The sequence below is a fragment of the Eptesicus fuscus genome, chromosome 8, assembly GCF_027574615.1.
Source record: "Eptesicus fuscus isolate TK198812 chromosome 8, DD_ASM_mEF_20220401, whole genome shotgun sequence".
Lineage (NCBI taxonomy): Eukaryota > Metazoa > Chordata > Mammalia > Chiroptera > Vespertilionidae > Eptesicus > Eptesicus fuscus.
Genome location: NC_072480.1, coordinates 35282681 through 35354769, shown reverse-complemented (window position 1 = coordinate 35354769; position 72089 = coordinate 35282681). Strand labels below are relative to the sequence as shown.

The following is a 72089-nucleotide window of genomic DNA, read 5'->3' as shown; positions in this document are numbered from 1 at the left end:
TGGATCAAATTGTAACATTTTGTTTTATTTCTTCACATAGAATCTTATAACTTTTAGTATTTATTTGAGTTAATTATTTCTAACACATTTTATAGTGTTGCTTATAATATTTTAAATTAAAAATATCACCATTTATCGGTTTTAAATTTTGATGTAGTAATATTCTAGGCCACTCTGACAACTGTAGTTATTAAAATGATCTGTTCTTCTTTCCTGCAACCCAGAGTTCTATTTTGCTCTCCTCTGCTCCATTTTCTCTCACAGAGGCCAGTTTCATTTTCCTCATGAACACATTTAATAGGCTACCATTTACTTTCCAAATGGTTTCTTCAGTGTAATTTCAAAAGTTTGTCTCACCATTTCCAGAATAATGAAAAGAAACCCTTAGATAAGGAAAATAATTCTAATAAATTTAGGCATTCATAATTTATGTAGTTATGTTCCAAACTTGGGCAAATTAACATGTTTATAGATTTGGCATTGAGAAATTTTACAATTGCCAAGAAAATGACACCATAAATCCAGAGTCAAATTAACCTCTATATCTCTATTGCATAATCAGAATTTAGATCACAAACAAACAATTTTTAGATGATCAGTACAGAGAATTTTTTAAAATAATTCTTTATTGTTGTAAGTGCTGGAAGGTAGGGGAGGTCAAGGGGGAAAAAAGGAGACATATGTACTACTATTTGTAATACTTTGAACAATAAAAAAAGGAAGTATTACATATGTTCCTTTCCCCCCCATCCCATTGACCCTCTCCAGCCCGTTCCCACCCCCCCCCCCAGGCACTTACCACCCCATTGTCTACGTCCATGGGCCATGCACATATGCAAAGAATTTAATGGAGTTTTGTTCAGTTAACAGTGCAGAATATACAAGTCATTTGTGAAATAAAAAAATAGATTCTTAAAAAAATCCTTAAGTATAAAACACAAGAGGATTTTACTATTGTTTATAAAAGATAGGACTTCAGACTCAGAAAGTATAAAAGTATATGTTGTTCATCTCTTTTTTAAAATGTACTTTTATTAATTTCAGAGAGGAAGGAAGAGGAGAGATAGAAACATCAATGATGAGAGAGAATCATTGATTGGCTGCCTCACACCCCACACCTAAGGATCGAGCCCACAACCCACGCCTATACCCTGACCAGTAATCAAACCATAATCTCCTGGTTCACAGGTTCACACTCAACCACTGAAGCACGCTGACCTGGCATTATTGACCGTATCTTAACATTTGGTGTGTATTCTGAAAGAACTATGCTTATCCAGTGGCACTAACATTTTTAAGTGACATTAATGACCAGTTGTACCCATTATAGGGGCAGAATTTTAGGAAATGATTGACATATATCATGCATAGAGATAAGAATTCTAAATGCAAATTTAAAAATACATATGTACATTAAATTAATTAAAAGAAACTTAGCTCTGTTAAGAAATGGACAACGAAATCAAAGGTCAATAGTAAAGTAATGTCCATTTATTAAAATAAGAAGAAAAATTGTCACTTATAAATTAACTTACAAAGTCCATACATAATAAATGCAATTAAGGTTACTTAAAATCACCTCAAAGAGACTGATTCACTATAAGAAAAAGCCTTGTAGTAAATTAATGCATGAGTTAATTTCTCTGTTAAAGATTTAAACTCCAGTGGAAGTTTGTTGAGAAGAAAGAAGAAAAGTGAATCAGAGATTAAGTTCAGCAGGGTCAATTCAAGCCCTTTTGCTTAAATCGGTTCTTTGAACTAGGATGCATTTGTTTTTCCAATATACATGTCAAATTCCAACACATATACCACACTCAGTCAGAACTCACTGTTTGGAAAAGTGAGATTCAGTCATGGGCTTTGAAACACTCCCCAAGTAATTGTGATGTCAACTTCTTGAAAAAAAATTATTGACTTAAAAATGTGAATATTTAGGGAGTGGGGTTGAGTCTGTTGTAAATGTATTCATTCAGTTAATTGACTAACGTTGCTAATAATTTTTAAATCATGTCTCCACCTTTATTTATAAATTTAATTCAATACAAAAAATGTTTACTAAGTATCTGCTATGTGAAAACTGAAAATCAACATTGGTAAAACACATTTAGAATTTTTCACTTAATATTTGACTGTGAATCTATTTTCTTTTTGCAAAGGGAAGTACAAAAGGAAGTTCAAGGCTTTCAAACAACCATGTTCTAACCAGCAGAATTGTCTAGGTTTATTTTACAGGTGATAAATGTTTTTTAAAAGAAAAAAAATGCATGAGTGTACTTTTTTCCAGAAGAAGAAAATTAATAATTATCTTATCGGCATTATTAAACCAATAGTGGTATGATAAGAAATATAATCCCAGCATAGCACTAGGGATTATGTATTTAAAAATACACTCAGTGTTCTTATGAACTCAAACTGTTATCCTAAAACTCAATTTCTCCCCTGAGTTCCAGCTCCATATTTACTAAGTTTAAGTGACAATTCTATTTGAATAGGGTTCTCAGTAGTATACAGCCAAAAAAAAAAATCATTTTTCTCAAATAACTCTTCCAGTCCCAGTCTTCCCCATTCTAATAAATTATACCACCTTTACGCATGTGCTTAAGCCAACAATCTAGTTGCCAATATTGATTTCTCTTTTTGCCTCAAACCCACACTAAATCCATCAGAAATTTACTTCTCATTTAAAATACACCTGTATTGTAACCACTAGCCATGCTAGCCTAAAACACCTTTATATCTCTCTGAATTCTTGCAATAGCCCCCAATGGTGTCTTCCAGCTTCTACCCTTCCACATCCCTTAAAGTAAACTCTTCAATCAGTTTCCAGTGTGACTTATAAATCTTAAAATTAATTTTTATTTTATTGTCTTAAACCTTGCTAATAGCCTCAAAAAAATATATGTAGAAGAAAGCCAAACTCTGTATCATGGTCTACTGGTCAACTTGACCTTACCTAATCTAGTCTGGAGGTCTCTGACCTGAGCACCACTCTTTTCTTCCCTCCTACTATTCCCTTTATAGCCCACCTTTGACTTAGGGTTCTCTCTGTCTGGAAAACTATTCCTTCAGATATTGTGGGCTCACCCGTGCTTGTCTTTTGTATCTCTGTTCAACTGTGCTTCCTCGGAGAAGCTTTCGACAACCCTAAGTAAAATAGTCTTCCCTGAAGTCATTATCTGTTCCTTTATTTTGCTTATATGGCTGTATTACTCTTTTCATTACATGAAATTCCATGTTTCTTTGGTTACTTGTTTTAAATCAATTTCCCTCATGAGAGTATGAACCATGAATCACTTTTAAAAATCAAATTAATTTTCATTTTGAATTAAATTGTATTAATTTTCTAATTATTATTGAAATATCAGCATTTAGAACAATACCTATATATGAAACAAACAATACATATATTTGTAAATGAAAGAATTAGAAATGGAGAATATTATATGGTGTCTCTTTTCCCAAAATATTAGTCACCTCTGTCATGATGCCTGAATTGCCTAAACCTTTTGAGACCCTTTGTATGTTCTACATTAATTTTCCTTATTGACAATTTCCTTATTGGCAATGAGAGGGCAGATGCTCAAAGTGCTTATTCTTTAATTTTCTCTCCTGTCAAACCCTGCCACCACTTACCTTTTCAAATCTGTCAAACCTGAATTTCTAGTCTTTTTCACCGTAATTGATGACAGATACATTTTTAAAGACTTTCAATTTTTATACATATTAATTGAGTGGTTTTTATATATTTATAACTCAATAAAAACCCAGTACCCCTTTTCTCCCTGTGTCCCCTCAACACAAATGTTATGTTGGCAACTAGGAGTAGGGAAAGAAAAAGATAGAGGATGAGGAATTAATAAGTTGAGTTAAAAACAAACAAACATGTTTTTATAATCTAGCAGTTTGTGAGAAAAATTGTGGGGACACAAGTGAAACTTTGGTATGAAATATTAATTCCTGAAACTGAGTGATTATATATATACTAGCATTCCCGTTGCAGGAAAAATCCTGCAATAGGATTTCCTGCTGCACTCTACCCTGCCTCCGTTCCTCCCTTGCCGCCCGCCCCGCCTTCTCCTCCAGCCCGCCCTTGCCGCTGGCCCCGCCTTCTCCTCCGCTCCGCCCTTGCCGCCTGCCCCGCCTTCTCCTCCAGCCCGCCTTCGTTTCCCTTCGCCCACGGCCCTGACTTTGCTCCTCCCTTCTTCTCCCCCCGCCCCCCTGGCTTGCTTGCTTCTTCGAAGCTTTACTCCCTTTTGCAGCTCTTGGCTTCTTTGGATGCTGTCTTGATATGCAAATTAGCAGCCATCTTTGTTGGGGTAATTTGCATACTCGTCCTGATTGGTTGGTGGGCATGGCTTGGCTGGTGGGCGTGGCTTAGGTGTAGCGAAGGTGCGGTCAATTTGCATATGTGTCTATTATTAGATTAGATGATTATATATATATTACATATATATATGTTTAATGTTCTAATCCTATATAATAAAAGCGTAGTATGCAAATTTTCCCCTCAACCCGGAGTTGTCTGGAAGTTCAACTGGGGGAAGGGAGGGAGTACCCAGCTGGCAGACAGCAGACAGCAGCCACTAGGGACCCTACCAGTGCACAGATTTTGTGCATTGGGCCTCTAGTTTTTATATATACTTGCAATTATTTGATTCTTAGTTCTCTACTTGCTCCAATTATTCATACATTCTAAAAGTTAAAAAATAAAATACCCTTTATTATTTTTTAAAGATTTTTATAAAAAGAGGAAAGGAGAAGGAGAGAGAGAAATATAAATGTGAGAGCAAGACATTGATCTGCTCCCTCCTGCATGCACACACCCCCCCACACACACACACACACACACACACACACACACACACACACTGGGGATCAAGCCTGCAACCCAGGCATATGCCCTGACCAGGAATCAACTGGCAACTTAAAAAACATAATAATGCTTTTATTAATGTTAGAGAGAGATGAAGGGAGAGGGAGAGGGAAGGAGAGATAAACATCGATGAGAGAGAAAAAATATTGATCAGCTGCTATCTCCTACATACCCCTTATTGGGGATTGCGCCTTTGGCTTCTCATTGCATGGGATGATGCCCAATCAGCTGAGACACACCAGCCAGGGCAGAATGTCCTTTAAAATCACTGTAGGTTTAGTTATTTCTATACAATTTACTGAATGTTCACTTTACATGGGCATGCTTTTAAGTTGAATAGTCCTTGAAACTCACTATTTGTCATGAGGCGTATACTTTGGTATGCAAGATGCTTTGTAGAAGAAATTTAAGAAATCAGGATTATTTTGTAAATATTTTTAGGTGTTTACCTGAAGCATTTCTATTCAATTAAAAGGAGAGTTAAGTCATCATAATTTTGTCTCAGAATGTTTTAACTTTTTATTAGTCAACAATTACTGTTAAGTCACTCAAGGGGTTTCAAAAATGATTAAGACATTTAAAGGTAAAATGTAATCATTGTGTTTATATTGCTTATGATGCGAGATGCGCAAAGTTTATATTAGTGTGTTGAAACAGGAGGATAAGCTGAGATGGAGAAAAAGGGAAATTACATATTTGAACTAGAGGCCTGGTGCACAAAATTTGTGCACTCGGGAGACGGGGATCCCTCAGCCCAGCCTGCACCCTCTCACAGTCCGGGAGCCCTTGGGGGATGTCCGACTGACAGCTTAGGCCTGCTCTCCTCCACCCTTGAGATGCGGGCCTAAGCCAGCAGTCGGACATCCTTAGCACTGCCGTGGAGGTGGGAGAGGCTTCCACCACTGCTACTGCCCTCGCCACCTGTGAGCCCAGCTTCTGGCTGAACAGCGCTCCCCCTGTGGGAACACACTGACCACCAGGGGGCAGCTCCTGCCTTGAGCATCTGCCTCCGGGTTGTCAGTGTGCATCATAGCGACCCGTTGTTCCACCATTTGGTCGGTTTGCATATTAGCCTTTTATTATATAGGATACCTATATTAACAGGGACAATTTTGAGTAGGTGTATTAGTTTCCTAAAGCTTCCTTAACAAAGCATCACACAGTGGCCTAAAAGAACAGAATGTTGCTGTCTTCAATTCTAGAGACTGAAAGTCTGAAAGCAGGTGTCAGCAGGTTTGTACTGCCTCTGAAATCTGTAGGATCATTCTTTCTTGCCTCTTCTGCAGACTCACTTGCAATATTTTGTGTTCCTTTGTTGTAGCTGCACAACTCCAATCTCTGCCCTTGTCCTCACTTGGAGTTCTCTCCAAGTATCTCTCTTCTTTTATAAGGATACCTCTCATTCGGGGATAGAAGCCTACCCTACTCTAATATAATATCTATCTTAATTTAGTTACACCTGTAAATGAGGTCATATTCTTAGGTACTGGGAGCAAAAATTTCAGCATATCATTTTTTTTTAAATAGGGAACACTATTCAATAGTAACTGTGACTTAGAAGAAATCTTAACAAAAGTCTATTAATTAGATAGAAATTTGCATGCCAGGTGAGACATAATTAAATGTTTCCCAAAATAAGTAAACTAGTTTAGAGAATACAGGCAGCTGGAGGAAGTAGAAATTGTATGTGGGAAACTGTGTATATACAATTAGCCTAGAGAGTAAGTTGTTTATGAATAACAAAAAGAAAAAGAGTTGAAAAACTGGGTTGGGTCTGTTTTAGAAAGAGGCTTGAGTTTATATTCAGTTCTCTAGACATGTATAGTCAGCACATGCCACATCAGAAGTTGATAGGACTGGATGTGAGTGTTAAAGGTCAATGTAGTGGAATTTTATTGTTTTGATTAAATGTATATAGCTGGGGTAAGAGTCTAGGTTAGAGAAATGACATCATGGAATATGGTAGTAGATATGAGAATGCAAAGAATGTGCTGGATTTTTTTCCCATCCATGTTTGAAATTCATTGCACTAGAATACATATAATATATAAAATTCATTTTTATTCTGGGCTGATTTTTCTTTTTTTTTTGTTTAATGACAAATGACAGAACTCAAAAGTCACTTCTCGACATTTGTTTTTTGTTATTTCAAGAAAGTTTTAGCACTAAATTGTGTAAAGATTATTTAAGATCATTGCGGATTTACTTTACTTAGAGAACACATTATTACAATTAACAAATTTCCATCTCTGTTCATTTTGCTATAATTAATTTGTAGAAGTTAAACTTTAAAATCATATGTATGGTTTTTTACAAGGAGCAAATTATATTTCTACTTCCTTTCCTTCACCTAAACGGTTTTCTTTTCAGGAACATATAATTCAGAACACATTTTGTCAAGTCAAGAAAAACAAATCTATTTAGACACAGCTAAGAATAAACTTGTGCAAATACAAACTACATGCCAGACAGATAAAATCTTATAAATGTATTCATTCATTCAAAAGAGTTTTATTGATTAGCTATGATAATTTAACCACTACATTGAGCAAAACGTGAAATAAAAATACTGTCCAATATGATCTCTGGAGGGACCTGGAGATTATTATACTAAGCAAAATAAGTTAGTCAGAGAAAGAAAAATACCACATGATCTTACCTATATGTGGAATCTAATGAACAAAATAAACTGACAAACAAAGCAGTTCCAGAGACATGGAAGTATGCAACAGATTGAGGAATCTCAGAGGAAAGGGGGTAGAGGGTAAGAGAGAATAACCAAATAATTTATATGCAGCCTGGACGGCATGGCTCAGTGGTTGAGCATCAACCTATGAGCCAGGAGTTCATGGTTTGATTTCCAGTCAGGTCACATGCCCAGGTTGTGGGCTTCATCCCCAGTAGGGGGTGTGCAATTGATCAATGATTCTCTCTCATTATTGATGTCTCTATCTTTCCCTCTCCCTTCCTCTTTGAAATCCTATATAATAAAGAGGTAATATGCAAATTGACCACCACTGCAACACACAAGATGGCAATCCTATATAATAAAGAGGTAATATGCAAATTGACCATCACTGCAACACACAAGATGGCTGCCCCCATGTGGTCAAAGATGGACACCCCCATGTAGACACAAGATGGCCGGCAGGGAAGGGCAAGTTGGGAGCAACCAGGCCTGCAGGGGAGGACAGTTGGGGGCAACCAGGCCTCCAGGGGAGGGCAGTTGGGGCAACCCGGCCGGCAGGGGAGGGCAGTTAGGGGTGACCAGGCTGCAGGGGAGGTCAGTTAGGGGCAATCGGGCTGGCAGGGGAGCAGTTAGGTGTCGATCAGGTTGGCAGGGGAGTAGTTAGAGGGTGATCAGGCTGGCAGGCAGAAGCGGTTAGGGGCAATCAGGCAGGCAGGCAAGCAGGTGGTTGGGAGCCAGCAGTCCTGGATTGTGAGAGGAATGTCTAACTGCCTGTTTAGATGTCCGACTGCCCGGTGAGATTGGGCCTAAACAGGCAGTCGGACATCCCTCGAGGAATCCCAGATTGGAGAGGGTGCAGGCTGGACTGAGGGACACCCACCCCCCCGCATGCACAAATTTCATGCACCAGCCTCTAGTAAGTAATAAAAATATATTTAAAAAAGAATTTATGTGCATATATACATAACCCATGGACACAGACAATAGTGTGTTGAAAACCTGGGGAGGGGGTGGGAGATGGGAGGAGGGGGACAATGGGGAAAAATGGGGACATCTGTAACACTTTCAACAATAAAGATATTTTTTTTTTAATTACATGATTTTTAAATAAATATAAGACACTTTACAAAAATAAGTACAGTTTAAGAAGAGTGATCATTGCAATAAATGTGGGATAAATAAAGTGTGTATATTAGACACCGTGGTGCTAATCCAGTAGCACTACCAACATCCTTTTTGTCTTTTCCATTAGAACTCGTATATTGTTTAGGTAGCAGAAAGCTATATGCTAGTTGATCTTGATTGATCTAGTGCTAAGCAATCATAGTAATTTTATTCTGTCTTTCCAAAAGTAGCTATGTGAATGGCCATGTGATATGACTCTAGCCAATAAGATATGACTGGGCTAAACACACCTGGGAAAATTGTCTACACTCTTAACAAGGAACATTTTACCTTAAAAGAGGTATGCCTTTTTATCATTCTTCTGGTTTTCCAAAGATGTCATTTTTCTTTTACACCTGGAACAATGGCAGCCATCTTAAAGTTATAAGGTTTGCTAACCCAGATGGCTGCCATTGTTCTTAAGGATGGCAGACTAGAAAAAATGAATTCATAGAACCTATTTTTAAATCATTTGAGCTAATGCTTTTATTAACCGTAGAAACATCCTTCCTTGAGATTTCTAATTATGTTCAGTAATATTTTTTTTAAATTTAGCTTTATTGTTGAAAGTATTACAGATGTCCTCCTTTTAACTGCACTCACTCCCCGATCCTACCCCAACCCCCAGGCCTTCACCACAGTATTATCTGTGTCCATGGAATAACATATTTTATTATATAAAAACTAATTCTGTTTTGTGGAGGATCAGTGATATGAAGGCAAAGGCATCCTAACTAAAAGAGAATTTAAAATATATGGCATTGGGATTAGTTCTTAAAGAATTATTATGGTTGCCTAGTCAGTGTGGCTCAGTGGTTGAGCATTGACCTATAATCAGGAGGTTATGGTTTGATTCCAGGTCAAGGGCACATGCCCTGGTTGTGGGCTGAGATAGAAAATCTTTAAATGTCAAAACAATATGTTATGTGGAAATACCATTCATTTTATTGCTATTGTTTATCTCAATGAAAGGAAGTTGCTGTCTTTCATTTTTATTTACTATTTTATTTTTAATCTACAACTTTTAAATTTATTTATGCTTAAAAACCAAGCAGAATCTCATAAGTGTTCTTTGGATGATAATTAATATGTGTAAGCTTTTATAAAAATACTAGAGGCCCAGTGCACGAAATTCATACATGGGCGGGGGGTCCCCTCAGCCCAGCCTGCACACTCTCCAATCCAGGACCCCTTGGGGGATATCCAACTGCCAGGGATAACCGGCAGTCAGACATCCCTCTCACAATCTGGGATCACTGGCTCCTAACTTCTCACCTGCCCGCCTGCCTGATCGCCCCTAACTCCCCCCGCCCACTGGCCTGATCACCCCTCACTGCCCCCCTCTGCTGGCCTGATCACCCCTAACTGCCTCCCTGCCGGCCTAGTCTCCCCACACAGCCTGCTGTTCAGTCATTTGGTCGTCCCTCACTAACCCCCTTGGTGGCCTGGTCACCCCATGTAGCCCACTGCTCAGTTGTTTGGTCGTCCCTCACTAGCCCCCCTGCTGGCCTGGTTGCGCCACTCAGCCCTCTGTTCCATAGTCTGTTCGGTTGTTTCGGTTGTGATGATCACTTAGATATAGACAGATAGATAGATAGATATAGATGATAGATAGATAGATAGATAGATAGATAGATAGATAGATAGATGATAGATAGATAGATATAGATATAGATATAGATATAGATATAGATATAGATATAGATATAGATATAGATATAGATATAGATATAGATATAGATATAGATATAGATAGATATATATTTACATTGTGCTTTCTTATTTCTTTCACTACAGTTTAAGGCCCATTATGTAGTGCTTTACTGAATGTATATAAAATTGCACAATAAGGCATCACATACAGAAATATGTTGCAACAATTTTACTGTGGAAGAGGATAAAATGAACAACAATCAAGAAAAATTAAACTATTCTGATGTTAATTTTTATTGTCTCTAAAACAGTCATTACTGTCAGGACAACTGCTTTTTCTATGCTTAACAAAATCTTCATTCATTTATTTGGAGCTCTAATATTATTTCTATGTTATCTCTTAGATGCCTAAAAATCCAATTAAATTCCAGGAATTTGAAATGGAATATTAATCTAAGCTTTAAAAGACACGAGAAGCAAGCTATACTCTTCTGACAATGCTTCCCAGCCAAGCTAGCTCTGTAAGTAGTATACATATCCTGCAACAAAAAGTATTAGGGTTCATGAAAGGGATTTAGGAAGACTGAGGTGGGGCAAACAGGAAGGGGTGGCATTCTGGTGACAGCAGATCAGAACTGCTGATTATTTTTGTGGGTCTTTCAAAGTCTCTCTTGTTTTTAGTAAAGCCATGTGTGCCTGCAAACGATGTATAATATGTGTTATTTCTGGATGAATGCACTTAATTATCTCTAAAAATCATTTCACCAACAGATGTCTCCTCCTCCTTTCCTTGTACTAATCATTCTCTGCAGTAGCAAACTTTTTTCTGAGTCCTTGTGTTCCCTCTCTTCTTCTTTCTGAAGGATTTCTCCTCCAGGGCAATTCTCCCTCTCAAAACCAGAATGTGTAGCAGCATAAAAGACACTATAAAAGCTTTGAAAATGTTGCCTAGTGCAAATTTTAATGTAGCTACCAGATTTGTACAAACAAAGAAAATGAATTTCATCATTTTAATATATTTTTTTCCAATGGCACCATAACCCAAGTTTAGCAATTTATCTATCTCTTATTTATTTATACATGTAAGTGCCGTCATACTCTATTGTTTAGAAAATGAAAAGAACTGTACATAATTTTTATTCATTTTCATTTCTATATCTCCTTCTGTGAATCATACCAATTAAATTGTTTAGGCATTAAGATCACACAGGGCTTATTCGGGGGCTATATCCATTTCTATTCCAAGTTTCACATCTCTAGAAAAAGAAACACATCACCTGAGTTTAGAAATGCAAAAAGGACTAATTGTGATTGCTCATATATTAAAGTTTTATTAGGCCTTAAGCCAATATTACTAGCACATTTTAGATTTCATAAAATCTTGGCTCATTTAAAATGATTATGGTAGACATATTTGCTTTCTAATTTCTTATTCAACTAAGGATTTGATATGGTACAATCAAATCAAAGCCACTTAGTGTTAAAAAATGACTGAATGAAAATAGAAGGCTCTTTATGTGTGAAGACTATGCACCTCAGACTGTTTATTTTTCATAATTGTTTTAATGAAGGATGAGATCTTAAATATATAAAATTTAAATTTTATCTATTTTGTTATTATCTTAGATCTTTGTATTAAATTGGTTCTTAAGTAGAAATGTCAACACTTTGCTCTGAGAACATTTCTTTTGCTTTTCACATATCAAGAGCCTGCAATTGATTCTCATTTTGAAATTGGCCCTGGGATTTTGAGTTTGAAAATCTCTTGAGATGATGGTTCTGAATATATAACCCTTATGAAGAACCACTAAATTGCATGACTATAATAGAGTACAACCTGGCCTGGAAATTTGGCTAGGGTAGATTTATATTTCTTCAATGAAATCCTTTTTTAAAATTCCATTAGATTTTGGAAGAGATAAAGTCTTTTCAAATTTGAATCCATTTTAAAAAGTACTCCTAAATTACCAGCCAATTTGAAGAATAAAGATTCATTTGGAAACTAAAGGAATTAAAATATACTAAGTTTGATGTGACATACATAGAGAGGAATGTGACCCTGAGAATTACTTAAAATTCATGTCTTATTTTACTTCTCTGTACAATCACAGTGTTTATCTAAATTGTTCTCCGATCTCTTATGTTCTATGTTATGTTGATACTCTATCCAGTTAATCAAATTATTATTTCATAGTGCTTTACTTAAAAAAAGCATATGAAAAGACATACACAATAGAACATTTGATTACCTTAAAAATAAGGCTTGAGAAAATGAAGATTAAGGCAAACACCAACATTGCCATTGTCAAGTTCAAGTTTCTTTTACTGGGTGTCATCAATACCTCTGAGCTTCTCACCAGCCATTATATATAGAAATGAAATGATAACATCTATAATAATGATCTTCATAGTGCAATGCTGTAAAAATTTTATCATTTATAATTTCAATTCATCCATATTTTAATGTCCATTTTCTGCATGCTTTATTATATCCATAATATATTAATACAGTCTTCAAATATTATGTATGCCTAAACATGATTGGTCAAAAATTGTAATGATAATATAAACATTTGGAAGACACTGTTGTTGGTGGGGGGAGTTCCTTAGCAAAGACAAAGTTTTAGTAGTCCCAAGTGCTGAGAGAAATTCAATGTGAGAAGTAACATTTAGAAAAGTAATAGACAAGGGAAAGAAAACTAAATGCCTTCAGGAGTCAGTAGGTAATACAAATGCTTCAATCAGCTGCTTGAAGTACTTAGGTTGCTTTAAGATAGCTAGTTTCATGGCCCTATGCAATTATGGACAATACCCTGCCTATAAGGATTCAATTGTTCGAATACACTTAATTTTTTAGTGTTTAATTAATAGTACATATTTTTCTCTCAAACTATACATTTTGTATTTTAGGGCCCTAATCGGTTAGGCTCAGTGAGTGTTGGCCTGCAGTCCAAAGGGTCCCAGGTTTGATTTTGGTCAAGGGTATGTACCTTGGTTACAGGCACATCCCCAGTAGGGGGTGTGCAGGAGACAGCTGATTGATGGTTCTCTCTCATTGATGTTTCTAACTCTCTATCCATCTCCCTTCCTCTCTGTAAAAAATCAAAATATATTTTTTAAATATTAGGTTATATAACATTACTTCTGGTAGATTTTTATATTGCTGTTCTAGAGAACACTCATTTATAAACCAATACCTTTTGGTTACCCAGCTTTTCACATTCGGTGACATATTTATTCTCTTTCTTTTGGTCATCAATTGACAAAAATAACAGCCTGTTCTTTTTTAAAAATATATTTTTAATTGATTTCAGAGAGGAAGGGAGAAGGAGAGAGAGATAGAAACATCAATAAAGAGAGAATCATTGATTGGCTGCCTCCTGCACGTGCTGCCCCCCCCCCCCCCCCCCCGCTCCACTGGGAATCAAGCCCACAACCTGGGCATTTGCCCAGACCAGGAATTGAACTATAACCTCCTGGTTCATAGATCAATGCTCAACCATTCAACCACACCAGCAGGGCGAAAATACATTTTTATTTATTAAGTTAATGTGTATAACATCAAAATGAGTGAATAAAAATGTACATCATGATATAAATTTATTAAATTATTTTTTCTGAAATTTGACATATTTGTGTGATATAATTATAAAAATTGTAGTCCTCAGTGCCACCCCTTAATGAAGTAGTTTATTCTTTAGTTATGGTATTTTCAAACAAGCTAAAAATGTCAAGTATGAGAAGAAAAATAAAAGGGTGTTTATATGATGTTGAGTCTCAAAAAAGACTTCCTAGAAATGTTTTTAACCCAAGGAAATTGAAGTTAGAAGGTTTGATCAAAGCCATATTACTCTTTATTGGAAAAATGAAGATTCGTTGCAATGTCACCAGAGAGAAGCCTGGAGGTAGTCACCCAGAGCTGATTGTGTGTGGTGTGTTTAATAAGGTTGCTGCCTAATGGACTTCATCACAGGGAAGTCTTTATTGCCCAAGAGACCTTGACATTAGGAACATTATTGGAAGGGTTTCTGTCTACACATGTATCTAGCTATTTACTGGCCCAGAGTTAACGTACAATTTTTTCTAAAGGTTGATAGGTTCAGCCATCACTTTCATTTCCTGTCTCCTGTCACCTTTTGCAGTAATCACATAAGTAGTTTCTGTTGTGTTTTTTAAGCAACTTGGATTAAGGAAATAGTTTTTCACTTGGACTAAGAGGCATTTTTCATTAAACAACCTGATCAACATTGCTATTTTCAATTTATATGCTAATAAAGTGTACTTTGGAACTTATAAACATGTGCTACCCAGTAGGATTTTATTCCTGGATCCACCATAATCTATGGCCTCAGAGGATCTCTTCAGGTTATAAGAGCAAGAGAAAAATGGTTGTCGATTGAAAAGTATGAGGCTATATTCATAGTGAGGTAGAGGGTTGGAGCAATAAATGATAAATTTAAGAAAGGTTAGAAAGAAATGTAGATATAACAAACATAAATTTTTTTCTGCCATTAATTATTTAGAATTATTTTTTCTAAGAATATTATATGTCATATGAGTGGTATAAATGCATGTTTATTTTTTGAAAATATTTTACAATCCTTTTTCTACAACATAATGTAATTTACTGTAACACCTAATAGATATTATCTTGCTCGTATTAAGTCTTCCAAGAATAGCTATAACTGCAATGACTGCAATATTTTTAGATGATTCCTGATTATTATTTTTGCTCTCAGTAGTGAACCTAAAGAATTCCTTAAGTATAGAAGATTATGTTTATTTTTACATGACTTTTTTCCCCAGAAAAGTTTGATGGGACAAATGTGAGAAAATGATTCAAGGGAAACCAATACAAACAGTCCTAACTTACGATGGTTTGATTTTACAATGGTGTGAAAGCAATACACACATTGAGATATTCGACAATCTATAATAATAAAAGCCTAAGCGACCATCGCAACCGAACGTATGACCGAACAGGTGGCGTGGGGCGACTAATCTGGCAGGGGGGTTAGTGAGGGACAACCAAACTACTGAGCAGCAGGCTGCGTGGGGCAACCAGGCGGGGGGGGGGGGGGGCGGGCAGTTGGGGGTGACCAGGCCTGCAGGGGGGCACAGTGAGGGGCAACCAGGCCAGCAGGGGAGAAGTTGGGGGCAACTAGGCTGGCAGGGGGGGAAGTAGGGGGTGACCAGGCCAGCAGCTGGGGCAGTTAAGGGCGATCAGGCAGGCAGGCAGGTGAGCAGTTAGGAGCCAGTGGTCCCAGATTGTGAGAATCAGTGCTAAACCGGCAGTTGAACATCCTCCGAGGGGTCCCAAATTGAAGAGGGTACAGGCTGGGTTGAGGGAACACCCCCCCGCCCCCCCCGTGCATGAATTTTGTTCACTGTGCCTCTAGTATATTATAAAATAGGCTTTGTGTTAGAAAACTGCCCAACTGCAGGCTAATGTAAGTGTTCTGAGCATGTATAAGGTAGTTTAGGCTAGGCTCTGATGGTTGGTATATTAGGTATATTAAGTGCATTTTCAAGTTACAGTATTTCTAACATTTAAGGGTTTATCAGGACATAACCCACAAGTTGAGGAGCATCTCTAACTTGTGTATGAAGAAGATTAAAATCAAGGTTCTCACCAAACAGGTATAATGTAATTAGCTGGTTGAATCAGATCTTTTCTGAGAAATTTAACAGTACAACCCAGAAAAAAAAAAAAATAAATAACCATTTGGTTATGTTAATACCACCTGAGGAGATACACAGGGACCTTGAGATAGTACAGGCAGTGAATTAGCATAAGCCAGGAGTAAAGGTATGAGTCAGGGAATTCATCAGTAAATAAAAATCAGAATCCGAAGCTTAAGTTGCTAGAGTTTGCTCAGCACAAGGGCTGTAGGAAGATAGAAAGTTGAGCTTCCAAAGTAAAGTTCTCTAAACACCTGCTGCTGATAGAATATGTCTGACATGGTTCTGGGTTTGGGAGTAGGTAACAGAAAGGTGTTGTATCAGAATTCGGTGGTTGGAAACAACTCTTGAAACTGCTCTACGTACAAATGCCTTATATAGAGATTCTTCTTTTCAATTTGATGCCTGAGTGGTTTTGGAAATGAATATGAGAAGCCTGTGCTTTCCAATGTCAGTGAAAGACCCATTACTTAGGGCAGATAAGCTACTTTGATTTTATCTTGGGTCCCCCTTTTTTAGATGATTTTTATTAAAATTGAATATTTTTTTCTGTGCATTATTAAGTTGCTGCATTCTGTTGCTTTCTAGTTTGTGCTTAAGTAGTTTAGTTAACTAAGGCTCTATGTTGCCATATTCTTGAGTAATTTGCATAATTTGGACTGGGAGTGGGTATGTGAATATGTATATATGAATTAGTATATGTTTAGATATGGTATGTTGAATGTTATAAGCATCAATATTAATGCTTTTCTATTAGATATTTCTTATCTTTCCTACTATGGTAGATGTTCCTACTATTCAGTGATCTCTGATTTTCTTCTTCTGGGCAAAAAAGATAAATTGCATTTACCCATTTCCTTGAAGAGAGATGAAGCCATATGACTTCCTGCAGCCAAGGACATTTGACCTGACATTACATATATCATTGGTTCTAGGTGGAAATATTTAATTACCAAATATCAACTGTTCAACTTGATTTTTCTTCTGTTGCATGGACATAAAGTTGCAGTTTAACATAATGTAGATAACATATCCAGCATTTATAGAACAGCTGCACTGGTCAGTTTTAAAGAACAAGAGCAGGCTGCACAAATACAAAAGAAAACATTGAAGTTTGCAACCACTGAGATTTACAGGTTGTTTTCTATCATAACACTAGAGACCTGGTGCATGAAATTCGTGCACAGGGTGGGGTGTGTCCTTCATCCCAGCCTGCACCCTCTCCAATCTGGGACCCCTATCACAATCCAGGACTGCTGGCTCCCAACTGCTCGCCTGATTGCCCCTAACTGCTTCTGCTTGCCAGGCTGATCCCCCCTAACCACTGCCCTGCCAGCCTGATCAATGCCTAACTGCTCTCCTGCCAGCCTGATTGACTCTAACTGCCCTCCCCTGCTGGCCTGGTCACCCCTAACTGTCCTTCCCTGCAGGCCTGGTCACCCCAACTGCCCTTCCCTGCTGGCCCGGTCACCCCTAATTTCCCTCCCTTGCCAGCCTGGTCGCCCCTAACTGCCCTCCCCTGCTGGCCTGGTCACCCTTAACTGCCCTCCCTTGCCAGCCTGGTTGCCCCTAACTGCCCTCCCCTGCAGGCCTTGTCCCTCTCAACTGCCCTCCTCTGCAGGCTTGATCCCACCCAACTGCCCTCCCCTGCAGGCCCAGTCACCCCTAACTGCCCTTCCCTGCCAGCCTGGTCACTGCTAACTGTTCTCCCCTGCTGGCCTGGTCTACCGGGGTTCTTGTCCCAGCATTAAGAAGGGTTCAGCAATCTGGAGAAAGGCTGTGTGTAGATTAAGTAGGAGTCCAAAGATTAAAGATAGTTTTGAAAGGCATTGGGGGTCAGAGGAGCTTCAGCTAAAGGATCTAAAGACTCTCCTTGTCTCAGGACCCCTTGCTGTTTATTAACACAATTTGTCCTAAGGCAATGTGGAGATAATACACTTCAAAGGGTAGGGTACAGAAGCATGGTTAGATTGGGGGATAGCCTACAACTGTTCAGGTGTTTGGCCAACAGGAGGCAAAAACATGTAGATTAAGATGTCCTGAGCTGTCTGGAAGTAAACAATCATCCTATTCAGGTTTGGGGAAGTGCCTTTTCAGCCGTTCCAACAGGTAGTTACATATGTGACTCAACCCTTGTTGAGCCCCCAAGTTTCATCAACCTTTTGATAAAACTCTTGTAATTATGAAATGCTGGAATTGGCTCCCGGCACTGGTCACCCCTAACTGCCCTCCCCTGCAGGCCTGGTCCCCCCAACTTCCCTCCCCTGCAGGCCTGGTCCCCCCCCCCAACTTCCCTCCCCTGCTGGCCATCTTGTGGTGGCCATCTTGTGTGCATATGGAGGCAGCCATCTTGTGTGATGGAGTGACAGTCAATTTGCATATTATCTCTTTATTATATAGGATAATCTAGTTTATACTGAAATAGCCATAAAGGAGAACCATTACAAAAATTTGTAGGTATTAAAGATGAAGACCTTTAAGAGGTAAGGGCTATTCCCCAAATATTTCCATACTTAAGAAAAAGAATTCAAGTGATACAGACTCATGTTCTCTTAATCATGTAAAAATCTTTAATGACACATCTATAATAATAAAAGTGTAATATGCTAATTATATCAGACATTTTCTAAATGTCATTCTGACGTCCTTCCTGACAAAGCTGGGGCTGGAGGGAAGCCAGCCCTGGTCTCGGGTGCCTGCCAGCAGCCGGAGTAGTGAAGCCGGGTCCTGGGTGCCAGAGGGGAGCTGGTGCCAGCAGCCAGGAGAAGGAAGGCCTACTCTTGCACAAATTTTTGTGCATTGGGCCACTAGTTATTTTATAAGTAATGATAATCACTTGTGAACGAACCCTTTATAGCAATATGTTAAAAATAACCTCATTTGTAAGCAAGTGAGGTATTTTTATACTTAATATTTATGATTTTATAAATAGATTGAATACTATTTATTAAGGAATATTGAAGAATTAATTTACAAATTCAAGTTTAACAAATTGGTTATATAAATATTTTCCACACTGTATCTTGTCACTTAACCTTTTATTCCACATGAACTTCTCATATTTGCTGGAAAAGTTTTGTAACTAATTTGTTTAGTTAAATTATTATTAAATTATTTTTATGTAAATTATATTTTCTTTACTGGCCTCCTGTATCTACTTTTATAATTAAGTTGATCAAAATAAAAGGAAAAACTAAAAATGCTTTTACCATTTTCTGAAATTGACTTGATTCTGACCAAAGTGTAATATGCTAATTAGACCGGACAGCTGAACGACCTTCTGGACATCATTCCAGATGTCCTTCTGATCGAAGCTGTGGTGGCAGGGGCCAAGGCAGAGGCAGTTAGGGGAGATCAGGCAGGCAGGTGAGTGGTTAGGGGCAATCAGGCAGGCAAGCAAGCAGTTAGGAGCCAGCAGTCCCAGATTGCGAGAGCAATGTCCGATTGCAAGTTTAGGCCCAATCTTGCAGGGATAGGGCCTAAACCGTCAGTTGGACATTCCCTGAGGGATGCTGGATTGCAAGAGGGTGCAGGCCAGGCTGAGGGACCCTCTCCCCTGTGCACGAATTTTGTGCATTGGGCCTCTAGTCTTATATAATAAAAGGCTAATATGAAAATCAACTGAACAGTGGAATGACCAGTCATTATGACACACACTGACCAACAGGGGGCAGACGCTCAATGCAGGAGGTCAATGCACTCCCACAGGCAGAGTGCCACTCAGCCAGAAGCCCTGAACCAGGCTCACAGCTGGCAAGCACAGCAGTGGTGGCGGGAGAAGCTAAGGATATCTGACTGCCAGCTTAGGCCTGCTCCCTCCGCTCCCCAAGCCAGCAGACGGACATCCACCGAGGGCTCCTGGACTGTGAAAGGGCACAGGTTGGGCTGAGGGACCCCCTCAGAGTGCACAAATTTCATGCACTTGGCCTCTATTCTGATTATAAAGAAAATGTGGAGCAGTGCCCAAACATTGCCCCATTTACTAAGAACTGGCTTATAAAAAATCATCCTATATAATAAAAGCCTAATGTGCTAAGTATCCGGTAGACCAGTTGGCCGTTCAACAAATCAAAGCATAATATATTAATGATATGATAAGGCTGCTCAACTGCTCACTATGATGTTCACTGACCACCAGAGGACAGATGCTCCAACCAGTAGGTTAGCTTGCTGCTGGCGTCCAGCAATATGTGCCCCACATACTGGAGCCCTCCCACAGTCCCTCCTTGGCTGGCCAACATCCCGTGTGTCTCCCTGGCCCTTATCATGCACCGGTGAGGTCCTTTGGCCTGGTCTGTGCCCTCTCACAGTCCAGGAGCCCTCGGGGGATGTTGGAGAGCTGGTTTCGGCCTGATCCCACAGGTGAGGCCGAGGGACCCCACTGGTGCACGAATTCATGCACCAGGCCTCTAGTGTAAGTATATAAGCAGCCACTTGCTCTCATTTCATTGGCTAAAGCAAGTCACATGGCTGCTTGCACTGATAATATTCAAAATAATAATAAATAATAGTGACAAAAGTGCATGTTATTGTTCTTGAATTTATGGAAACAGTGCATAGGTTTCCCTGTTTTGTATGATGTTGGCTGTTGACATTGATGTAATCATGATGATTTTTCTTAATTTACTAAATATTTTTATTGAAAATAGATATTGATTTTGCCAAAGGTTCTGGAATTCTATAAAGAAAATCAAATAGTGCTTAAAATTTTTATTGTGATTAATTATATAAATAAATATATTTTTATTTACCCATTCTACTTCTCCTGGAACACAACTTATATTTGGATATATTTCTTCTTTTTCTCCTCCTTTGCTGCTCTTCCCCCTCTACTTCTTCCCTCCTTCATTTTCCCCCTCTTTTTTAAAATATATTTTTATTGGTTTCAAGAGAGGAAAGGAGGAGAGAGAAATGAAAACATCAATGATGAAAGAATCATTGATTGGCTGCCCCCTGCACATCCCCCACTGAGGATCAAGCCAGCAACCTGGGCATGTGCTCTGACTGGGAATTTAACTGAGACCTCCTGGTTCCCAGGTCAACACTCAACCACTGAGCCACACCAGCTGGACTTTTCCCCTTTTTTTATATCCCATTGTGCAAGTGCAATCTGCTATCATTTCAATTTAGGGTTGTTGTGTCAGTGTGTATAGAAGTGAATCAAGAGCATTCTTGTATGGAGGACAGAACTATGCCAGATATTTTAAAAATAATTTTATATAGGAAATCCATAATGCAGGAGAGAGAGAGACAGAGATAGAGATAGAGAGAGAGCTTAAAAGGGAGGTAAAACAGAGATGGTAAAAAAGGAAGCAGCTATAACCCTTAGGACAGGAGGAACAAGTGCAATTGAAAATGGTTCTGTAATACTAAAAATAAAATAAGTCGCAAGGCATATGAAAAATGCTCAATGTCACTAATTATCAGAGAGATGCAAATTAAAATAACAATGAGATACCACCTCACACCTGTAGGAATGGTTACCAGTAATAAGTCAACAAACAAGTGCTGGTGAGGATGTGGAGAAAAGGGAACCCAAGTACACTTTTGGTGGGAATGCAGACTGGTGCAGCCACTGTGGAAAACAGTGTGGAGTTTCCTCAAAAAATTAAAAATGGAACTGCCATTTGACCCAGTTATCCCACTTGTAGGAATATATCCTAAGAAGCTGGAAACACCAATCAGAAAGAATATAGGTTCATAGTGGCATTATTTACAATAGCTAAGATATGGAAACAAACCAAGTAGATGAATGGATTAAAAAACCATGGTACATTTATACAATGTAATACTATGCAGCTGCTGAAAAGAAGGATGTCTTGCTGTTTGAGACACTATGGAGGGATCTGGAATGTATTATGCTAAGCAAAATAAGCCAGTCAGGGAAAGAAAAGTATCACATGACCTCACTTATATGTGGAATCTAGTGAAAAAACTAAACTGATGAACAAAAAAGATCCAGAGACATTGAAGCATGTATGTATTTCAGAAGATGGCAGGGGCTGGGAGGGGCGGGAGCAGGGAAGGGAGGAAGGGAATTAACCAATGAACTTATATGTATACTAGAGGCCCGGTGCACGAAATTCGTGCACGGAGCGGGGTTGTCCCTCAGCCCAGCCTGTACCCTCTCCAATATGGGACCCCTTCGAGGGATGTCTGACTGCCCATTTAGGCCCGATCCCGGTGGGATCGGGCTTAAACGGGCAGTCGGACATCCCTCTCACAATCCAGGACTGCTGGCTCCCAACTGCTTGCCTGCCTGCCTTCCTGATTGCCCCTAACAACTTCTGCCTGCCAGCCTGATCACCCCCTAACCACTCTGCTGCCAGCCTGTTTGCCCCCAACTTCCCTCTTCTGCCGGCCTGGTCACCCCTAACTGCCCTCTCCTCAGGGTTGATCACCTACAACTGCCCTCCCTTGCAGGCATGGTCCCTCTCAACTGCCCTCCCTTGCAGGCCTGGTCCTTCTCAACTGCCTCCCTTGCAGGCTGGGTGCCTCCCAACTGCCCTCTCCTCCTGGCCATCTTGTGGTGGCCATCTTGTGTCTACATGGGGGCAGGATCTTTACCACATGGGGGCAGCTATATTGTGTGTTGCAGTGATGATCAATCTGCATATTACTCTTTTATTAGATAGGATCGAGGCCTGGTACAGGGGTGGGGGCCAGCTGGTTTGCCCTGAAGGGTGTCCCGGATCAGGTGGGGGTTCCCTTGGGGCGTGGGGAGGCCTGAGCGAGGGGCCTGTGGTGGTTTGCAGGCCGGCCACGCCCCCTGGCAACCCAAGCGGAGGCCCTGGTATCTGGATTTTATTTTCCTTCTATAATTGAAACTGTGTAGCCTGGAGCGGAGCCAAGACTGGGGCTCCCTCCGAGGCCACCAGCCATTTGTGTTGGGGTTATAATTGAAACTTTGTTGCCTTAAGAGGGTGGGCCTGGCCAGGGTGTGCGGAAAGCTTTGCTTCCCCTGTTGCCGGCAGCAACCCTGGCCTGCTGTCTCAAGCTCCATCCTGCTGCCATTTGTTTACTTTCTATAATTGAAAGTTTGTAGCTTGAGTGGAGGCTTAGGCCTGGCAAGGGCAGGCGGAAAGCTTGGCTTCCTCTGTTACCTAGGAAACCTTGCTCTCTGTGGCTGTAGTCATCTTGGTTTGGGTTAATTTGCATACTCACTCTGATTGGATGGTGGGCGTGGCTTGTGGGCATGGCTAGTGGGTGTGTTGGAGGTATAGTCAATTTGCATATTTGTCTATTATTAGGTAGGATATGCGTAGTATACTAGAGGCCTGGTGCATGAAATTTGTGCATGGGGGGGGGTTGGTCCCTCAACCCAGCCTGCACCCTCTCCAATCCGGGACCCCTTGGGATTCGAGCCTAAACCGGCAGTCAGACATCCCTCTCGCAATCCAGGACCCCTGGCTCTTAACTGCTCACCTGTCTGCCTACCTGATCACCCCTAACCACCTCTGCCTGCTGGCCTGATGTCCCTAACTGCTTCCCTGATGGCCTGATCACCCCTAACTGTCCTCCCTGCCAGCCTGATCACCCCTAACTGTCCTCCCCTGCCAGCCTGATCTCCCCTAACCACCACTCCCCTGCTGTGTGGGTCCTGGGTGCGGGTATCCAGCTCCCTCCTCCCTCCTGTCAGAGTCTGGGGCACACCACAGGACCCAGAGTCAAGTCCCTGCCCACCCACATGCACCTCAAAATCACACGAGACCCAGACCCAGCCGGCCCCACCCACATTGGGTGAGACCTAGACCTGGCCAGCCCCACCCCTGTCAAGCCCTGCCGGTGCATCACGTCCCCAGCTGTTGCTGGGCAGGGAGGCAGCCTCCTGCTGATTGGTCATTATGGCATTAGGGCATGATGACCATTTGCATATTAGCCTCTTATTATTATAGATATGCATAGTCCATGGACAGACAATAGTGTGGGGAAGGCCTGGGGAGGAGGCAGGTGTGGGGTAGAGGGGGCCAATGGGTGGGAGGGAAGGGGAACATCTATAATACTTTCAACAATAAAGATAAATTTAAAAATAAAATAAAAACATGAAATTTGAGGTATCTGTTTCTGCCAAAGTGAAAAACTGTTGATGAGACGATGCTGACAGGAACAGCAAGCAAAACAGAATGAGGCATGCTCATTCTCTCACCTGTCTGCCAGGTTCCCTTTGACACCATTGATCGCTGAAAACTGATGGGGAGCCAGCTGACAAAGGAGAAACATAGTTTGCAGAGGCTCAGCTCCAACTACACAAAGTGTATAGAGAGATGGCTTTGGAATGAGAGGCAGTAGCATAATAAATGACTCAGTGTAACCAGTTTCCAATTTCTATTTTAAGTATTGTTAGTATTATAGATACACTAGGTTTGTAAAGTGAAAAAAGTAAAGTTTTTATATTTTGTTTGCTCTGGAATGGTTTACATAACATGAGAACTTTCTATCCATTGAAAATGTAAATGCATATTGAATCAACTCTCGGGGATCAAGGACATTATGGAGGGTATTCAGTACAATGTACTACATTTCAGCCATGGTTACTAGCATGCATATGCTTTCTACCTTTGATTAATTCTTGGCTGCTTTCTGACACAATCTGGAAAAGCTGTTTGTTGCTGTTCTCACTTGCATTCCTTTTACTTTGGCAAAACACTATCACATAGCTAGTGTGGTATTGATATTTGAAATTATGAGATAAAGCAATAATTTGGAACATAGGCATGTTTTATGATGCAGTAACATACATATATAGACAGAGACTTCAACACATATGCTGACACACTTATAAATTTACTAGAGGCCTGGTGCACGAAATTTGTGCACGGGGGGGTGGGTGTCCCTCAGCCCAACCTACACCTTCTCCAATCTGGGATCGGGCCTAAACGGGCAGTCAGACATCCCTCTCACAATCCAGAACTGCTGGCTCCCAACTGCTCACCTGCTTGCCTTCCTGATTGCCCGTAACTGCTTTTGCCTGCCAGCCTGATAACCCCCTAACTACTCCCCTGACAGCCTGATTGCCTCTAATTTCCCTCCCCTGCAGGCCTGGTCACTCCTAGCTGCCCTCCCCTGCAGGCCTGGTCACCCCTAGCTGCCCTCCCCTGCAGGCCTGGTCACCCCTAGCTGCCCTCCCCTGCAGGCCTGGTCACCCCTAGCTGCCCTCCCCTGAAGGCTTGGGTCCCCCCAACTGCCTTTCCCTGCAGGCCCAGTCACCCCCAACTTCCCTCCTCTACTGGCCTGGTCACCCCTAACTGCCCTCCCCTGCAGGCTTGATCACTCCCAACTGCCCTCCCCTGCTGGCCATCTTGTGGCAGCCATCTTGTGTCCAATGGGGGCAGCCATCTTGTGTGTTGGATTAATGGTCAATTTGTATATTACTCTTTTATTAGATAGGATTATTAGATAGGATAGAGGCCTGGTGCACGGATGTGGGCCAGCTGGTTTTCCCTGAAAGGTGTCCTGGATCAAGGTGGGGGTTTCCTTGGGGCATGGGGTGGCCTAGGCGAGGGGCCTGTGGTGATTTGCAGGCCGCCCATGCCCCCCAGCGACCCAAGTGGAGGCCCTGGTAGCTGGGATTTATTTATCTTCTACAATTGAAACTTTGTAGCCTTGAACAGAGCCAAGCCTCCTGCTCACTCCGTGGCCGTAGCCATTTTTGTTGGGGCTTATTTATCTTCTATAATTGAAACTTTGTAGCCTTGAGTGGAGGCCCGGGCCTGCCAGGGTGTGTGGAAATCTTGGCTTCCTCCATTGCCGGGGAAACCCAAGCCTCCTGCTCGCTCCATGGCCGCAGCCATCTTGGTTGGGTTAATTTGCATACTCACTCCTGATTGGCTGGTGGGCGTGGTTTGTGGGTGTAGCGGAGGTATGGTCAATTTGCATATTACTCTATTATTAGATAAGATGCAAATAATCATGTTTTGAATAACAATACTTTTTTCCAAATATATATCTACTTGTAGTACACTTGATTGATCACTACATTATAAAGAACAGTTTGAATATGATTGCCCTATGTGGGTTGCTAAAGTTGGATGCCTTAATATTTAACCTTTTGCACTCGGATGTTGAGTGTGACTCAACATGGTTAGCATTAGAATAAAGGAATCGATAAAAAAGCAAGTGAGTGCAAAGGGTTAAGAATCAATATTAACCTTCCTGAGGTAAAGAAAGTCTGGTTATATTTTGTTTAGTCAGTCTCATTTTTTTGCTAGACTATATGTTATTTATTTTTTAAAATATTTTTATTGATTTCAGAGAGGAAAGGGAGAGGGAAAGAGAGATAGAAACATCAATGATGAAAGAGAATCATTGATTGGCTGCCTCCTGCATGACCCTTACTGGGGATCAAGCCTGCAACCCAGCATGTGCCCTTGACTGGAATCAAACCCTGGACCCTTCAGTCTGCAGGCTGACACTGAGCCAAACCAGCTAGGGCTATATTTGAATATTGACTGTTATTGAGGAACATGAAAAAAAAAAACAAAAAAAACTTCTGGAAATAATTATTTTTAATTCTTTATCGCATATATATTTATAGTGTCTCCGCTGGGGCACTTTCATTCATTGATCATTTGGGCCATCTTGTCTAGAGATTTCAGGTCACACTGTCTTAGAAAAAAAATAATTACTTTTTTTTTTTTTTTTTTTTAGTTTACACAGACTCCTTTTTCAAGTTTTGAGATCTTTGTTTAATTTGTATTAATTTTACAGTCTCTAATATAAGGTCTATAATAGAGGAGTTAAACTTTCTAGTGCTTTGAGGTAGATACATTTAATTCCTCAGTTTAGTGTGCATATTCAGAGTATATGAGGAAGGAAAATGTTTCTTATTTCTTTGAAGAAAGGAGTGTGAAAATGTATTCATGCATTATTATCCTTTTCCAAACACTTTCTGATTTATAACAGAAAAGCATTGTTTAAAAGATGTTTTATCGTGATAAGTAATAACCTAAAATTAAATATCAAATTTATTTATACACATAAAACATGGTCTTTAGGGAGATAAATATGGAAATTTGTAAGTAAGAAATCCTTATACATTTTATATTACTAATCTTTACAAAAACATAAAAACATTTTTCTTTTAAGCAGTTAAATGTCAAAAGAGGAAATTTGTTTTTACCGAGAGTATTTTAGAAGAAAATTTTGCCCTTGATCCTGTCTTTTAGAGTTATTTTGGATTTAAGATCATTTTGCCTGCTCTACCAATAGAATTATCCTTTTCTTGCCTTGACTAGCAGTGTTCCAAAATCATGACTAACTACAAAGCAAATCTCCCAATGCATGTGTCAAAACAATGTGATACCAGCCTGAGTGGAATACCAGAAACAAAGCTCTGGTGATGTTTCTAAAGCAACACTTAATTAAGTTGTTGTTCCTGCGGTAAATACAACATCAGACTCTTGGGTCCAGCATTCTGAACCAAGGGACAGCACAGCTTCACAGCCTCTGACAACAGGACATGCTTTGAGTAGAACAAAAATACACTTGTCCAAAAGGAAAAGCAGACATTTTAGTAGATTATCTGATTAAAAACTAGTTTTATAAGCCCATTTTATTTTAGAGGCAGGGTAGCAAATGGGAAAATTATTGTGATAGTTAATAGCGGTGTCAAACTTATCAAAGTAATAATATGAAGGAGCAATCTCACTTTTAGCTTAAAAGATTAAGGGAAAGTTGTTTAAGAATTAAAATTGAAATGGACATACTCTTATTTCTTACTTTGAAACCAAGTTTAACCCTTTACTCTAAGAAAGGATAATATTGCTGAAACCGGTTTGGCTCAGTGGATAGAGCGTCAGCCTGCGGACTGAAAAGTCCCAGGTTCGATTCCAGTCAAGGGCATGTACCTTGGTTGCGGGCACATACCCAGTAGGGAGTGTGCAAGAGGCAGCTGATTGATGTTTCTCTCTCATCGATGTTTCTAACTCTCTATCCCTCTTCCTTCCTCTCTGTAAAAAATCAATAAAATATATTTTTAAAAAAAAGAAAGGATAATATCAACCTATGTGCAGTTAAAGCATATGCATGGGCAATAAAATTCTAGTAGAAACCATTATAAGAATGAAATATGTATATTGATTTTATAAGACAAAATGTTTTTGTGTGCTGTTTTTTATCTTTTTTCTAGCTTGCTTAAACAAACACAAACTTAAGATCTATGACATTGAGTATATGAAAAAAAATTGCCTGAGTAATAAATGTTTTATCTCAATTTAGAAAATTAATCTAGGATCAAGTTAAAATTAAAAACACTTTTCTTTCTTGTTGACCTTATATTATATCAACCATTCAATAATTGTACATTTTGTTTAGACACATGAATTATATTATCGAAGTAACACTTGTTCAAAGAAATATTCTGATGAAATAATATGACAGTTATCTCTCAGCCCATAGTTAATGAGTAACTTTTTATGTATATAAGTCCTGATTTTAACCATATAGTGTATTTCTTATGCAAAGTATAAAAAAGTGCTCCAGATTTTGTGTTAATGATACAGCAAATATGCCAGGTAACAGCAATGTAATAGAAACACAAAATTGTCTAATTTACTTACATAAAAGGACAGAAATGATATTTGGCAGGGTCAGGTATGAGTTAAGCAGAATATATGATATAGATTTAATAAAAACCTATTTATAGGTTCAGGTCACATAAGAGCAGAAGCATATTTTGTGCAACAGGCACCCCTTTTTTCTCAAAACTCACACACTCAGACACAGCCAGAATTAGTAAAACATCGCTAGAAGCACACAAAACTTGGAAAATGACTCCCTTCTTCATTCATAATTTAAAAATTAAATTATAATTTAATATAGTTACTAATAAGCCAAAAATATTCTGATTTTCCCATCATAAATATTTTCACACTTTTCTGAAGGGTGATATATTAAACATTTCTTCCACCAACATTTCACTCCTTTTCACTCCAATAATAGTGGGGCCCAATTCTTCATCTTGATGTCAAATATACTTGGAATTCATTCTTTCAGAAGTAAGTCCTTCTCCCTATTGAGCCCATCTGGGCTGCCTCATCTTGGTTCTCCCTTTGTCCATTTTTATTCAAGAACTAGAATACTAACCTATGTACCTAAGACTCCATTTACCTGTCCAACCTTAGTCAGTTCCGTTTCCTTTGGAACTGACTGGAATCTCCAACATCTGTAGAGACTAATCAGAATGCTACTGCTTCCCATCAGCCTTTATATTCCTTCTGCCACACTCTGAACAGACGTTCTGAAACCCATCCCTGATCCTTGCTATTAGGTGCCAACCACTGGAAATCACTTTTTACAACCCTAGCTAGGAATGACTCCTTTCTCAGTACTCTAATATGACATCCTCAGCATCCTCTCTGTGAAAAGCTTTTGTCTACATTTGTCCCTCCCAGTCTCACCTACAACTCCATGTTTTTTCTTCTAATAAGTGGATGTATAGTTTGTTCTCAAACAAAAAAAAATATATATATATATATATATTTTATATCAAAATGTAAATAACTAAGCTACAAAATGTAACATCCAAATTTTTCCAGTTACTTTATTTCACACTTTCTTTCATTTCTATTTTTGCAATTTCCACAGTCCCAGATCTCAATATAATCTTTCATAAAAGTTAGCACACACTTAATAGTTTTTATATGGATAAACAAAAAAGGACTAATGAATTTAACTTCACTCAAAGATAATTATTATTTACAGTGTATGTTGAATATGATTTACTCTTTATTCACCCCTGAATGTTACTGGTTGTAGGCACATATTCACATTTTCCATAAAAATATATTTTTTTTAATGTTGAATATATATTGTGCATTCAACTAATTGCTACCATTGAGCATTTTAAATATTCTTAGTTCAAACAAAAAATAATACATAAAATAGTGAATTAACTAAATGTCTGTGAAAAAAATCTGGATAAAAATTAAGGAAATAGAGCCCAGCCAGTGTGGTTTAATAGTGGAGTGCGACCCATGAACGAGAAGGTCACAATTTGATGCCCGGGATTCAGGCTAGATCCCCAGTAGGTGGTGTGCGGGAGGCAGCCAATCAATGATTCTCTCTCATCATTGATATTTCTATCTTTCCCCTTCTCTCTCCTTTCCCCTCTCTGAAGTGAATAAAAACATATTTAAAAAATGTAAGAAAATAGGAATGCATCTAATAAAATGAGGTAATAACCATATTGTGACATATCTATTACCTGTGAATTAGTTTGTTCTTTCTCCCAAAGCCCAACATATGTCTCATCAATTTACCCTAGAGTTCAGCTTAGTAAACCATTTCCTATGAACACAGGCAATATAAACTAATTTGAGTTTTTTGCTTAAGTAACACACAGTTAATAATGGGGTCTGTTACCCCCCAAAATACATTCCCAAGTTGGACACAAATGCCTTCTGGATTATTCATAGTTTTGGATAATCCATGTTGCTGCTCTCTGATAGTTTAGAATTATTAATCTTACTAGAGGCCCGGTGCACAAAATTCGTGCATGGAGGGGGGTTGTCCCTCAGCCCAGCCTGTACCCTCTCCAAAATGGGACCCCTCCCAGGGATCGGGCCTAAACGGGCAGTCGGACATCCCTCTCACAATCCAGGACTGCTGGCTCCCAACTGCTTGCCTGCCTGCCTTCCTCATTGCCCCTAACCGCTTCTGCCTGCCAGCCTATCACCCCCTAACCACTCTGCTGCCAGCCTGTTTGCCCCCAACTTCCCTCTTCTGCCGGCCTGGTCACCCCTAACTGCCCTCTCCTGCAGGTTTGATCACCTCCAACTGCCCTCCCTTGCAAGCTTGGTCCCTCTCAACTGCCCTCCCTTGCAGGCCAGGTGCCTTCCAACTGCCCTCTCCTGCTGGCCATCTTGTGGTGGCCATCCTGTGTCCACATGGGGGCAGGATTTTTGACCACATGGGGGCAGCTATATTGTGAGTTGCAGTGATGATCAATCTGCATAGTACTCTTTTATTAGATAGGATAGAGGCCTGGTACAGGGGTGGGGGCCAGCTGGTTTGCCCTGAAGGGTGTCCCTGATCAGGGTGGGGTACCCTGGGGGTGTGGGGCGGCCTGAGCGAGGGGCCTGTGGTGGTTTGCAGGCCGGCCACGCCCCCTGGCAACCCAAGCGGAGGCCCTGGTATCTGGAATTTATTTTCCTTCTATAATTGAAACTTTGTAGCCTGGTGCAGAGCCAAGCCTGGGGCTCCCTCCGAGGCCCGAAGCCATTTGTGTTGGGGTTATAATTGAAACTTTGTTGCCTTAAGCGGGTGGGCCTGGCCAGGGTGTGTGGAAAGCTCTGCTTCCCCTGTTGCCGGCGACAACCCTGGCCTGCTCTCTCAAGCTCCATTCTGCCGCCATTTGTTTGAATTTGTTTACCTTCTATAATTGAAACTTTGTAGCTTGAGTGGAGGCTTAGACCTGCAACGGCTGGCAGAAAGCTTGGCTTCCTCTGTTACCTAGGAAACCTTGCTCTGTGGCTGTAGCCATCTTGGTTTGGGTTAATTTGCATACTTGCTCTGATTGGATGGTGGGCGTGGCTTGTGGGCATGGCTTGTGGGTGTGTCGGAGGTATGGTCAATTTGCATATTTGTCTATTATTAGATTAGATTCATATTTCTAATTAGCATTCCAAAAATGTGCTAATTACTTAAAATAAAAATAGATCTTTTCTATACTTGTATGCATGATTTTGATATTTGTACTCTGGATATTTATGATATAACATCTGTCTAAAATTCCATGTGCTATTTGAATTAATTATGATAAATTGCATAGATTAGAAAGACTTTTATTAAGCTAGAATCACAAAAATAAGGAAGTTTAAAAACAAACATCTCTGTATTTGCTATTATACCTTAGAAAATGGCATTACATAAATACAGATGTATTTATTACTTTTCTCAAACCCAACCCATTGAGAAATTCTTTGACCTCTTTAATAGTTTAACTCAATACTTTAATCTATTTTTACTAAAAAAAAAACAACTAATATTTGCTCACCTCATTGGAACAAATAGTCACCTGATATCTGATATATAGTTAATTAAAAAAAAAAAAACACAACGGACTCAATATTTCTTAGAGTTTCTACCTTCAAATAGCTGACTCTTTTCCATGAAGAACACAGTGGGATGTTAAAAAAGTTTTCCAGAAAATATGAAGTATTTTTATAGATAAAATAAAGCAATTTCAATACGATTTATCATCATGTGAAAGGTAAATATGTAAACCGTATCAATCACTGTTAGGAATCTTCAGAGCTCTCTCACAGACTGATTGACTTGTTATCTCATTCACTCACTGACTCCAGAATTCATCAAGTCTACTGCATACCCAGGATTGTGCTAGAAACTACCTACTTATAAACAGATAAGCTTGGCACTTTGTAGTAAGTTCTGTGATGGAGTTGAATACAGGGCTCTTCAGAAGCAAATGTAAGGAGCTTTCCATTTGGGAAACATCTGAGTGGAATTCTGCATGATTAGTAAGATTAACCCTGTCCTCTTGATTCTCTTGGTCTTCCAATTTGTTCTCAGATTTGCCAAATTTACTTTTTGTAAACATGAATCTCATATTACTTTTCAACTTTAAATTTTTCCTACTGATTTATTGGCAAAATTCAAACTTATTTTATGGCTTATAAGACTCTTCATGATTTTCCTATGCCCACAACTACAGATTCATACCTAAATAGACCTTAAAACATTCTACACCGTAAGACCAAACAACATGAGTTATATTGTTCCAAACTCATCCTTTGATTATTCTTTTGATTGAAATGGTTTTATCCAACTGGTTTAATCTTATTCATATTTCTAGACTCATGTCAGATTTTAGCAAATGAGGAAAATTTTCCAGATCCATCTGGCTGCTTAGATGGTCTTGTGTGGTACTTCCATATTCTCTGGCACTTCACTTTAAATATATTTATCACAAGAGGCCCGATGCACGAAATTCATGCAAGAGTCGGCCTTCGCAGTCACAGCGGCTGCCTGGATCCCTCCCTCCAAGCCAGGGCGACTGCCTCAATCCCACAGCTGCTTCGTCCAGAAGGTCTTCCAGAAGGACCTCCGGATTTGCATAGTATGCTTTTATTATTATAGTGTATCATAAAAGCCTTTCTGCTAAAGTGAACTTCAATATAAAGACAAAGGCAGTTTTATTTATTTCTATAATTCCAGGTTAGCACAATGTCTGACACATAGTTGGCAGTCAATGAAAATCTAAATGAATTAAATAATGATCCATTGTGGAGCAGCACTGAATTGTTTTTTGTTTGTTTGTTTTGTCTTTTCCCCTCACACCAATTTATCCCAGGAAGATAAGAATGAAAATGTGTAAGTTTTGGAGATGACAAGGCCTCTCCACTTTCTAAGTGGTATCACTACCTCCAGGCTTTTCCCCATTAAATTCATCCTCAAACTATGTTAGGAGATCCTCTTTTGGGCATTTGCAGTAATCTTAGCTTAATGGGGCTGGGCTTGAACTATCACATTATAATATGTTCAAACATATATATGTTTACTGTGCCCACAGTTTCCATGTCATTTTTTTTTTTTTGTATATCTAATATATAGCACAGTGTCTGGGACATAATATTTTCTCAATACTTTTTTTTTCTTCTATTTATACATTCATTTAGCCTGTATGTATTTAGCAGCTTCTATTGAGTTAAACAGTTGTCAACTGTTGATATAAGTCAAAATATCTATATAAGACAGAACCTGACCAAAAAGCTAAGGCACAAAGCAAGGTTTCCCAGAGTATTTCAGTGGAAGAAAATATTAATTTTGAGTTGGAGTTAACTAGGTGAAATTGGACAGAGGTGAGGGAGTTCAGTCAGAAGAACAGGAGCATGAAAACAATCAGTGGTGAAAAGTATAACATGATCAAAGAATGGGAAGAACGACAGTATGTTTGAATTTTAAAGACCAAGCTGATTGTGTGGTGTGAGGTTAGATGGAAAAGATAGAGAGGTAGGGATTAGACCATTGAGGCCTGTTGGCCACAGCAAGGATTTGAAAAAATTTTATAAACTATAAAAACAATTAACAGGTCTTAAGCAAGAGATGACATCATAATATTTTATTTAAAAAAAAAAATGTGTGAGGAGCAGAACAAATGAGACAAGAAAAACAACAAATGTGTAAGGAGACTAGGAGTCCAAATAAGAGATGAAGTACCTAAGCCAGGGTTGAAATAATACATATGAAGTCAATAAAATAAATATTAGGGAGGAAAAGTAAAATAAATAGATTTAATGAGACATAGGACTTTGAAGGTTAAGGGGAAATCTGTGTCAGATCAATAGGATGGATATTGGGCCAATTTCTAGTAAGACTTAAAAAAGAATTAAACAAATGTGTGAATAAATGAATAATATATGGTGATGGGAGAAGATTTTACTTTGGGTGGTGGACACACAGTGTGATATACAGCTCTTATAACATAGAAACCCACAGTTCTTATAACATAGAAGCCTATATGAGCATATTTAACCAATGTCACCCCAATCAATTTAATTTTAAAAATAGAGGAAAAAGAGATTTGAAGTTGAAAAATGAAGTTAAGTATAATTTGAAAAGTGTTGATGAAAGGGATTTCATACTAAGTGTTGAAAGAAACAAAGTATAATCTTTTTAGAGATTACCATAAAAGGGAAAATCCTATTTTAAGTTTTTGAGGTTTTAACTGTGCTATGGGATGACTAAGACAAATGTGAAAATTCTAAATCCAAAGAGAACTCATATGAAGTTAAAACTCAGTTTAATTAAAAGGACAGAATTGAGGATAATGGTTACTGAATTGAGGAGTTCAATAAATCATTGACATTGTTATTAAAGAAACTATAAATGATTAAGCATAAAGAGAGGAAGAAAGTGATGCAGATGTTCAAGTCATCAGAAAAGACGGGCAAATTGCATTGGTCCTTTAGGAAAGGTGCAAAGTGATATGGAATGACTTTATATAAAGGGTGATAACTAAGTTGCAAGTGAAAGAGCTAATGTTCAGTGGGAGGAGGTAGCTGATTAATAATCTGGGATTTGTACTGCAGCATGTGGGCATAGTCCATACAACTCCACCCTCAGCTGAGTTGAGGAGTGTGAGAGATGGTGATATTGCCACTTACATGCCTTATCAACATCTTATGCTTGAATAAAAATTACTTTTTTAAAACAAGGAAATTTGGGAGCTCTCATATTTAAAAATCTATTTTTGTGTTCTAGAGATGTATCAGTCTTTTTCTTTTGTTCTGTAAAAGTGTCAATAAAAGAAAGGTTCTATAACATGGTGGCAATGATGATTTTGGCAGATTAATATCTACATAGTACTCAGTTCACATATCATTCACTCTTCTCAGATACTGCCAACAAAAATTATGGGGAGAATTTCCACTGGCCCTGTTGCATTATACACTATTGTCAAAATACTCACTGTGACCAGAGATGCAGTCTCCGCTTGGTGTATCTCACTCACATGTCTCCCCTTTTGCTAAAGGTGAAGAAGGGGTGACTCCTCTAAAACTACACAGTATGAAGAACACTTTTGAAAAAAGGGTGCTACTTTCAGAACAAGGGTGTTCCCAAACCCTCAAAAACAACATTTATACACAATATACTTCAAAGCCAATATTTGTGCACTGAACTCACCTTTCTTTAAAAATCTATAGGGTGTGGCAAAAGTAGGTTTTTCATATGAAAAGTAATACAACAATTAATAAATAATACAAGAATAAACTGTTTCATTTGTTCACAGTTGTAAACCTACTTTTTCCCATCCTATATTTCTTCTTCTCTACAATATATCTCAATCAGTTACCCCTTAATTATTTTTTTTTCTGTTGCTCAAGCAGATCATCTGGGAGTCTTCCACTAACCTTTTATTTTTTCAAACAGGAAATTTAATTTCTATTAAAGAAAATTAATTTACATAAAAGGATTTAAGAGAAAATATTTAGATGTAGTTAAACCTTATGATATAAACAAGGTAGAATTTTGAAGTATTTGAATACTGTCATAATATTAATGATTCTTTTTTTTTTTTACATTTAGGGACCAATGAATCCCATAATATATATTACTATGATGGTTCTTTAATGAAGTCATTTTCACATAATGGCTAAAATGATAGGATATTTAGTCAACAAACAAGTCTGGATTCCACTGTACTCTGTTTGACATTAAGCACTTTATTTAATCTGTAAATTGGAGACTATTATAGAACCTTAGAGATATAGTGTGAGAATAAAATGACATAATGTATATGATTTGCTATTATTTGATCTACTAGAGGCCTGATGCAAGAAATTCATGCAAGAGTAGGCTTTTGCAGCCCCGGTGGCTGCCTCAACCCCTCACAGCCAAGGTGGCTGCAGCCCCGGCTTCATCTGGAAGGTTGTCCAGAAGGTCATCCAGACAGTCGTTCTACTGTTTGGCCATTCGTCGATTAGCATATTATGCTTTTATTAGTATAGATATGGTGTCTGGTCATGGTAAATCTTTAATAAGTGTTAAATATTATTCTGTTATTATTAGAAATTGCCTCTGCTTTGGTATTTGGTCTTTTCTTTTTGTTACAATTTTAAAATGGGTAATATGCTGTCATTCTTGTTTTTTGTTTGCTTCTTTTCTTTTAAGAATGGCCTATGTTTCTGTGTAAATGGCCTGGTAGTTTCAAGTTTAGTGTTTCATAGTTCTAGCTAAACTTTATATTAGTGTATATAGACATCAAAACAATGGACAATGAAAAGCTGCATAGCATCTGACTGCAGACTAAAAACTTCACAGCATTATCCAATCTTGAGGTTCTCAGAAAGAAAGAGGAAAGGGAAAACTAACACGTTTCAGAACATAAAAATAGCAAGAGGAGTCAGAAAATAGAAGAAAGAAGTAAATTTAGAGGCATCTTTTGGACTCTGTCTTTTGTGTTGCTCCAGCAACCTGAACCTCCGTTTTTGTAGTGATTCAAATGTCTCTGCTTATCTGTTCTCCTTTCTGCCTCACTCCTGTTTACATTTAATACTAGGGCTAATTCAGTGCTTCTGGCACATTGTAGTAACGAGTCAAATCCAATTTAAATTGTTTAATCAATAAAGCAAACATGCCTTCTGCAAACTATATTAGTTTTGTCTTTTTTCTTCCATCTAAGAAAAGTCTATATGTGCACTTTATTAGAGCTTAAAAAGATAGCATAAGTAAAAGTACTTGTTGCAATTGGTTACTCTTTTTTGTGTGATAGTCCTAAGTACAAAAATAATAATCATTATCCTTCAGAAAGAGAATTAAACAAATGTATGGTACAAAGTCAAATCATCTTCATTATCATGGGCCCATGCTATGAGAAGCATTTTTTTAAAATGTGAACAAATCACATTATGGAAATACGTATAAAGAATGAAAATCTCCTTTCTTCTTTCTGTTGGTTTCTTTGTTGAGGAGCTGTAATTAGTGTAACACAGCCTTGGTCCTTTTAGCTTCTTCAGTTAATCCTCACCAGGGCAAGATGAGTAAATTATTAGATTGATAACTTTTAAAGCAGGAACTGAGTAAATGTAGTCAGGATCACCCCTCTTCCTTCTCTTAGGGATCTGCTTCCTTCAAGAAAAAAACACATTTTACTCTATGCTGGTCACTTTCTTGAGCTTAGGTCGGGGTTTTTCAACCATAGCACCACTGACATTTTGAATCAGATCGTTTTTTGGTTTGTTTTGTAGAATCTTTTGTACCTTGTGTATGTGTATCAGAATTCCTGGCTTATCCCCATTTGTTGCCAGTAGCACTACCCAAATTGTGACAATAAAAACTTTCTCCACATATTGCCAAATGTCGATTGAGAGGGATCACGTTCAGTGGAGAACTACTGCTTTACGTCTTGCTTTCCCAGGAAGCTCCGTTGGAGTTTGAATAGGCGACTCAGTCGAATTCTAATGAACCTGAACCACATTTTACAGTAACTCTATCGGTAACAAAATCGGTGCCTTAATTTCCACTTATGTAACTCCCTCTGTTTCCCTTTCACAGTCTAAACACTGAAAGGAGTGATGGTTTTGGGTCTTCCACAATTTTAATTATGGATAACAAAGTTAGATTTGGTTGCTTGTTTGAGACAATTAACTATAAATGCTGGGTAAACACATTGATGGGAGGAAAATGATAAAATATTTTAAAATATAATCTTAACTTCCAGGTCAATTTTAATAATCTGTCCAAGAGCCACATTTTTGTTATTAAGCAGACCATTATTTCTTTAGATGTGGAAATAGGATGGCAAGCTTTTGAAAGACACTGAAACATGATCAGAGAAAAAACATGGTCAGAGAAAGGCATCTATTCTCCTTGTCTCACATTGCCTGCAAACTACATCTCACACTGTTGAGATTAGTGGGAAAATGTGTATACTCTGACGTCAAACAAGCTTGGGTCACTTATTACCTCTGGAACTGTACTTAATATGAAAATTTTCTCAGATTTTAATTTCTGACCTCTAAAAGTGGTTAATTTTAGTACCTTTGTCTTATATTTTTATGTTTGATGATTACATTTGATAATGTGTGTCAAGTATTTATCACAGTATCTGGCATGTAAAAAGCACTACAAAATTACAGCCATTTTTCTAATTCATACTCAAAATGATGCCAGCAGGACAAGTATCTATTCATGATGTTCTCAGGGCAAAAAGGAAAGGGATCATTGAAACACTGGGATCAGCAGAGATAAGAGAGGCCATTTAGCCCATCAAACCACAAAGTATAATCTGGCTGCTCAGCAGGCTTAGAAGGATGATTCAATAAAAGAGACCATGAGACTGTAGGTTCAGTTCATAGCACCGCACAATGACAACATGCAAACTGGAAGAGCGGCAGAGGAACATAGCCAATAAATTAAAAAAAAAAAAATCACAGAAAACTTGAACATCATTAGTTACCTCATTAGAGAGAAAAAAATCCTGGTTGTTACAAAGTACATTTTGGATTTAAATGAACGCCGAAGGTGCCCAAGCTCTGCAGGCAGCCCACTTCTGAATCTTTTTATTTCATCAGAAGATGACTGAAGAGGACAAGATAATAAGGTGACAAAAAACAGACAGCCAGTGTCAGTATTAGAATATTTTCTCTAGCCACGAAAGATTAACAGCACTCTTGATGTTGTTGTTAAATAAAAAGCACTATTTCTGTGCATATTGAAATTGTCAACATACCATATAAAAGACATATACACTTTAATTTTCTAGTAACAACTGTTTTTGGTGGTTTTCAACTAATTTTTGGAAGGATCTTGTTCAAGTGTTGATAAAATGGGAAGAGATGACACAACTGACCATGTGACTAGAGAAGTGTCCACAAGAAACAACTTCTCTCACTCGTTGTCTGATAGCTGTAGTGATTTTTGATGCATAGGTGGTCCTGAGCAGGGACTGTTACCAGGTAACCCCTTCTTGCGGTAGCAGCTTAGAGACACATTTTGACTTGGTGCTGAATGGGACCAATAACTCTTTCCCTGACCTGCTCAGCTGGTAAGACATTGAAACAAAGGTAGACAACAAGCAAAGACTCGGGTAGGTGATATGAAGTAGAGAGCTGGCATTCATCTTTCTTCTTTCTGTCTGCTAAGAGTTTCACTTGGTCACACTAACTCGTTTTGAAAGTCTTATTGTGAGCACAGTAGAGAGTTGTCATGGAGAAAATGTAAAAGAAGAGGAAATCACAAAACAAAACAAAAATTTCCTAGGCATTCTAGCCTTTGGAGCATTTTTCAGGAAGTAAGAAAGTGACATCTTTGATTGTCTAATTTTCAATTTTCCCAATTCTGTCTTAATTTACCTTTGGTTACTACGCAATTCAACACTCAGGCACAAAGATGAGACTGTGACAACTTTGTTATGACTAGAAGGAGGTCTGCACTCTGTGGAAACAGAAAGGCAACGTGATCCCACTTCTCTTTTATCTTAAGGCTCCTCTCACAATTTGAAGAAATCACGGAACTCTAGTTCAAGTTTAACAAAGTCATTTCCTCACCTTCATTTCACATGGGAAGAATGTTAAATACAAATTTAGCAAGAAGTTAAAATTTAGTCAGAGGATATTGTGTGTGGTTTTTTTTTTTTTACTTTAAAAGAAATCCTTCAAAATATAAGGCAATCTATCAGTAAAATATATTGTGTATATATTGATTTCATCATTGTTTTTGTAAATTCATTATTTGAAGAAAACCATCATGTAAAACATCTGCTTTACTACTAGATGTCTTGTTATGATATGCAACTGTTCAAATATAAATAATTATTTCAATGTTATATTTTAAAAAAATACACTCTAATCTTAAACTGCTCTGAACTTTGATAGTAAAGTTTCTCAAAGAAATTTGAGGAAGTGGAACTTCTATATCATATTAGAATATTAGTTTCAAACATCTACAAAATGGAGAAATGAAGCCAACACTCAAATTTAAATTATGGCTTATCTTTTTTTACCTTTAGATGGTCAATACCTTGAGTTGATTTTCTTAAATGTCAATATTTCTTAGATTAATTCCTAGACAAAGTACATTATGTCTTGAAACATAGCTGAACATAACTCTTTTGCTTGCAAAGGATGAATAAGTAGGGAAGGCTGGAACCTGGAAATTTTCCTTACTGTAACATGCTTTCTGGTTTCCATCACCTTGCACAGGAAAGGTTTCTTTAGTTGGATTGTTCAATATTCAATTCAGTGCTACTTGTTCCTCACCACTTAATTCAAATGGCACTTCTTCTTTTGTGAATCCATTCTCTGAATCCCAAGGCTAGATTATAAATGTTTCCAGAGTCCTTTCAAATATACAGTGGGTCAATTTATCTGTTTTAAAACACCATGTGTATGCCTGGCTGGTGTGGTTTAGTGGTTGAGCATGGACCCATGAGCCAGGAGGTCATAGTTTGATTCCCAGTCAGGGCACATCCCCGGGTTACAAGCTCAGTCCCCAGTAGGGGGCGTGCAAGAGGCAGCCAAGAGATTATTCTCTCTCATCATTGATGTTTCTATCTCTCTCTCCCTTCATCTCTGAAATCAATAAAAACTATTTTAAAAAATTAAAATACTTAGTCACAACTTAGTATGTGACTAAGTTGCCAAGTCTCATGAATCTTTGTGGCTATTTGGCTTTTTCTATTGTTAACCCAGTAAATAGTTGCTAAATAAATACTGAATGAAGTATTTATTCATCTTAGATAGTAAAGTGGACAGGGCATAAGACTTAGCTACCAATTCTGAAAGAAAAGTTTTGTCTGTTTGTTTGAAATACTGGACATATCCAAAACAAACCTTGATTCATGATATATGATATTAACATTTGTTTGGTCATCCATTCCTAAAGTTAAATGTTATCTTATAAAAGCTTCTCTTTATCTCTTGTGTCAATTAGTTATGGTTCTGAGAATTCTACTCTGACTTTAATTCTGTCCCCTATTTAGCATACCAAACAGTCCTAGTTCAGGACCTAACTTGCAATTTCACCAAGAAATTTGTTCCTGATTTTACATATAGAGATCCAATATATCAAATAATATACCCACTGAATATTTAAATTGTAATACTTATCTCAATTATATCTGCTTATAATTCTACCTTATCTTTTTCTTTATTTCTTTATTAAAATGTCTTTATTAAATTCTCCCTCTGCATCCTATATGCTATAGGATATGGGGGGGAGGGGCAATTTTCAACAGGTGTGCCACAAAAATATTTAAAACATTCAATACCTGACTAGTCAGGGGCACTGGCCTCTTATACCTTAGATTATCAAATAAAAAATAATAACAGCCAACACAGTAGAAGTCAGGTATGAATAGCCTGTCTTGAAGCATAATTATACAGGTCATATAATAGAGTTGCATCTTTTTGATCACCTTGCATAATAAGGCTGTTTCTGATTAGTTAATTCATGGTACCAGAAATCCTTATATACAAGTATAGGCACCTGATTTTTTTAAAAAGTCACTTTGAACAATAGGTGTAGGTAATTATTACTATTGTTGTTATTGTTATTAACATTACTAGAGGCCTGGTGCACAAAATTTGTACACTTGGGGGGTGGGGTTCCTCAGCCTAGCCTGCACCCTCTCATAGTCCAGGATCCCTAGGGGTATGTCCAACTGATGGCTTAGGCCCACTCCCTGTCAGGTGGACATCCTTAGCACTGCCACAGAGGCTGGAGAGGCTCCCACCACCACCGCTGCACTTGCCAGCCATGAGCCCAGCTCTGGCTGAGTGGTGCTCCCCCATGGGAGTGCACTGACCACCAGGGGGCAACTCCTGCCTTGAGTGTCTGCTCCCTGGTGGTCAATGTGCTTCATAGCTACTGGTCATTCCTCTGTCAGGCCAAAACCAGCTCTCCAACATGCCCCGAGGGGTCTTGGATTTCAAGAGGGTGTAGGCCAAGCCGAGAGACCCCACTTGTGTACAATCAGGGCAGGGGAGGGACACAGGAATTTGGCCAGCCAGGGAGGGACTGTGGGAGGGCTTCAGGGCATGTCCAGCCCATCTCACTCAGTCCCAATCAGCCAGACCCCAACAGCAAGCTAACCTACTGGTCAGAGCATCTGCCCCCTGGTGGTCAGTGCACATAATAGCAACTGGTCGACCAGTTGACTGTCTGCCCCTTGTGGTTAGTGCACAACACAATGAGTGGTTGAGCAACCTTAGCATATCATTAGCACATTACACTTTGATTGGTTGAATAGCCAACCAGATGACCGGACACAGCATATTAGGCTTTTATTAGATAGGATTATTATTTGGTAAATTGTTCACATTTATACTTATTTTTGTCACATCAGCAAAAAATATATGTTTTGGGTGTTGCAGAATTTTACTAATTAGTTAATGTGAGCAATGAGATGAAAAAGGTTAAAAACTGCTAAGATAGATGATATAAAAACAAGTTTATAACACCAAACCTGAGGTTCTTATATATAAATTGAAAGGAAACAAATATAAGTTAAGGAAAACTTTATAAATATTCGTGGAATGAGTGAACAAAGTTTAGCTTTATAAGATAAAGATTACAAGCAAAAGGATAATATAGAAATAAAGGAAATCAATGCATACTGAAGTGCAAGATGGAGATGCTTATAAGAAGATGGCTACAAGTCAAAGAAAACAGTATAGATGACAGAAATAGTGGCCTCAGATGGTAAGACAATTAACAAGGAGACATAAACACAGGGGCAGAGTCTGGAATTTTCACAGAAACATTCCAGAAATAACCTTACTGTATAAAAATAGTTTCAGTATCTTCCAACTTCACATATTTTCTTCATCATGCCCTTGGATTTGTCTAGAGACGTTGACTCCTGAATGCTTTCTAGAACTGAGTGCTGCTTGCTTCGATTTCTGTGTATCTGACTTCATCATGTTTCTCACTCATCATTTTTTATGGGTTAAATTTTGACATGCATTATCTGTCATGAATTGGTGTGCCACAGGTGTACTGTAAATACATTTTCTAATTTTGATACTGATTGTAAGCTGGAACACAGGCTACAGGCTGGTGGCTCAGTTTGAAAGGCACTAACCTTGTATAATCCAAGAAGAAATATTTCCCGTTAAAAACAAAGCAATGGACCTTTTATGGGCTAGGTCAGGAAACAGCATCTGTGAAGCTCACCTGGTAGAATTGTTGCTTTTGGTCCACAAGGGAGCTGATGAAAAGGAAAGTGCAAACCACACACAGAGAACACAGGCCTGCACAGAGAGATGTCAGTAATTAGGGGAATTTGCCTGTGCTCTGCAGATGGCTGACGCCAAACCATATAATGTGGATGAATCTGTTTGTGTACTTGGTTTCTTAGGAGAAAAACTATCACTGTTTTCATTTTCTAAGTGTGGCTGTGGCTCCAAGCTTATTCAATGGAAATGGACTGCATTTAGCTATGAGCAAGAATAGATGTCTGCATTCATGAGTACTATAAGATTCTTCTTTAAAGAGTAGAACTGAGCTGCCTTTGGCAACACATTACTAGATGTTCATTTACAGCAAGGGGGCGTTGACACACGATTACTTTGCCGATATATTCTCTTAGCACTTGTGGGTGGACACGAGTGGGAAAGTTGCCCAATTTTAGTTTTCTGTTAAAAACGGAATCTGCTGGCTACACTCATTTACAACAACTAGATTCAGTCTTCTGAAACAGTTAAGAGTGAACAGAAGGGTGAAGATGCATCAGTGAAAAGTGACTAAACCTCCCCAACAGTGATGGAAAGTGGGGAAAATGTCACCCATATCAGTCCATCGTTCTGTTTTCTTATCTATTTTTTTTCAAGCTGAAAGTTTGTGAAAGCTGCATTCTCTACTCAAGAACTGTGCTCTATTTTGTGTATTTATTCCCCTCGTTACTCCCATTTTAGTTTGAAACTATTGATTGAACATTGGGTGTAGAAGAACCTTAGCCAATAGCTTTATTCTAACAATAAACCAATGTTTGTTGTTTTGCTCTACTTCATTATGTTATTTTAATAATCAGAGAATAAACAAAGATGTCTTGGGACCATGATACATATAAGGATTTGAGGTAATCATCAGATTCACTGTATCTAAATTATACTTCCAAGGGAGGAGATATAGAACAGTAGAAAGATAATATATCTGAATATTTTCAGAATACATATTATGGAAGAATTAAAAACCAGTCAGAGCCAACAGCTGCATGCAGAATTTAGCAGACTGTTCAAATGGAGAAGATGGATTTGTACATCTGTATCTACTATGGCCACAGTCCGACTCTAGTGCTTATGACTGATATTCCTCAGCCTCTAGGGCCACATTCAAAGTCATGGGCAGAAACAAAACAGAAATGGCTGAGCTCAGAAATGAGCACTTATGAGAGCATTGCAAAGAGCTCATTTAAAAGGCTTTCAAAATATGGTTGTAATATTGCTCAGTGACTTCATTCTGAAGTCTCTTAAAGGCACTTGTCTTAAAAAGTGTAAGCTCATAAACACTGTTCTTCCTATTGGTTTTTTTTAAAGTTCTACACTGGTAGTTTCAACAGTGAAAAATGGAAGTGAACAAGACTGGCGTCCTTGATCAACATAGACCTCAAACATACTTTGGTATCCAGGAACCAAATCATTAAATGCTAATATGTTTGTCTTTTTAAAAATAGATATTACTGTATGTGAAAACTTGACAAATTTTTCTGTTGATGCTGGAGATTAGTGCATTTGTCACCATGATTTTCCAGTAAATTTTCCTAATTGCTAATATCCCTTGGGTTCTATGTCTGTGTTTTGCACTTTTCTTCAGCTTTATTGTGGACCAACAAAAAATTAGGAAGTTTAAAATAGTTTTACCTGTCAGAGTATTTAAAATATGCTATCTTTTTAATACCTGCTTTTTCTAACCCTTCAACTAGAAATTTCTCTTTGATACAGCATCACCGATGATTGCAGAAAAAAATGCAGACGGTTCTTAGCTTTAATACTTCGTGATATTGTTTAGATTTTTTGGTTATTTTTAATGATATTTATGAGATTTTTTTGATTTTTAAATTAAATTATTGAATAGGTAATTATTAATATGAATCAAATATAAATTAAATAAAAATTTGCTCAGTTACCTTCCCCATAGAAAACTGCTGATATGTTATTTTCATGGATGACCTTATAAATAAAGGTACTTTGTGAATTTATAGACATATGAAAAGAAATATGTAAATGATAAATCACATCAACTATTTTTACATAAATGACACTATTATATAAAGCACGTTCTGAATTTTGATATTATATTCATACTGTAGTTTGATAATATAGTGACAACTCATATAAGAACAAATATATATCTTCTGGCATATTTTGAAAAATGCTACAACGGCATTATTGTGATGGATGGACGTAAGGCGGCTCAAGAGGTGGCCCATGTTTTCTGTTTTCTAATATTTATGCCTATGTAATCCCTTCTCCTTGAGTGGTGGGAGGGAACTGTCATTTGCTGATAAGCAATAGTATATGGTAAAGGTGATGGAATGTCACTTCTGGATTATTTTTTCTATGTAAGAGCCCATCTTCTTAGCTGACTTGCTATAGAGACGTCCGTTAATGTGTTGATAAGAAAAGTAGCTATATTAGGAAAGCTCACATGGGAACAATCTGTGGGCAACCTCCAGAAACTGTAGGTAGCTTCTTAGAGTTGAGAACTCCTCTAACAAGAGCCAGCAAGAAACCAGGCCTCAGGTTACATTCTCAGTAGCATAAGAAAATCTAACAATAATCTGAGGGATATCTGGAAAAATCTGAAAGTGAAATCTTCCTCAATCAGACCACCAGATGAGAACATAGCCTGTCAAACACCTGGATTACAGCCTAGTGAGACCCTAATCAGAGAATCTAGCCAAGCCATGACTGAATTTCTGACTCATACAAACTATGAGATAATAAACATATGTTGTTTTAAGTCTCTAAATTTGTTACAGATTAGAAAACTATACTCCTATAAGTTCATATTTAAAGATTTGTCAATGAAAAACAAAACAAAACAAAAAAAAAAATCAAATGACACTAGATGAAAGTGAAAAATGAAGAAGAATATGGATTAAGATGAGATGGAAAAAAATCATTTAAAAGAGACATCAATTAGTATTAAGTAATAACATGTCATATTGTCACATATACCTCCTAAATATCCTATCTAATAAAAGAATAATATGCAAATTGACCATCACTCCAACACACAAGATGGCTGCCCCCATGTGGACACAAGATGGCTGCCACAAGATGGCCTGCAGGGGAGGGCAGTTGTGAGTGATCAGGCCAGCAGGGGAGGGCAGTTGGGGGGGACCAGGCCTGAAGGGGAGGGCATTTAGGGACAATCAGGCCGGCAGGGGAGCAGTTAGGCATTGATCAGGTTGGCAGGAGAGTGGTTAGGGGGTGATCAGGCTGGCAGGCAGAAGCAGTTAGGGGCAATCAGGCAGGCAGGCAAGTGAGTAGTTGGGAGCCAGCAGTCCTGGATTGTGAGAGGGATGTCCGACTGCCCTGTTTAGGCCCAATCCCACCTAAACGGGCAGTTGGACATTTTTCAAGGGGTCCCAGATTGGAGAGGATGCAGTCTGGGCTGAGGGACACCCGCCCCATGCATGAATTTCATGCACCGGGCCTCTAGTAAATTAGTATAATACAGTCATTCTAATTACATAAATGTAAACATATGAGGACAATGAAGTTAGAATAGGAGCAATATAGTTCATATGGCTTTCACTGTAATTTTATTTAGAGTTAAAAATAAGAGCTATTACTAAAGATTATACCATATGTAATATGTCCAAAACTCATGACCACACCCTGTTGGCACTTTAAAATTTTATTATTTTTATTATCTATTCTATATAGAATTTCTTTATTTGTTGTTTTAGTGGTAAACAATAAATATTGCATTGGTATTTCAGTATTTTCATTTCTCTATTCTAACAGGGAGGAAAGTGATAATGTAAATAAAGGACACCAATGGTTCTACCGAGCTTGGAGCTGGATAGGGGAAAATGTGGGAAAAGGAATAAATGAACTATAAATAGAGAATAACTTGGGCAAGTATTCTCTAGGCCTTGACTTCTATTCTCTGAATTTCATATACCTGGGGTGCTCACACTGGCACAGCTCTCTGGCTTTTGGTAAATCCACCAGGTTAAGAGTCGAATCTAAAGCCTGATAGTAGAACTTCTTTTTTATTGTTTCTCTTTCCTTGTTTTATAATTTTTTTTCTCTATCTAAATGTAAGAACTCAATGGTATTGACATAGGAAAAATGGCCCAGGAAAATTTTTGAACTTGCTTTTTGTTTAGCCCTTAGGTTAGTAGGTCAAAAATAGAAACACGTAAACTAGGCCAACTCAAGGATCTCAAATATGGTTTAATATTTTTCAAATAACCTTTTTCCTTTAGAATACGTTTTTGATTTACAGAAAAGTTTAGATATAGAACAGAGAGTTCCCATGCACTCCCTCTAAGTTTCCCATATTATTAATCTTATATTAGTATATTGTCACAATCATGAACCAGTTTTGATGCATTATTATTAACTGAACTCCCTACTTTTTTTTCAGATTTCTTTAGTTTTGTTTTTGTTTTTTGTTTTTTTTTTTTTATATTCAAGAAACCCATCCAGAATATTACATTGCAATTAGTCATCATGTCTCCTTAAGCATCTTTTGGCCATAGAATCTCTCAGACTTCTCTTGTTTTTTGATGACCTTGACAATTTTGAAAAGTACAACTCAGGTAATTTTGTAGAATTTCCCTCAGCTGAGATTTGTCTGATGTGTTTTGTTGTTGTTCTTTTTTTATGATTGCCCTGGGGTTATGGGATTTTTGTTGGAAGAATATAGAGATAAATTCTTGCCTCATCACATCATATCAAGAGTAGATAAATCAATATGACTTATTTCATTGTTAATGTTAATCACAATCACCTGGCTGAGGTAGTCTTTACCAGATTTCTCTGCTATGAAGTTTTTGCTTTATTTTTCCTTTTCTCTTTCCAAAGTGTATTCTTTGGAAACAAGCCACTGTTTAAGTAATGGGGAGTTCTATACAGAGTTTTAACACTGGTAGGTATCAGAGTAGAATATGTATATTGGATTCAGTAAAATGATACAATTATATTATAGACATAAGCATAAACATATAATATGAATTCTCAATCATCTATCTAATTTATATTTGTTTTATATCTACCTATATATCTATAGAAAAACTCTATTATTATCTAGCTGTATACACTTCAGGGGTAGAGATAAACTTAGAAACCCAGAGATAAATAGAAAGGCTTTACAGAGCTATGAATTTTTAAACTATTTCATAAAACTTTGTGAAGTCAATAATATCACAGAAGCAGCCTGGCTGGTATGGCTCAGTGATTGAACATAGTCCAATGCATCAAGAGGTTCCTGGTTCAATTCCTGGGGGCATGCAGGAGGCAGCCAATGGTGTTTCTCTCATCGATGTTTCTATCTCTCTCTTCTTCTACTTTCCTCTCTCTCTAAAATTAATAAAATATATTTTTAAAAAATAAAATTGCAAAAGCAGTGGGATAGACTAAGCACCAAGGAAAGGAAAAAGAAGAAAACTGAGAAAGGACAACAGAAGCAAAAAGTTTCTCTGGATTTGAAAGGTCTACATCAAAAGAGCTGTAAAGAAAATTATCTTAGAAGTTGTATATAATCATATCTAATAAAAGAGTAATATGCAAATTGACCATACCTCTGCTACACCCACAAGCCACGCCCACAAGCCAATCAGGAGTGTGTATGCAAATTAACTCAACCAAGATGGCTGCGGCCACAGACAGAGCAGGAGGCTTGGGTTGCCCAGGCAATGGAGGAAGTCAAGCTTTCCACCTGCCCTGGCCTGCCTTGGCCTCTGCTTAAAGCTACAAAATTTCAATTATAGAAGATAATAAATCCCAACAACAATGGCTGCGGCCACAGAGCAAGCAGGAGACTTGGCTCCGCTCAAGGCTACAAAGTTTCAGTTATAGAAGGTAAATAAATCCCAGATACCAGGGCCTCCGCGTGGGTCGCCTGGGGGAGTGGCCAGCCTGCAAACCACCACTGGCCCCATGCCCAGGCTGCCCCACTCCCCAAGGGAACCCCCACCCTGATCTGGGACACCCTTCAGGGCAAACCAGCTGGCCCCCACTTATGCACCAGGCCTTTATCCTCCTATCTAATAAAAGAGGAATAGGAAAATTGAACATCAGTCCAACACACAAGATGGCTGCCCCCATGTGGTCAAAGATGGCTGCCCCCATGTGGACACAAGATGGTTGCCACAAGATGGCCAGCAGGGAAGGGCAGTTGGGAGGGACCAGGTCTGCAAGGGATGGCAGTTGTGGGCGATCAGGCCAGCAGGGAGGGCAGTTGGGAGGGACCAGGCCTGCAAGGGAGGGCAGTTGGGGGCAATCAAGCCTGCAGGGGAGGGCAGTTGAGGGGGACCCAGGCCTGCAGGGGAGGGCAGTTGGGGTGATCAGGCCTGCAGGGGAGGGCAGTTAGGGGCAAACAGGCTGGCAGGGGAGCAGTTAGGCATCAATCAGGATGGCAGGGGAGTGGTTAGGTGGTGATCAGGCTGGCAGGCAGAAATTGTTAGGGGCAATCAGCATGGCAGGCAGGCAAGCAGTTGGGAACCAGCAGTCCTGGATTGTGAGAGGGATGTCTGACTGCCCGTTTAGGCCTGATCCTACCTGGATCTGGACTAAAGGGGCAGTCAGACATCCCTCTAGGGGTCCCAGATTGGAGAGGGTGCAGGCTGGTCTGAGGGACACACACCCTGTGCACAAATTTTATGCACCGGGCCTCTAGTTAATAATATTAGGCAAACTAACAAAAGAAACTTGAGGGTCATTAAGACTCAATCATAGCCGAAACTGGTTTGGCTCAGTGGATAGAGCATCGGCCTGCGGACTCAAGGGTCCCAGGTTCGATTCCGGTCAGGGGCATGTACCTTGGTTGTGGGCACATCCCCAGTGGGGTTGTGCAGGAGGCAGCTGATCAATGTTTCTCTCTCATTGATGTTTCTAACTCTCTATCCCTCTTCCCTCCTCTCTGTGAAAAATCAATAAAATATATTTTAATAATAAAAAAAAGACTCAATCATAAAAGAAAAATAAAGTAAGTAAAATGTCATTAATTTTTTATAACCAAACATACATGGTATTTAAAATGTATGTACTATGACATATGTATGTATATATGCTAGATACTTTGGTGTATAATAATGAATTCATACCACTGTGGAACAGATGTCCAATTAATATGGCAAGTAATAATTATAAATTTTTTATTTGTGAATTAGTGAAATTGATACAATATACCCTATATGAAATCCATCTTAAATCCACCTCAGAGGGGATAAACTGGCACATGCATCTGAATAGTTTAGAGCAGTGGTCGGCAAACTCATTAGTCAACAGAGCCAAATATCAACAGTACAACAATTGAAATTTCTTTTGAGAGCCAAATTTTTTAAACTTAAACTTCTTCTAACACCACTTTTTCAAAATAGACTCGCCCAGGCCGTCGTATTTTGTGGAAGAGCCACAATCAAGGGGCCAAAAGCCGCATGTGGCTCATGAGCCACAGTTTGCAGACCAAGGGTTTAGAGGGAAGGAAGGCTTGAGTCCTAGTTTGATCAGGGATTAATCTTCATTTATGTAATATTTCTTCTTTTTTGCTCTCTTCTTTTGTCCTTCAGCTGACTTCCTTATAGTTAATGATAATTTGGAATAACAGCTTCTTCATTTTCCTCTGGGTGAGAAAAAACATTTCTAACCTAGGAAATCAAAGGACAATCCTGTAATTTTTTTCATTTCAGCTGACTATTTTGGCAAGGGCAATAGAATTTGTTGGTTGGTTTAACAGAACTTTCCACCAAACTGCTCTTACTTTCAGCATCTACCTCCAAAATACAATAGCTAGAGGGTTTGTTATTGAAGTAGGAAAGCTCAATGTACACCTATGCATACTCAAATAAAAATATGGAGAGAGGAAGAAGGAAATATAGCAGTGTACTATAATGAACATTCTATGTGCTGACATATTAGGGAGTGTATTTTTCTGTCTATGTTAATATCCTGTTAGTCATGAAAGAGCTACTACTGGAAATATTTTATTTTTTATTAAATTTATTGAGGAAACAATGGTTACTAACATTATACAAATTTCACTTGCACAATTTTACAATACATCTTTTGTGTATTCCATTGTGTGCTCACCACCAAAGTCTAGTGTTCCATCACCATATATTTGATCCCCTTTACCCTCCTCTTCCTTCCCCCTTCCCCTCTGCTAACCTTCATATTGTTGTCTGTGTCTATGAGTTAGTTTGTTTTATTTGTTCATTTGTTCCTTTCTGTTTCATATTGGCATATGAGTAAAATAATATTTTTGTCCTTTTCTGTCTTACATTTCATTTAGCATGATGCTCTGAAGATTCATTCATGTTGTTGCAAATGGTCTTTCTTATGGCTGAATAGTATTCTATATTTTTTGTTAATTTCTTTATTGATTAAGGTATCACATATTTGTTCTCATCCCCCCATTCCCAGCCCACACCCCTCCCCAAACATGCCCCCACACCCCTGTTGTCCTTAACCGCTGGTTAGGCTCATATGCTTGCACACAAGTCCTTTGGTTGATCTCTCCCCTTTACCCCCACCCTCCCCTACCCTCCCTCTGAGGCCCGACAGTCTGATCCATGCCTCCTTGTTTCTGGGTCTGTTCTTGTTTATCAGTCTATGTTGTTCATTATTTCCCCTAGATGAATGAGATCATGTGCTATTAGAAATACACTTATAAGAACCGAAAATGAGACAAGCAATAATGATTATGCTGACAGGCAAATGAATCAGTCTGTAGTGAGTTTTTTTCTGGGCCAACAGTTCTTTTGAGACCCAATTTCAATGTCACACAGTTCCTTATGTGTACATGTCAGCCATGACATTTCAGTTCTGGATGGTGGACAAATGGTGGTAATGCTGCTCTGACCCTCTCTGGTTTGGTCCTGGGCAACCTGTAGTGATGCACAGCTGTGAACTGCTAGTATGGCAAGGCAATGTCAGCGTCTTCCATCTCTGGACTGCTTCTCTTCTGTCTTGATGGCTGGAGTAGTCCTGTCAATTCCTCTCTGTTGCTGGAATCCACATGGTCTCGGAGTTGTTTTCTGAAAATATACAAACATATTCTCGACCAAAAGTTAATAAAGGAATATTTTCTATAAATTTGACTTGAGATCCTATTTCATTTTTTGCCCAAATGATTTTCCTCTGGCTTGTTTTGACACCTTGTGTGAGTATTCTATATTATATGTGTAACACATCTTCTTTATTTAATCATTGGTTGAAGGACACTTAGATTCTTTCCATGTCTTGGCATTGTAAATAATGGTACAATGAACAAAAAGGTACGTATATCTTTACATATAAGTGTTTTAAAATTTTGGGGATAAATACCCAGGAGAGGGATTGCTGAGTCATATAGTAGCTCTGTTCTTAATTTTTTGACAAACTTTCATACTGTTTTTCATAGAGATCACACCAATTTACATTTCCACCATTGTTGAGTGCATAAACAACATTTTGGTGTTTAGTTTCCTAATAGTTCAATTTGTTTCCTAGTATATGAGTTCTAGGATAAAACTAGAATAAATAATTAATTAAATACTGTCTTTAGATGAATAAAATCCTATATAATAAAGAGGTAATATGCAAATTGACCATCACTCCAACACACAAGATGGCCTCCCCATGTGGTCAAAGATGGCTGCCCGCATGTGGACACAAGATGGCTGCCACAAGATGGCTGGCACAAGATGGCTGGCAGGGGAGGGCAGTTGTGGGTGATCAGGCCAGCAGAGGAAGGCAGTTTGGAGGGACCAGGCCTGCAGGGGAGGACAGTTGGGGGGGACCCAGGCCTGCAAGGGGAGGGCAGTTGGGGGTGATCAGGCTTGAAGTGGCGGGAAGTTGGGGGGGACCCAGGCCTGCAACAGAGGGCAGTTGGGGAGACTAGGCCTGCAGGGGAGGGCAGTTGGGGGCGACAAGGACAGCAGGGGAGGGCAGCTAGGGGCAATTGGGTTGGCAGGGGAGGGCTGTTGGGGGCGACCAGGCCTGAAGGAGAGGACATTTCGGGGTGACCAGGCCAAAAAGGGATGGCAGTTAGGGGCAAACAGGCTGGCAGGGGAGGGCAGTTAGGGGTGACCAGCCTGGCAAGGGCGGGAAGTTAGGGGCAGGGAAGCAGTTAGGCATCGATCAGGCTGGCAGGGGAATGGTTAGGGGGTGATCAGGCTGGCAGGCAGAAGTGGTTAGGGGCAATCAGGCAGGCAGGCAGGCAGGCAACCAGTTGGGAGCCAGCAGTCCTGTATTGTGAGAGGGGTGTCCGACTGCCCATTTAAGTTCAATCCCACTGGGATCGGGTCTAAACAGGCAGTCGAACGCCCCTCTAGGAGTCACAGATTGGAGATGTTGCAGGCTGAGCTGAGGGACACACTCATACACACACACACACACACACCGTGCATGAATTTCATGCACCAGGCCTCTAATATAAATATAAAGTGTTTCAATTTTAAACAAATAATGGTTCTGGCAGAGAGATAATTATAGGTTTATTTAATTTATCATTTGTAAGGGTTCATTGATATACTATCTTGCATTACTGTTATCATTATTACTTAACATTGCTATAACATATTGAATTTTAAAAATACTATAATCATTAATTCTCCATGCTTTATAACACTCTGGTGAGGTAATGTAGTATTTATAGAAAATTAAGCTCCAAATAATTCAGATTTCTGCCCTAAAAGAACTATATATTCAATGAGAGGTTAGTAATCTGTGAAATTTTTGAACTTATTAAATTGATATATGCAAGCATAGATAACAAGTAAAAGGTATATTTATTATAGCATATATATATATATATATATATATATATATATAGAGAGAGAGAGAGAGAGAGAGAGAGAGATCCAGATAGGTCTTTTTTATCATTTATATGTAGCTATCCATCTACCTATCTTTATAAATGTGTATATATATATATATATATATATATATATATATGTGTGTGTGTGCCTGATGCACAAAATTCATGCACTGGGGAGGAGTTGTCCCTCAACCCAGCCTGCACTCTCTCCAATCTGGAACCCCTCAGGGGATGTCCGACTGCTGGTTTAGGCCCAATCCCTATGGGGGATCACAATTCGGGACTGCTGGCTCCCAACTGCTCACCTGCCTGCCAGCCTGATTGCCCCTAACTGTTTCTGCCTGCCAGCCTGATCTACTCCTAACCACTCCCCTGGGAGCCTGATTGGCACCTAACTGCTCCCCTACTGGCCCGATCACCCCCACTGCCCTCCCCTGCCAGCCTTGTTGCCCCCAACTGCCCTCCTCTGCTGGCCTGGTCACCCCTACGTGCCCTCCCCTGCTGGCCTGATCACCCATAAGTGCCCTCCCCTGCCAGCCATCTTGTGGTGGCTGGCCATCTTGTGACCACATGGGTGCCAACATGGGGTTGGCCATCTTGTGCGAGGGTGTGATGGTCAATTTGCATATTACCTCTTTATTAAATAGGATATTTAAACATATGAATTTTCTGACATTTGACTATTTTTTTTACTTACACAAAAGGCAATTTCAATGCCCAATCAAATAATATTTACTAGAAATATTTGGTTAGAAGTATAGTGTCAACACATAAAATGAATACTATTTTTGACCATTTGGCTTCTCGTTTTAATTCTAATTCATAATTTATGGATGTAATTAATAATTCACCAGATTTCTGATTTTGAGAAGGCCACCTTTCCAGGATACATTTCATCATTTGTAATATAGCAAAAGTTATCTAGGTCCTATGTCTTTTCTCCTTAGCTTCAAAAATTTTTATACTTATTATTTAATTCACTCAACTAATATTTTATGATTTCTTTTGATACTTGATATATTATAGCCAATTGTCCAGGCTCTGAGAGTATAACAGTGACTAAAAAAAAAGCAAAATTCCCTTATAAATTATAAATAATACCAGGTTATCCCTAATTTTTCTGAAATTACAGAAATATTCTCCTAAGAGAATACACTATCAAGGACCTTAGAATTATTCTGACTAGAAATATTATCCTCTAAATCTTAGGTTACTTGCTTTTTATTGGATGTAGGGCATTGTCTACCTATTGTCTATGTTGTATACCAGGAAAGTTAGAGAATGCACTTAGCACTGCTGCTTTGGAAAATCTGTATCTCAAGAAAATTCTAAAGTCGGTCTGAAAATTTTGTTAGTTTCAATAGAAATGCAATGAGTAGAAGCAACAGATGTGAGAAAAAGTAGAAGAGTCATTACTAAATTTTCATTTGTTTTCAATTCAGGGCATGGCTTCTCAGTGGTCTATAAGGGTTTATATATAAAATGTTCTGATTTTACATACTTTGCCCTCTAGTGAATATTTGGTAAAACCAAGATATTTTTTTTATAACAACTAAATTTTGTATTCTACGGCCCTCCTCTTCCCATTGACCTTTTTTTTTTTTTTTTTGCCTAGCAACTGCATTCATTGATGGAAGCTTCCAGAGAACTAGCAGAAAACACATTCTCTTCAAAGACTATATTAAACATATTGACCTGATTTTTTTTTTTTCCTCACACCACTTCTGACATCAAATGAGATGGTTTTATTTTGTTGTTGTTGTTTTTCTCTCCTGACACCAAATACATGGTATGTTTTACATCTTCACTTCTCCAACTCTTTGAGACCAACTGGCTGTCCAAAAATTCAATTCAATTCAGACACTGTCAAACTGGAGTTAACCTCAGATCTTACAAGTTAAAGGTTCCAGTCCCACAAGACTGTCTCCACTTCAGACAGCATTTGCAAGTCCTGGCCCACTGACATTTCTGACCAAGTGCCCACTAATAAATCAGGAGTTCTGAGAATCTCTACTTAGGTTTATAATTCACTAGAAAGACTCACAGAACTCAGGCAAGCACTTTACGTACTATTACTAGTTTGCTATGACTAGTATGCTATAAACTATACAACTGAGGAACAGCAGATTCATAAGGCAAGGTTTGGGGAGAGGAGTATGGAGCTGCCTGACTCTTGCCTGGTATATATACTACCTTCACAGTATCTTGATGGATTACTGACCCAAAAGCTCTCTGAACCCCATTATATACTGGGCTGTTTTCTGTGTTGTTGTTTTTCAGGTGTCATTATGTAGGCATGTTTAATTAAATCATTGGCTACTGGTAATAAACTCAATTGTCAGTCCCTCTCTCTCCTTGGAGGTTGGGGGGTGGGGTTAAAAGTTTCAAGCTTCTAATCAACGTTTGGTATTTCTGGCAACTAGCCCCCATCCTGAAGGTGAGACCCCCTCCACTACCACCACCACTAAGAGTTGCCTCACTGTGCATAGACACTTGATTAACCATATAACTCCTGTTTACTTGTAACTTTTACTTCCTCAGAAGTTTGGCATGCCATGAACATTTATGAACCTAACTCTTCCTTGTCTGTCATAAACTACCTCAGAATTTCCTTTAATAGACCTTTTCAGCTTTAGTCTCTGCTAAAACTTACCTTATTGCCTCCATAATGTCCAATTCAAATTCCTGAAAAATAAAATATAGTCACCTAGTTCACTTGGTATTATGTTCAGTCTATTGAACAGGTATCCTTGGACTTGGTACTCATCTATCAACTGATTGCCTATGAATTAGGGAGTGGAGAGTCAAGTGATTAAAAATAGGGTTGTTTAGAATATTTTAGGAGTTAACAATAGAAAAAACTTGGAATGAATGATGGTTTTCTAGAAAGGAATACTTCAGAACAATGTAAAGAGTAAGAATGATAAGATCATGTAAAACATAATGGGAACACAAGGAGATAATAAACAACCAAAACTAGGAAAGCAGAGACATTTCATACAAACAATATACTTGAGTTAGAGTTGAGTAACCATTTTCCAGGTCATCAAATAGCTGGAAGAGCTTTTCAAAATGAAAGCCTATATGCCAATGTACAGAGGAAACTCTATTATTATTTGGAAAACTATAAATAAATTGTCTGGTGGAGGAGAAGGTAAAGGCAGAAAATCTGTCAGCAATCATTTTCAGTAATAGGTAAGGGTAAGATAATGGAATTCTATATTAATGAAAATGATTATAGATATTCAATAGGTGATATAGAAACATGGAAATATTTTAGGAGTAAGTTGTGCTATAATTAGATATGCATTTTAGAAAGAGCATTCTGGCTTCACATAAGTCAGGATTGAGGATGGGCTAGATGGTGATAAATTAAGAATCATTCACAATGGTGCTATGATGAGGCAACTAGGGAATGACGTTGATGGTTGGAGTGAAGATGTCAGGATACGTGCTAAAGCTGTTAAAGAAGAATCAGTGGCTCCTTTCTCTGTGAAATCACCATGGTGGCTGGGACCTTGAAAACATGTCCTAAAAATTGGAGGGACTGTAGGACCTCATTGCTGCTTAGTACTGTGGGGCTCTGGCTGGCGTGCTCCCTGCACCACCTTACTTCCACTTTGGCCAAACCAACCTCACACCTCAATTTCCCCATAAATTTCCTGTCAACAAGTTTCCAGAATTTTAGTGTGACCATGGATCCTGTGTTTGTGAGCAGTGCTATTGCTTATTGTGTGGGCAATAAGGGGCTCTGGGAAGTACCCCAGAGTTAGCAGCCCCCGAGTGAATGGGTGACCTTTGCTGATAGGTTCCTCACCTTGGGCATCATCCATCAGAAGCAGGCCACAGAGAATGTGAAGGAGGTGAGTTGAATTCTGGGGCTGCTGGATACTCACTTGAAGATGAAGACTTTTCTGGTGGGCATTTAAATGTGTGACACTCGCAGATGTTACAGTTGTCTGCACCCTGTTTTGTCTCTATAAATAGGCCCAAGAGCCTTCTAACTGCCAGGCTTTACCCAATACCAATTGCTGGCTCCTCACCTGCATTAAAAAGTACCACTTCCCGTCGGACTTGGGGAAGGTGGAACTCTGTGAGAAGATGGCCCAGTTTTATGTTAAAAAGCTTGCAGACAGCCAGCCTAAAAAGAAAACTACATGGAAGCACACCACAGGGGAAGAGAAAAGTTTTGGGGAGGAGGAGCAGAAACCCAGGCTAAGAAGAAAGGGGAAAAAGAAGCGGAGGCTGCCCCCACTCCTGAGGAGTAGGAAGGTGAATGTGAGCAGGTGCTGGCTTCCCAGCCAAAGGCCAATAACACCTTTGCTCACCTGCCACAAAGGAACTTTGTGTTGAATAACTTTGAGCACACATGCTCCAACAAGAACACACTCTCTGTGGCTCTGCCATATTTTGGGAGCACTTTGATGAGAATAGCTGGTACCTGTGGTACTTCTTCCCTAAGGAGCTTACCCAGATCTTCATGAGTTGTACCTTCATCACTGGAATATTCTAGCATTTGGGCAATCTGAGAAAGAGTGTCTTTTGGAACCAACAATAACAACTCCATTCTGGGAGTCCAGGTCTTCTGAGGCAGAGATTGCCTTTCTTCTGAATGAAGATTGGCAGCTGAGCTAGGAGTCACATGCATGGCACATACATGGTAGAGACTAAATCCTGGTGGTAAGGACATCCAGATACTGATTCCAGAGTAACTTTCCTGGGCATTAATTTTTTTCCTGAATAAAAATTATAATAAAAATGCAATCGGTTTGACATCTACAATTTATATTCTGATGTGATAGAGATGTGGTGGAGTTCAGGAATATGCCTTTTGCACAGTAACCCTAGTGATTCTTATTCAAAAGGTCTGCAGAACACAATTTCACAAATGGCAATATAGTTATTCCCATTTCCAAAACAATAAATTAGAGTGAAGTCAAGTGATTGCCCTGAAGTGAGCTGGGAGAACAGGTATCAGAAACAGATGCCAATGTGTTTCTCATACACAAACTTTGACTTCAGCTACCAGGTGGAATAAAATGTTCTGAAAGCTGGTCAGAAGACTTCCAGTATTTCCAAGAACTGACTGGGCGTGGGAAAATATCCTTATCAAACATTTGCCATGTCTGGAGCCTATCCTATCTAATAATAGACAAATATGCAAATTGACCATACATCTGACACACCCACAAGCCACGCCCACCATCCAATCAGAGTGAGTATGCAAATTAATCCAAACCAAGATGGCTACAGCCACAGAGAGCAAGGTTTCCTAGGTAACAGAGGAAGCCAAGCTTTCCGCCTGCCCTTGCCAGTCCTAAGCCTCCACTCAAGCTACAAAGTTTCAATTATAGAAGGTAAACAAATTCAAACAGAAATGGTGGCAGAATGGAGCTTGAGAGAGCAGGCCAGGGTTGCTGCTGGCAACAGCAGAAGCAAAGCTTTCCACACACCCTGGCCGGGCCCACCCGTTTAAGGCAACGAAGTTTCAATTATAACCCCAACACAAATGGCTGCCGGCCTTGGAGGGAGCACCAGGCTTGGCTCCGCTCCAGGCTACAAAGTTTCAATTGTAGAAGGAAAATAAATTCCAGATACCAGGGCCTCCGCTTGGGTTGCCAGGGAGTGTGACCGACCTGAAAACCACCACAGGCCCCTTGCTCAGGCTGCCCCACACCCCAAGGGAACCCCCACCTGATCTGGGACGCCCTTCAGGGCAAACCAGCTGGCCCCCACCCCTGTACCAGGCCTCTATCCTATCTAATAAAAGAGTAATATGCAGATTGATCATCACTGCAACACACAATATAGCTGCCCCCATGTGGTCAAAGATCCTGCCCCCATGTGGACATAAGATGGCCACCACAAGATGGCCAGCAGGAGAGGGCAGTTGGGAGGCACCCGGCCTGCAAGGGAAGGCAGTTGAGAAGGACCAGGCCCGCAAGGGAGGGCAGTTGAGAGGAACCAGGCCTGTAAGGGAGGGCAGTTGGAGGTGATCAACCCTGCAGGAGAAGGCAGTTAGGGGCGACCAGGCCAGCAGAGGAGGGAAGTTGGGGGCAAACAGGCTGGCAGCAGAGTGGTTAGGGGGTGATCAGGCTGGCAGGCAGAAGCAGTTAGTGGCAATCAGGAAGGCAGGCAGGCAAGCAGTTGGGAGCCAGCAGTCCTGGATTGTGAGAGGGATGTCCGACTGCCCGTTTAGGCCCGATCCCACCAGGCAGTCGGACATCCCTCAAGGGGTCCCATATTGGAGAGGGTACAGGCTGGGCTGAGGGACAACCCCCCTCTGTGCATGAATTTCATGCACCGGGCCTCTAGTCTTTAATATAACTCCCTGGAAGATACCCTGGACAAGGCTAATTAGGAGTCATAACTCTGGAGTTAACCAACCTTTAGTAGAGAGGATTTTTTATTTATTTAGTTAATTTAGGCTTAGTAAATGGTTTTTCTACTTAGAGTTTCAGAAACAATGTCAAGAAATATACATTAGTCTTCTTTTTATATATTTTAAGATATATTTTTATTGATTTCAGAAAGGAAAGGAGAGAGAGAGAGAGAAAGAGGGAGAGAGAGAAATCAATGATGAGAGGGAATCAATGATGGGTTGTCTCCTGCACGTCCGCCCCTCCCCCCCCCCCCCCCCCTCTATGGGATGGAGCCTGTAACCCAACCATGTGCCCTGACCGGAATCAAACCGTGACTCCCTGGTTCACAAGTTAACACTCCACCCCTGAGCAACACCAACCGGGTCTTGTTTTTATATTTAAACACAAGTCTAAATTGAATTTTAGACGTTTCTGCTTTCTGTGTTTACAAACTAGAAAATAGAGGACAAAACATAATTCTCAAAAATTCAATAATACATAATGTCAACTTAGTTTTGTGGTCTTTTACATATTTCCTTTAAATATATGCATTTGTATTCATGCTATGAAGCAATATGTTCACTCTGAAGTAGTAATGAATGCCAACTGTGTCTGCCACATTCTTTCTGTCTTTAAGGTGATTAAGCTACATGTTTAAATATTTATATTTTGGACATTAAGAATTAGTTTCTTCCTTATGGCAAGAAACTTGTTACTATTTTTATTCTCAATAGGGAAAAGGAATTGCAATTTTTATATGTAACAATATTTGAATAACTAAAAGCCATATATGTATGGTATAACAGTAATTTATTATAAATGAAAAGGCAGCTGGCTAGCTTCAACAATAATTTTTATTACGAGCTTATTTTTTATGCCTTCAAGCGTTTATTTCAAATGTGTGCTTGGGGATGTACATGGTATTGTTAGAGATCAAAGAATTTTCCAGCTTTAGTGGAGGCTTCTTTTCCTCCTAATTAAGCTTAGAAAATTCACTAATTCTTTATATTCTTTGACTTTCCATTTGCCTGAAGATGGAAGCACTGATAATAAGCTTAGATTAATTGGAGTAATGAGCTAAGACTGAGTTACTATAACAGCTGGTAGGATATGGACTTTGCTTCTGGAAGTTCAATGCATATAAACACAAAACAAGAGGTCGTATGTATCTAGCATATATCAAATTATCTTTATTTGTATTGCTTCCTAGGCTTTTCATCAGTATTCTAAAATATATTTGTTCCACATTAAGATGAATATATCAAAGGACATTTTACTTTATTTTTATATAAAGGGGACATTTGAGGTAAAGACAATAATTTTGTATAGTCCTCTGAGCTAATTATTAAATGATTAAAATTTTAATTGAATTTGAAAATAATTTATATCTTTAGTTTAAACAATTTGATTAATTAAATTCAGTTTACATTGACATAAAAAAAGTATAGAAATAGATGATTTTAAAAAGTAGACTAAAGAATTTCAACAAAGTGTAAAACATAAAATGAAGCTAGAAATGAGGTTATTATAAAAATAGATCCCATAAATCCAATGCTTTGCCAGGAGTGGGCCAGAATGTTGACATTAATCAGTGAACATGAGAAAAGAAACCTATTTACAAAAACGACAAAATTCTTAAAATAAAAACAGAATAGTTGTTTTAGAAACACACAAATATCTGTTTTGTGTGTGTTTTTAAAAAATCATAAAAAGTGATGCAATAAAGTTAATGTTCTTAACACTGTGAAAGTATTTTGTATGGAAAATTCACACATTTCATATAAAATTCAATATAAAAATATAACACAATGCTTTGTGTTGTAATAAATAATGTGTCAAGGCCTGATGCCAAATGTAGTGGTATTGTTTATTATAACATCCTTCAAAGGCCAAGCTTGATATTTTACCTGAGTTCTTTTTCTTACCGATTCTAGTCTAAGAATTTAAACTCCTATACTTGAGTTGACAACCAAAGGACATAAGTATGATTCTATTATATGAAGTTTTATGACAGAATGAATCAATAGTGATTTAAATCAGAACCATCGTTTGGAGAATATTGTCTGAGAAAGGGCATGAGAAATCTTTGGGTGTGATAGAAATATAGTGCTTGGAATGGTGGTTGCCTGGCAGTATATAGTGGTCAAACATCAAACTATATATTAAAAAATGTGTGCATTTTAATATATGTAAATTAAAACCTAACAAAATTGTATAAAATATAATTCCATATAAATTAATTTGTACTTGAATTTTCTACTATGATGCTATTTCTCCATATCAAAATGTATTACATTGTAAATGTTTTCTCTTTTTATGTTTAGAGGATAGAGACTGTGTTTACCTTGTTTACCATCATATTCATAGTTACTGACCCATAATTAATATTCAAATACAGTTTTAAATGAACATAGGTTATAAGATCTTCAGAATTCTATTTTCATTGATAAATTTGAAATATTTGAGCTATCAATATTTTTTTATTTAAAAATCAGGGCACTATAAACATCCTACAACTTAACTTTAAAGGTCTCTGATTCCCAGAGTGAAGCATTTATAATATTGTGACTACACAGCTAAATACATATCTACTTATCTTGCATGAATGTGCATTAGTGTATAATGTTTATGGTTAACAAATAGGTAGATTTTATGACGCTGTAATTTCATATACATATAAGCTAATTTGAGTATATTGACAATAGCGTCAAAATTGCAAATAACCATTATTTTTAGTTTTTAAAATATATTTTTCATGACCGTATTATCATAATTTTTCTATCAGTTTTTATTTGATAATGAAATGAGAATAATTTACAGTTGAACTCAATGGTAACATAAATATTTACACGTCCCCTTGCCTGGCTAATGCGGCTCAGTTAGTTGGTTATCATCCGGAGCACCAAAAGGTTGCCGGCTCCATCCCTGGTAGGGGGGATGCAGGAGGCAGCCAATCAATGATTTGCTCTGACATTGATGTTTCTCTTTCTCTCTCCCTCTTCTTTCCTACAAATCAATTTTAAAAAAAATTAAACTAAAATATTTACATTCCCTCCACTTTCCTACCTTATAAGGAACAATGTTTGATACTATTCCAATACAATAGGGAGTGGTACATTTCTAGGTGACCATCTTAGAACACAGAACTATTCCATCACATGAGTAACTTCAAAAGAAAGGCCATACCTAATAGAGACAGAATGGAATGTCACAGATCTAGAGAGAATTCTTGAATACTTTAACCTATTTAAACTCCAGTTTCTTTATTTTTAAATAAGGAAATTTAGCTAAATTTTCTTAAAGATCTTATTCAAATCTGATCTCTATAATTCTGTTACCACCATAGGTTCTTTTTTGTTTTTAAAGACATTAACTGGAAAATTAGGATATGAGATAAAATATAAAAATGAAATTATCTTTAAAACGTTTAGGATGACATGGTAATGACTTTTAGACTCACACTTATTTTCTCATTTTATGTCTTAATTTTTTTTTATTTCCATTGAACACATAAGTAATGCCTTAAAAATGGCAATTTGAAATATTTTTCTCTCAACCTAACACACTTAGTAATATGATGAATGATGAGAATCATTTTTAAAAATGTGAACAAATCACGGTAAGTGTAAAGAGTGGGAATCTCCTTTCTCCTTCCTATTTGTTTCTTTGTTGAGGGACTATAATTAAAGTAACACATGTCTTTACTTCATATTATTCTTAAAATTTAGCACAATACCTACAATTTATTAGTCCCTCAATAGCTATTCATTACTCCATAGAAGGCATAATTGAAAAAAAAAAATTTTGTCATTGTCATTTATGCTATTAGATCACAATTACCTCCTTTATGACCAGTTTATAAGCATTTTAACATTAAAAACAAAAAATAATAAACATGTAGAGATGTTAGTAGATAGTATTAAATCAATCTAAAATTTTTTTTCATTTTTTTCAATATTAACATCTTGCATATACACTAAACAAATTCTTAGCAGATGGATATCCTATGTAGTATTGAATAGCTCATTAATTATTCGAGAATTTGTAGATCTTGTCACAGGATCAAAAATGTTTTTAATAATTAATACTGTTTGCTTAAATGCATTAGAAAAAATCATTTACTTCTTACAACAGAAACACCAAAAGTATAGATTACACCTGTTTAAAAATTGTTTTCTTATTTCATCCACTTAAAAGTCAATTCATGTTTAGTCCTCAAAACTGTATTCTACCAGGGGAATATTGCCTTTATTCTGCCCTTTAAATGAATCAATTTAAATGATTATTTGAGTGAGATACACAATACACACACACACACACACACACACACACACACACACACACACATATACACTGAGTAGCCAGATTATTATGACCTCTGAATGCATAATAATATGGCCACTCAGTATATATACTAGAGGCCCGGTGCATGAATCTGTGCATGGGTGGGGTCCGGCCAGCCTGGCCAGGGGGAGGAGACATGGGCGGTTGGCCGGCCTGCCTGCTGGTCGAACTCCTGGTTGAGGGGACAATTTTCATATTAGCCTTTTATTATATAGGATATACACTGGGTGGCCAGATTATTATGACCACTTGACGTTTTTGGCAAATTAGCCGTACACTGCATCATATGGGATATGAAAGCCAAAGGCCTGTTCAAACACCTTTGCTGTCTGCAGTTACCAAGATAAAACATCTACAATTTGCACAGGAACACAAGGATTGGACAGTTGAGCATTGGAAAAAAGTCATGTGGTCCGATGAATCATGTTTCCAGTTGCATCATGCAGATGGCAGAGTGAGAATTTCATGGAAACAGCATGAAATCATGCACCCCACATGCATGAGTACAACCCTTCAAGCTGGTGAGGGCAGTGTTATGGTTTGGGGCATGTTTTCCTGGCATGATTTGGGCCCTTTAATTCGTGAGGAACAACGTCTGAATAGCACAACATACCTAAATATCATTGCTGATCAAGTTCATCCTATCATGTTGATGGTGTATCCCAATGGAGATGGCTTCTTCCAACAAGACAATGCGCCATGCCATGGTGCTCGTATTGTGCAGGAGTGGTTTCAAGAACATGAGGGAGACTTTACCTTGCTTAGGTGGCCCCCACAATCACCAGACCTCAATCCAAGTGAGCATTTGTGGGACGAAGTTAAAAGAGCCATCAGGCAGCTGGTTCCACAACCATCAAATCTCACAGAACTGGACAGTGCTATTCATCAGGCATGGTGTCAGATTCCTCGCATCACCTTTCAACATCTCGTGGAGTCAATGCCAAGAAGAATCGCTGCAGTATTGAAGGCAAAAGGTGGCCCAACGAAGTACTGATGGGGTGGTCATAATAATCTGGCCACTCAGTGTGTGTGTGTGTATATATATATATATATATATATATATATATATATATATATATATTTGGAAATATATAATTGGAAATTTTGCTGAGGTCATAATAATGTGACCACTCAGTGTGTGCGTGTGTGTGTGCGCGCGCGTGCGCGTGTGTGCGTGTGTGTGTGTGTGTGTGTGTGTGTGTGTGTTTGGAAATATATAATTGGAAATTTTGCCAAAAGATAATGTCTTTAAATTATATATATTTTACAAAGTAGCTTTGGTAAGCCTCCTAGTGTCCTGTAAATCTATAAACAGTTTCAAATAGAATAAAATGGTCAGGAATTTGAAAGCTATGTTCTGGGACCTAAAAGGAAGTGAGAACTGAGATAACGTATTAGAAGAAAAAAACATCAGCATAATTTAGTCTAAGTGTTTCATTTTCTAGATGAGGAAACTAAGACCACATTAAAAAGTGACTAATTCAAGTTCCCATATGTAATTAAGATCTAAATGCAAAAAATAAAATTTCAGACCCCTGGGCAGTGATCTGCTAAAACATTACGTGATTAAATAATCTGTACAACGTAACTTCAAGTCCACTCTGTTCGAATTGTGCAATTATCTAAAATTGTTTTGCTTATAAAAACATAACCTTAGGGTGAATTGTTTTGCCCTTTTCTAAAAGAAGTATAATCTATGCTTCTTAAATGCCAAGCCAATCACAATGAAAGCACAAAACTCTCGTGGCCACCAGAAATTTTGGGCAGTTTGCACAAAACTTTGGTTTAGTAATTTTATTTTCATTTTCACAGCAATAAGAAAATACAACAAATGCTATTTAAAAATTCTCTTTAGCCCTAGCCGGTTTGGCTCAGTGGATAGAGCGTTGGCCTGCGGACTCAGGGGTCCCAGGTTCAATTCCGCTCAGGGGCATGTACCTTGGCTGCAGGCACATACCCAGTAGGGAGTGTGTAGGAGGCAGCTGATCGATGTTTCTCTCTCATCGATGTTTCTAACTCTCTATCCCTCTCCCTTCCTCTCTGTAAAAAAATCAATAAAATATATTTTAATAAATAATAATAAAAAATGAATAAAAAATTCTCTTTAGAGCAATGGTAGTAATGACAAGGTCTATATGATTTATGAGCTTTTGATAAATTTTATTCCCTGAAAAATCATGAGACTGGATAATTCTGAGAAAAAAAACAACAAGGTGATTATTTTCTCCAGTATCTTTTCTCCACACATTCTGACTTATTCATATTGCTGCTGGGTTTCTCAATGGCATTATTTGTGTTGCTAATCATATCCACTTCTTTAATCTCCACCATGTATTAAAGATCCTGAAGTGCATCCCTGAGTCATTACTGATCCCCTGTAAGACAAGTCAATAAAGGGGAAGAAAGCAATGAAGCAAGCTCATTAGATCCCCAGATTATTATAGGAATTTGGTCAGGTGAAATAAATACCAATGGACAGAACCTATCTACATATAGATAGAAGATGATATATTGGATAGATAGATGTAAAAAAAAAATCATGTAACTCAGAAGCTTTAAGAAGAAATAAAAAGTAAATTTGTCAGAATACTAGTATATCATAGATGTGGTTCAGAAAGATTTCTCTGAGATACTTTTGAAAGAGAAACCTGGTTTGTAAAAGAGTTAAGGATATACTCTTAGGGAGGCCTAGGGTATTTCAATGTTTTTACTAAAAGCACAATATATATATATATTAGGGTGGGCAGAGTAGGTTTACAGTTGTTCATATGGAAAATAATGCAATCTATATATATAAAAGCCTAAGCAACTGAACGACTGAATGACCGAACAACCAAATGACTGTTTGATCAGTCGCTGTGACACACACTGACCACCAGTGGGAAGAAGCTCAATGCAGGAGCTGCCCCCTGGTGGTCAGTGTGATCCCACAGCTGGAGCGCCATTCAGTTGACTAACGGGTGCCAGACACCAGGCTCACAGCTGGCGAGCACAGCTGCGGTGGTGTGAGCACTCCTGCCTCCACGGCAGCGAACTACCGAGCTTCATGCACTACTACATCCCTTGGGAGATGTTGTACTGCAGGTTTTGGCCCAATCCCCCAAGGGGTCACAGATTGCGAGAGGGCGCAGGCCAGGCTAAGGGACCTTAGTAATTAATAAATGATAATACAAGAATAAACTGTGTTTCACGTCCTCACAACTGTAAACCTACTTTTGCTCCACCCAGTTTATGTTATCTCTGAACATGTCTTATTTCAGCTAATGAAAAATATTTAAAATCAGAAATAAGGAATTAATATTAAATTCTGCTGAAAAGAAACCAACATCTTAAACAAAGAAAAAAAAAACATTGAAATGTTCAAAATTCTTGAACTAATCAAACATAGAACTTCATCAGATTTTAAAGTAATTAACAAATTTCTCAGCAAATTATTCACATAGTAACATAAAAGCAGTTGCTTTGAATCATTTGTTTAACTATTGTGATATAGCTGTGTTTTAGTATGGGAATGTAAAAAGCACTCTCTAAATGAACCTTTACTATTTATTGCCTGTATATAATTTTTGGACAAGTCATTAAGTCAGAGTAAAGGTACCATCTCTCTTTTTATATTTCTGAAATTACCAGGCATAGTAAAGATATTGAAAACTAGTTCTTTGGCTAATTAAAAATTATGAGGGTCTTTCAAGCTTTACCAACCACACAAACCTAGTTAGTTACTATTTAGTTACTAGTGGTGAGTAAGTAGCTTAGATTCAGGTTTCTGTCCTTCATGCTATTAGAATCATCCCATTGCCATGTGTTCTCTCTTTGTATGTGGTCAAGTCCTAACATAGTCTATTAAATATAAACCGTCAGTTAATGAGTTCAAAACATTTGAATTAGTTCAAGTCTACATATGCTTGGTATAATCAGAAATCATGTTTCTTTATATCAGTGCTTTCCACTTCAAAGAAGATTTTGTAATTGTTTGGATTGTTCAATGGAATTTTTCAGTTATTATTTGACATTTCTCAAGGTTTATGTTTAGCGTCTGCTATATGCTTTATTATAATACTAGTGGCCTGGTGCACAAAATTCATGCACATTAAAAGGGGATTAATTAGAGGAAATATTTTAATATTGCTCTTTGCCCTTTTTCTATAATAGAAGTGTCAGAGATGAAAGAAAATTAAAAATAAAATATAAAGTTAAAAGTAAAATATATAAGAAAATCTTCCTCCTGTCAGAGTCTGGGATGCACCACGGGACCCAGAGTCAAGTCCCCGCCTACCCACGTGCACCTCAAAATCGCTCGAGACCCAGACCCGGCCAGCCTCCCTCCCCGATTGGGCGAAATCAAGACCCAGCAAGTCCCACCTTTGTGAAGCCCCACCAGGTGGGGGCTGCAGCCTCAGGTCCCCCGGCCTAGTGCTGGGAGGGGTGTGCAGCCTCAGGTCCCCTGTCAAGCCCCAGCGGCCTGAGGTTCCCCAGCTCGGGGCGAGGGGAGCACATGAGGTTCCCCGGCCCAGCAATGGGCGGGGGGTGGACCTTGAGGTCCCCCGTCAAGCCCCACCAGGTGAGGGGCACAGCCTGAGGTCCCCCAGCCCAGCACTGGGGCAGGGGGTTGAGGCCTGAGGTCTCCCTGTCAAGCCCTGCTGGGTCGGCGGCACGGCCTGAGGTCCCCAATGCTGGGGTAGGGGGCATGGCCTGAGGTCTCTCATCAAGCCCTGCTGGGCAGGGGGTGCATCCTGAGGTCCCCCGGCCTGGCGCCAGGGTGGGGGACACAACCTGAGGTCCCCTGTCAAGCCCCATGGGGGTGGGAAGAGGCACAGCCTCAGGTCCCTGCTGATTACTCGTTAAGGCTCGTTATAGGAACTTGGCATCCACTGTGGGTGCCACCATCTTTGTGGCAGAGTGACAGTCAATTTGCATATTCCCTCTTTATTATCCTACCTAATAAAATGGTAATATGTAAATTACCATCACTCCGCTATGCCCACAATTGGGCCAGCGGGAGGCGCAGGGGGCGGGACTCGGGGTGGCCAGGGTAGCCGATTGGGCCAGCAGGACGCTGAGCTCGTGTCGCCAGTGGTGGTGCGAGCTCAGTGTCTGTGCCATGGCTGTGCTGCGGAACAGAAGGGGCCTCTGGGGCAGTGAGCTCACGTCCCGCCGCAGACCATCAAAAGCAGGGGAGCTGGGTGCCTGTCTGCTCCGGCACCAGGCCTTTCAGAAGCCTCCGCCGGCTTCTGAAAGGCCTGGTGCACCAGCGGACAGGCACCCAGCTCCCCTGCGATCAAAAGCGAAAGCGTGTAGGGGACCCTACACATGCATGATTCAATCATGCACTGGGCCTCTAGTATAGGATAAAATGGCCTTGCTGCTGAATTCTAATAGTGTGTCTGGAATTTGAGAATAACCAACTGCAGTGACAATGAATAACTAAAGATGTCCATTGGATAAGGAGATCCTCTGAGTTTTTGCTAAGCACACAGTATGCAAAAGCTCAACTTGCTGAGCTTCCGTCTGCCAGCTTCACTGGACACTGGGACTGGATAATTGACATCACTGGTTACCTTAAAAACCATTACCTGTCAATTCCCAGGTCTCAAGGTAGTAGGCAATAGTGTTCATTGTACACAGGTGTTATCCAACTAGTCAGTAAAATCTGGTAGTAGAGATTTTCTCCAAATTAAAACTCAAAATCACATTCATAGTAAGGAAAACTTAAATGCCATGGCTTTTCTTTATTTATTTTGAATTGAGGAGGAAGAAAAGATTTGCTTACATAGCAAACCCCTCTGAAAACTTTCCTTTTATGTGCTCCAGAGAGTTAACAGTATACTTTATCAGGGCTTCCTCTAAGTAGATAATGGAACAAGGTTTTATTTGTAATCAATATTCTTGTTCATAGACACTACAGCTTCATGGAACTAAGTTAAAAGAACTCCTCAGAAAAGTAACTGAACAAGAGCTGATACCTGACTCTTTCCTTTCTCTTAATTTAAGACAGAAACATCAAAGTTACTGGCTCTCAAGTAGTAGCAGAAGTCAAGTGCTGCCATTACACTACAAAGTAGTCTATGTAAATTATTAACTTTCCAATTGCAGCACCAAGCTAGCTTCTATGAAAATCATAAATATTAATCAGGCAAAGGATTATTTTAAATATACAAAAATATCTAAAATATTATTTTAAGGAACTGCAAAGCATGCCTTTTAAGCCTTTCTAATTTAGGATCATTAATCATGACAAACATCTGCTAAAGGTACCGGTGGCATCTGTAGTATCACTGGAGTAAGTTACAGCTTTATTTTTTTTTTTTTTGAGTTGGCAAAATCAAGGAAGCATTCACACCCAGGAGAGGTAAACGTTTCATCCTCAAAAATTTCTAAACTACCAGATCATAAGCATATGTCACTTAGGTGGTAACATGTGGCATGTGGCTGATGTGAATATTTATCGAGACTTACAGAGGGAAGAGATCTGTGTTAGTCTTCTACTCCTTGTATGCTTAAGAAGTCCTTAAGGATTTGGAGTCCTTAAGAATTTTACTTATCTTGTCAACCTGTTTTGTGGCACTAGACTTAATCCAATATTAGCCTTCATTTTAGACTGCATGAAATGGCTCAAACGGGAAGAATATAGAGTTCCTCATTAAATGAGGCATTAGATTCTCTTCCAGGCTCACTCCCCTCTTTACTTGATAAGCATGGATTTAGAGGGTGGCAGAGAATTATTTTGTCTTCAGGGATTTAAACTTTTGTAAGAACTGTTCTACTTCTGATTTTCTAAAATATGTTCCCAGAAGTAAATATAACTGAACATCAGTCCCTCACATAGATATTTTTGTGTGTCTTTTTCTGTTTTCATGACAAACTTTGAGAAATTCAAGAAACC

The 72089-nt window shown here is 38.8% G+C and overlaps 1 pseudogene; it reads left to right on the top strand.

Moving 5' to 3' along the window:
• Positions 1-33910: 33910 nt before the first annotated feature.
• LOC103288411 (elongation factor 1-gamma-like) lies at positions 33911-59013 on the top strand (annotated as a pseudogene).
• Positions 59014-72089: the final 13076 nt, after the last annotated feature.